The sequence below is a fragment of the Cyanistes caeruleus genome, chromosome 12 (assembly GCF_971803275.1).
Source record: "Cyanistes caeruleus chromosome 12, bCyaCae1.hap1.1, whole genome shotgun sequence".
NCBI lineage: Eukaryota > Metazoa > Chordata > Aves > Passeriformes > Paridae > Cyanistes > Cyanistes caeruleus.
The window spans coordinates 4891852-4963940 of NC_141712.1; the positions used below are offsets into that span (position 1 = coordinate 4891852).

At 40.5% G+C, this 72089-nt stretch overlaps 1 long non-coding RNA gene across 4 annotated transcripts; it reads left to right on the forward strand.

Annotated features, from left to right (window-relative positions):
* Window positions 1-1189: 1189 nt before the first annotated feature.
* LOC111934682 (uncharacterized) lies at window positions 1190-23428 on the forward strand. 4 transcript variants are annotated; one of them, XR_015275312.1, is made up of 5 exons: window positions 1246-1426; window positions 5229-5381; window positions 10028-10091; window positions 11178-11396; window positions 22296-23428. It is a non-coding gene; the product is annotated as an uncharacterized LOC111934682 (long non-coding RNA). The 4 variants fall into 4 exon arrangements; XR_015275311.1 differs by lacking the exon at window positions 22296-23428 and adding an exon at window positions 16602-17487; XR_015275310.1 differs by lacking the exon at window positions 5229-5381 and having other exon boundaries at window positions 1190-1426.
* The last annotated feature ends 48661 nt before the right edge of the window (window positions 23429-72089 follow it).

Consider the following 72089-nt stretch of genomic DNA (forward strand, 5'->3'; position numbering starts at 1 on the left):
ATCAGAGGTTTTATGTGCTGTAATATTATATAGCCAGTCCAAAATCTAGCACAAAATTTCCTTAGGCCTCACCTTGACAGACCAAATTAGAAAACTAAAACAGAATTCAAACTTAATTTATAAATGTAATATTCCAAATTATGTAGGCAATTCCACCACTAGGCAATATGCCTTAGTGCAGTTGTATGGGTTTTCATTCTCAGCAGACCTCTTAATATGTATTTATAAAGAACTAAGATTTCTGTGAATGCATTTTTGTGCTTGTACTCTTTCCTGGGCACTTTGTCACTCTCTCAACTTTTATTTTTTTTTATTTTATTTTTTTTCAGATTAATGTTTAAATTAACCCTCTGATTTGCTAACAATTACCATGATGTTAAAAACTTTTATTTGAAAAACCCTCCCAAAATGGAGCATATATCAAATTGTGTGTTGGTAATTAAAAACATGCATTTCCATCATTCAGGAAGCAGACAAACCTAGTGTGCTTATTTCCTTGCACTTGCCAGGCAGGAGAGCTTATATTATCTCATTAAAACACCCAACTTCAGTGGCAGCAACAAACTAAACTCAGAAGAACACCAAGTGCTGCTTTTTTGCAATGAATAGCAGCTAAAGAACTCAGTAATATACATATTTGTGTTTTCAAGTAAATAACCCAAGATGCAGAGTGTAATAGAATGATTCTGCAACGACTCTTGGCTCTGAAACAAATGGACAAGACAAATAGAAGGTAGATTTTAAATGTTATTTGTCTCCCTGTAAATTATGCATTTTTATTTTAAATGACTTTGCTCTTTAAATAATTAAATAAACACTAGGTTAAAACCACTCATTTATGTGTCATAAAACTGCTCAGTGTTAAATGAGATTAAACGAGTCTTTCATTTTTGGTTAATAGTTGAATTATTAATTGTGCTTGTATGCCTCTATAGGGATTATTTGGAGAAGAGAATTTAGGCTATGTTATCCAAAGGAATTCAGAGTGTCTGTTTTTAATTCACTGCTGAATTAACTGTGCTGGGGTCTGAGGAAAAGGCTGCTGGCCACCAGCCAACAGCAATTGCCACAAGTCAAAAGAGCTGCAGGCAGCAGGTCAAATTTAAAAAGTACAGAATGCTAAAGCTCAATTATTTAAATCAAAAAAACTAGTGTGGATGATCAAATAAGCAGTTGAGAGTATTTGATTGGGAGCACATGGAAACCATCTGTTCCTCTTAAAGCAAACCCCCAGTAATAAATACAGGCAATCAGTGCTGTTAGCTGGCTACATTTACTTAGGACACTGGGATGCCATTCTCTGACAATTTATAAAACACATTTCAGATTATTTGTGGGGGAAAACGTGTACATATGCACATGTGACATGCTCCACAAAAGTGTGAAGAGTCTTACCTGGTTATTCTTCACTACAAATTAGTGTTGTGTAAGTATAGATTTTTTTTCTGCTTTTTTTATTTTTTTAAAATTTCTTTTTCTTAGTGATCTGTCCATTCCAGATAGATTTCCAACAGAGTTCTGAACAATGTTATTTTACATGTAGTCTTTTTGAATGGTCAAAAAATGTCTTACACTTATTTTATCTTTTTATAAAAATGGTCTGGTCTTTAGTGCTGGAAATGATTGAAAGTGAAGCAGAAATATCTCTCTGGTTTGATAGCAAAACATTTTTGATAGCTGTTGTGATAATTAATCCATTGTTGCTTGTTATAGGAGAGGTTTATAATAGTTGAATTCATTACCACTAACTGGGATAATTAAATAAAAGCAAGTGCACAGGGGGCTTGTCCTGCAGTCATTTTTCTAAGCTGAAGTGCATATTTCCTGCATTTCAGCCCCATGGCAACCTCTCTCCAAAAACAGGAGTATATTTGGTGCTAATATACAGCAGCATTTTGAAATTTTATGGGAAGTTTCTCCCAGATAGATGGGACTTGTCTTCTGTTTGTGAATGGTTGCAGCGAACAAATGCAGTGATCAGGCACATGAAACTGCACAGAGGTGCTGGAGAGGGGCTGATTTTTCATGGCTGTACATCTCTAGTATCACCCAAATATCAAATCTTGCTGGCAGTAGAATAACAGACTATTCTGGGTGGGAAGGGACCAGGGGAATGACTGAATCCAAGCTTTACATCTGTGGCTCCTGTGGGGATCAACCCACAGCTCCGGTGTGGTTGGCACCATGCTCTAGTACTGGACAAAAGAAACGGGTTCCTTACCTCCAGAATTCTTCAGTCTGCCTGATGACTTTCAAAACATTAATTTGCACAGGCAGAAGGTGTTAGTGGGAGCTCTGTGAATATCCAGGCTGGATTGCCACAGGGGTACACACAGATCACCACCTCTTAATCCATTTCAAGTACGAATTTACTTGTTAAATTCTTCCTGTCTTTTCCTTCTTTACATTCAGTATCTGGTCTTTTGGTGGGTAATTCTATGTGCCAGGCAGGAGTTTTGGAGCTCTGCTCAGCTTCCTGATGCCCAGGAGCCTGGGATAAATAGCTGTTACATACACAGCAAGTGCAATAATTCTGGAGAGATCCCTGAAGTCAGTTTTGATAGCTCTGTGCTGCCCGGTGCCTGTGCCTAAATTAATACCCAATGGTTCTGTTGTGGATGGAGTTTAATTGCTGCCAGTCACTTCAAAACCTGAAGAGTATTTTAGATGCTTCACAGAAGCAGAGAATTGAAACAGCAGGAAGTCTTCAGGTCAAGAAAAAGCACAAGAATGTCAGTGCCTTTTAAAATGGTCTGTTTCTTTTGAGGATTTCTGTGCTTGTGAAAGCAAAGTACAAGAGACGTGGAATCCTCAGTGCCTATCAGGAGGCTGATATGAAAGCTCAAGTCTCACCTAAGCAGCCTCATGAAGTGCTGTCCAAAGTAAAGCTCAGGAGGACATTTTTAGCATCAGGAGCTGGTGGAGGAGAGGGCTGGAGGGTTGAATGAAGATGTCATGTCTCATCACTTGTGTCCTGCTCTGAGAGGGAAATTGAGTTTTAAAAGTTACAGTGAGTGTGCCCAGGAAGTCACAAGATCCTTCCACTTGCCCTTGCAAGAGGAACAACTGGAAGTCTTCAAACCAGCTGAGTTTCATAGTTTGATACCTGTGCAAGTGAGAGATTTAAGGAACCAGGCAAAGATATTCTGAACATAGTGCTATAATAAACTAATTACCTTTGAAAACTAGGACATCTAAATTTGTAAAATAAACCTAGGAAATTGTTAAATAATTTGCATAAATACAGAAATCTATCTTTGTACATTAAAAATCATGAGAAGAATGCCCTCTCACTTTATTTTTTCCTCTTAATTTTTCTTGGTACACATGATTTTGGCTGAGATTGGTAGGATAATATACAATGTCCTTTATGTCTTCTAGTTTTGGCTGGTAAAGATTAAAGTTTTGGGCAGTCCAGCTACATGGAATTTAGTAAACTACTTGGTGATGGTATGTGAATTTCTGAAACAGCAAAATGGGGCATAATTCTCACTTTTTGTGAGTGTAAGGTGTCCTTTGCATCTTTTGAGTTTCATGGGTTGGAGAAAGGCTAGACTGAAGTTCAGGTCAAGCAGTATTATAAAAATGTAAGTCAGAAGCCAGAAAGCACATTCATAACCTTTTTTTCTGGGAGTTTTGTATGAAAACATGTTTTGTTTTCCTTCACTGTGGTGCTCACTCATTTTTCTCCATCTGTGCAGCTGTGAAGTTGCACCAAGGGGGAGACCTCATGTAAACCTCTGTTCTTTGAAGTAAAAAATCTTCACTAAATAAGAGTGGCTCTAAAGCAGCTTAAAGGCAAGCAACATCATGTACTTGATGGGAACAAAAAATCACTTTTAAAGCATTCTTTGGGTAGTCCTTCAGAATGTTTTTACCTGAGTCAAACTGCAAATCTGAAATTTGGAATGCAGGTGCTGTTGTGATCATTTGGAATAATGATCTTTCAATAACACAGTGTTTTGCTTCAATATATTTCAAATATCTTTGTTCAGTTGCATAAAGTTATGAATCAGTTAATTACAAGTACAGATGGGAAAACCAAACCACTCCATGTTGATGACTCTAGAAATAATGCACAACATAAGCACTTTGAAATTTATGTAGAGGTGGCAGCACACTGCACAATTTTTTTTGTACCAATGGTTAGGCAACTAATTACAGTGTTCTGTATTTGTGCTGTCACTAAATGGTTTCACAGTGTGTAGCCACATCAGTTCTGTTCTTGAATTTGGCAACTTCAATTATTGCTGATAAAAGCTGACTTGTTCAGAAAGTCTAAACTATGGGAAGTATGCTATTAAATTCTCCAGGGATCCTGTTTTCATTTAAACTGCTTTCTTTAGTATCAAAAACTTGAATTTTCAATGAACAATTGAATAAAAAATGTCAATTATTAAGCAGAGCTCAAATCTTAGAATGTGGAGTTCCCTTCTGGCTTGTGTAGGAACTGTTTTATTTCAGAATAAAAATTCTGCAAGACAGTTAAACATTTTAAGATAAATTTTCTCCTTTACATGAGTGAGCAAACTATACATTTTGCTTTTTGTGGGGTGCATGAGTGTAATGTGTTCTTGCAACGTCCATTAAAATAAGGTAGAGAAGACAGCACGCTTGTATGCTCCTGACAAGCTTTTAAAACTAAACTCTACATTGGTGGTAGGTGGAGAAAACAATTACATCTTGTGGAGTGAATCACAAGTAATTCTGGAGTTGTGGGTCAGACTGAAATCCCATGGAACTTGTAGCCTGCAAGTAACAAATTGTATTAATGCCAAGGAAGCAGCTATTTGTGCAGAAGTGCAAGAGATCAACAGGTAATCCTCTTATCAAAGAGTTTGTAATGAAAACTGATAACCCAGCAGAAGAAATAATGCATCCAGGAGTGAGTAATATGATGGTAAGATGCTGAGGCTTTTCCTAGAATGACTTTATCAGGGCAGAGGAGTAAGACTTGCTGTGTTAAGGGAAACTAGTCAGAAATAGGAGTAGAATGAAGTGGGTAAGCAAGGACAGGAGGCAGAGTAAGCTAAAGGCCAGGGGGCTGTGAAGGCAACAAAAGGGAAATTTGGGGCTAATGACAGAATTCCACGGGGGAGGGAGGTAGAGAGCTGGCTGATAGCCTTGGAGAGGCAGCTGCTTTAGGAAGCAGCACAGATTCAAAATAGTTTCAAGAATATGTCAGAAATGAAGACAACAAAAGAAAATTTCCCCTTTCTCCATTGCAGTGCTTGGGTGGTGCTGATGCACCTTGCTAAATATCTTACAAGGTGTGGGGATGTCCTGTGTTCCAGGCCATTTCACCAGCTCCATCTCCTGATAAGCTTGCTAACATCTGTTCTCAAGCTGGCATTTATTTTATTTCCTATGCTATCCTTGAGGTAAGTTCTTTTCTCTGGTCCCCACTGCGGCTCTCTTGTCTGAACTGCAGATCTTTTCAGGGGTTTGTATCCATTGCAGGAAGTTTTGCACAACAATTCTTCACTTTCTCACTTCAAATGTTACAGGAAAGGGAATTAAGGAGGTTCTTGCAGATTGTTTTCTGTTATTGTTGCTGCTATTCTTGATTTTTTTCCCTTCACAACTTTTTCAACGACTTATAGTTGGGTTTTGGAGAAATGAATGACCAGCTATTGACAAGTAATATTCATTACAAGTGTCATTGGTGGCTGTGTGCACTTTATCAAATCCATAATCTGGCAAGCATTTGATTAGAAAGGAAAATGCTGTACGTAATTCTGAGTTTAAATTTTTCTGCTGCACCTGGAGAGTTGTCACATCTCCTTGTACAGCAAACCTCTTTTAGAGGGCTGTGGACTTTTGTTGTCAGTCAGCACAAAAGTTCTTTCATAATTTTTGTGGTCACTGAAGTATACCACGTTTTTTATTTTTTTTTGTCAGCACATTTTAGTCTCCTAGGTGTTTACAGGAGCTGCATTTTCTTCACAGTGTTTTTCACCACATTCCTAAAAAATTTAAAGGCGCCTCCTTTGAACATCACAATGATCTGAAAGATGTGGGGGGTGTGGGGTTGATTTGTTTGTTTTGATGGAGTTTGTTTGTTTGGGGGTTTGATGGGTGCTTTTTAGGTGAAAAGAAGATTCCTCAATTACATCTACTGATAGGAAGGAAGTATTCTCTAGGATAAACAGGCATTCCTTAGGGATTCCCAGGGAAAGTGGTTTATGAGAGAGCAGAACAAAGAAACTGTCAAGATTGACAAATAATGAGATATCTGCAGGATGAAAACACTTTGCTTTTAAAGTAAGTGTATGTTAAAATACCAGTGCAGGGCTCTGTTAAAAGACTTGATAGAAATGTATAGATAGAAAATAGAGTTCTAATCTTTAAAGGATCAGTTTTATACATAGTCAGGAAATACTCAGGACATGTTGCATTAATAGTATTTAATAAAATTTTAACTCAAACTATCCATTTATGATTTTTTTGCTGAAGCCATTATGAACATTAGCATGGCAAGTAGGAAAAAAATGGCATCCATCTCCAGAGGAACACATTTCTAGTTTCAAATTAATACATAATATAGGTTGTATAAAGTGTAAGAACAGGTGCAAAATACAGAATACTAGTGATATCAATTAGAAATTGAATCAAGAATCAATACAAACAATTTTCCAAAGCATTTTTAGCAACAGGAAAATATTCCTTGTCAGTGGTGCATTCTAGTTTGAGCAGGATTTTGAGAACTTTAGTTTAGTGAATTTGAAACTTTGGTGCTGGTGTGAGAAATGACTTAATGTCTGCATCTTATCAATTAGTCATATTTGTCTGCCCTTGTTAGAAACTGATATTGTTATGCATGATGCAGCCTAAAGTCACTTGTGCAAGGAAGACCCTTTAGTACAGTGCACTCTGATTGTGATTTCCTTTGGGATTCCTGAGGAGATAACAGGAATTTGAGAATTGGCATACGCTGTATCTTCTTCCTACCACCTGAAGCTGCAGAATTTTCACTAAGTGTTTCTAGAAAAAAGGGTTAGAGACCCTTCCTCTCTTCATTACTTGAGCTTTTGGCAAATGATGGCACAGATTTATTGAGTTGGAAATGCCTTGAAAAGCATTCATTGCATTTGATTGTGCCTTGTGAAGAACCTTCCAGAAATTGTAGCTCAGACTTTTAAAAAAACTCTTGTGTTCCACCACATCTTGTGGCAATGAATTTCATGATGCAACTATGTAGTTTAAAGATTACTTTTAGCATTACTTTCCTTTTTGGACTTTTCATATGCTACCTAATAATTAAATTGATAGTTTCCCAGTTCTTGTACTGTGAGAAAATGCATTACCCCACATTTATCTTCCTCACTATTTCTCATGATTTTATAAATCTCTGTAGAATTCTAATGCCTCTTTCTCCACTCTTCTAGTCAGTTCTTCTATGGAGTTGTCTTCCCTAACCTTCTTATTCCCCCTCTCTGTGCTCTGTGGCCAGACTGGCTGCAGGATGAGATGCCATTCTTCCATGAATTTAAATCAATAAGAATTACCAAATATAATGTAATAATTCTATGGGTTATATTTCTTTATTTTTCAGAGAACTGGTCACAGTGAGATGATAATGATCTCTTTTCTGAACTCTGTTGGTTTGCTTCAGTACCCATCTCTGAAAGACTCTTTTTTCTTTAGCATGAAGTGCTTTGGACTTAACTGATATTTATCCCCAAGTTGGTCAGGATATGAAAAGTCCTTCCTGCAAGTCTCAGTCTAGTTATTTTGAAAAAAAAATAAAAATAAAAGTGTTGAGTATGTAATTCCAGAATAATCTCTGTGGCAACACTTATTGGTGCTGGATTATTTTATTCTCTCCAACTGAAATGTATGAAGCAAGCAGAGTAAGAGAAAATAGAAGTTCTAAGATGCCTGCCAGTGCAGTGAATGATCTACCTGTCAGCACATAGTCTGCTCATGAAGATGAACATGTGCTTTCCTGCAATGATTTACATGGCTTGGTATGTTGGGAACATTATTTGCCTCAGTGAAGATGTCATTTTTCCTGCTTTTCCTAGATTTGTGTAGACAGATGACTTCATGGCTAGGATTCTTTGTCTCTGTGCTGAATTGCTGCAATACTTTACTGTCTCTGGGGCTTATTATGGAGTGCTTGCTGTGCCAACACTCATCAGCAGTACTGTACATGCAGCTCTTCACATGCACAACTACTGCAAAAAGCTCTACAAGAAGAATTGTTTGATGGATTCAGGGGGAGATGCTTTTGCTGTTGTGCTTTTTTTAAATGGGTAAGTGCTGAATGAGCCCAGAGGAGGCTCCAGGATGAGCAGAGGGATGGAGCAGCTCTGCTGGCAGGAAAGGCTGCCACAGCTGCCATTGTTCACCTGCACAGGAGAAGCTTTGGGCTGAGCTCAGGGTGATCCATCTCCAGAAATGTCCAAGGCCAGGTTGGACATTGGGGCTGGGAACACCTGGGACAGTGGGATGTGTCCCTGCCCATGGCTGGGATTGAATCAGATGATCTTTAATGTCTCTTCCAACCCAAACCAGTCCAGGATTCTCAGAACACAGCCAGTATAGGTCCTTGTTCAGAAGGGTGCCTAAGAATACACTTACTCTAAGCAAATGCCTGAAACTCTCCTTGAGATATGAGAAGACCAAAATCCACAAATTTTGTTAGTGGGTGATCTAACAGAGTTCCATTTTGTCCCACTTGCTTCTCTTGAGATTATCTCAACACTTTTGGGATTTCTTACTTCAAAAGAAGTCCTCTGAAGCAGCATAAAATACCTGGAGTTATGTCATTTAGCATTTTCTCTTTCCTGGAGAGAAGTTGTAGTTTTTGTAACCAACCAGGTATGTTAGTACTTGTAGCTGAATGCAATAGTGAATACTAAACTTGAGCTAAATAGCTTTTACTGTAAAATCCAATTCTGCCTTTATTTCTTTGATACTAGTTTGTTTTGTTTTTTTTTTTCCCCTGATAGCTAAGATGGATGTTTTCAACAGAAATCTGCACTTTGTGCTCCCCAAACCCTTCTTGTGGACTTTTTCAACAGCTTGGAGAACAGGTGTGCTAAGGTTTAACACAGAGTTTATGATCATTTTGATAGGACTTGCCAGTAGCTCCTTTATTTTTAAATAAAAAATAATACTGATATTACTGCTACAAGCTACCATGATAAAATAAGAGGATCTTGAATAACAATGTTGTAATTATTGGAGTTTCTAAAATATAAAAAACCATTAAAAATTTTCCATATAATCCAAAAGCTGCATTTTGCTTGCACACATCTCTATCCAGAGCATTTTTAAGGAGGTGAATTATGTCACTGTGGTCAGCTAAAACATACTCTTTGTCCATTTTTACATATTTTTACATCACCAGGGTTGTACAGGCTCTTAGAAGATAACTGATGCTTCCATGCAGTGTTTGAGGCCACAGTAAACCTCCAGAACACTCCTGGTTCCTTCACAAAGACAGATGTTTATTTACCATGATACAGCTTTGCAATTTTCAAACAAAATGGGTAATATTTATTTATTATAGAACTTATGCATCGTGTCTGTCTTTTTGTTAGCAACATTAAGATTTATTTTTCTTTTATATCTCATCTCTCTTGTCTAGTGCTGCTTGCAAGTGCAACCCATTCAAAAGATTCCTCCACTGTAACTAAATTCCTTGGGAAGAATATGCATCAAAAGAATGAAGACATTTGCATCTTACCTTCAGCAGTGGGCACTGTGTGTGTCCCAGAGGGAAATGGGCACAAAAGATGCAATAATTGGCAGTTGTCAGCTGTGTGTCTCTGTTCCAAAGCCGAGGAGTGTTTGTCATTTGCTGTTTGTGATGGCACCTGGTGAATGTGGCAGGGGGCAAATGCCTCACCAGGCTACAGCTCCACACTCAGCTGTCAGCAAAAACAGGGGCAAAACAAACAAACTTAAACAGGCTCCTGATGGATTGCCCCAGATTTCCCACGGGGAAAAATAGAAATAAAAAAAATACAAATCCTCACAACAAACAACTCAGAGAATTTTTTGTTCTCTTTACAAGTAAAATTCTGCTTCTCCTGAATTTTTGAAGGAGTTTGGCCACCACAAGGCCTGGAGAAAGGGAGGTAAATGCATTCTTGCAGTGACTAATTTATAAAGGTTTTTTCACTACTTGTGCTGGGGATTAGTCTTCTGGTACCATTCTTGACCTTTGAGTCTGATCCAATTTGCAATGAAGAAGCTGGAATTATCTAGGGGCGTTTTTGAATGAGGGAGCCATAATCATAGAATTACAACTTTATAGAATCTTTCAGGTAGGAAAAGACCCTTAAGATAGAGTCCAGCCATTAAGCCAGCACTGCTAGACCCACCACCAAACCCTGTCCCTGAATGCCACATCTATATGGTTTTTAAATATCTCCAGGGGTGGGAAATTAGTATTTGAAAAAATATTAGTGAAATAGGCTTTTTTCTATACAGTATTAGGCTTGTAATCTACCAGTGGCATATTGTTATAAATACAATAGTAATCATTGAACAGGATATTTGACAAAGGAAAGAAAACATGTTTAATAAAGTGCATTCTTATTTAAATTTTGTACCAAGAAATGTGTTTTTATTAACAGATAAAACAGTTTGTTTATATCCTCTCCCAAATGCAGGACATCTGTATTTTGTGTTTATCATGGTATATATGCAGCATAAGAAACACTAAACAATACTCATTCATACACATGTGATTATATTACAGACAATCCAAATAATCAATCCTGGGTTTTGTAGATTTTGTCTTTTTCCAAAATATCTTTGGTTTGATTAAAATTATTTCTTTTAGAAGGCCTCTCTCTATCACCTGCTCTTGTCCTCACATGCAGTGGTGCTTTTCCAGGCAGATTGTGCAGGGTCTGTGCATTGTGTGGCTCCTGGAGTGTTTGGAGGGGTAGGGAATGATCTCCCAATGCACAGAAAAGCTCTCTGGGCACCCTTAAGTCCCACACCTTTGATATGTTCACAGTATTTGCTAAAGCAGTTTGTGGTTTAACCTTCCTTGATAGAAATGCTTCCCCCTGCCAGGCCCTGCTTCTTTCCTGCACCTCTTTGCATTTTGGGGCAGTCTCGTATTGTAGAAGGTCCCTGAACAGGCTAAAATTTCCTTTCCTGAAGTTCAGAGCTCTAATTCAGCTGGGTTTTCTTCTGCTCACTTCTCCCAGGATCTTCAGCTCCATCGTGTGAACTTTGCAGCCAAACCCACCGTGGACCTCACCATCCTCAAACAGGTTTTCCTGTTTATGAGGTAGGAGGTCCAAGAGTGATTGTTCAGCCTGCAGAACCAAGTCACCTCCTGGCTAACCTGCTGATCACAGCTTTGAGTCTTCCAGCAGAAGGTTTTCCATCACTTTTCAACTTCAGAGTATATGAAAACCAATGGGGTGGGGGAGAGACAAAACCCAAAACATTGCTTGTTTTTTCATGCTATTTGTTAAAGCTTCTGGTCCTGGATTCTCTTTGACATCTTCCACATTTCTCTTTGTTTTGTCACCTGGCTGTAAATAACACAATAATACACTTTCCTGGCCCTTAGGAAGGCAGTGCACTCCCACTTGTCTTGTACAATGGACTTGAGAGGAGCTTTCCTGGCAGCCCCTTGAAGGGCTTTAAATTGAAACATCCTTTAGTGTGGAGTGGTAATCAAAATGCTTGTGTGCCGTATGGGAGAGGAGAAGGAAGCGTTTTTCAGCTTTATGGCACAGAGTTTTTCCCATTGTTGTAAGAGTTCCTTCATTAAAGAAGCTACCTTAAATTGCCACAGAGGTCCCAAAGAAATTCTAACAAACCTTTGCTTTTGGAGAGCAGCATTTGGATCAGCTGTAACTGTAATTGTACCCTGTTGTCACAGGTTCTCTGTGACTTTGCTTTGAGAGTTCTCCTTCATCCAGAAAGTGCCTTTGATTTGAAGCATTTACTCTTAGGTCCTAGTGTGAAATATTATCGTGTGATTTTCTCTATCATCTCCAGCAACTGTGCATTGTTGAGGGTCAGGTTTTCTCCTCCATAAATATCCCCTTTTGGTATGGTTTTAAAGACTGTAGCACTGATGCTACATGCATTACAGCAGTGTGCTCTGTGTGCAGTTTGGCAGCAAACTATAAATTGTAGTAAGTGCTGCCATTACAATATTGAGTGTTTTCCCACAGGAGGAAACTGCTCTTTGTATTCCTTTGGTAAGAGTTTTCAGGAATTTCTGAGGATCTGGCCTAGTGATGGAGGACAACATGAAAATTAAATTTATTGTTTTTTAAATTTATTTACCAGGTTGTTGTAGTAGCGATAGGTCTTGTACTTTGTCATTTTTTCACTCATTCAATTTTTAATATTATCTGATTGGAATAATTTCATGTAATTGGTTTCCATTCTTATGAGCTCATATGAAACTTCATTTTTTCTTCAATTGCTCATCTGGCTCTAGATGAATACAGATGGGTTGCCAAGCACCCAACACTTCTTGAGGTCATGTATTTGGAACCACTTTCCATGTGATTTCATAATCCATGGCTTCTAGACTAGATCCCTAGGCAGGCCAACTTGCTTGGCATCTGCTCTCCAGATTTCCTGACTGTGGGGGATCCCTAATGAGCTGTGATGGGAGCTGTGGCAGGTGCAGACTGAAATTAAGTTCTACAGTCAGAATAAAAATCTCCTGTGTTAATCAATGGTGAGTAGCCATGGAAATGACAGATATTTTATCCATATCCATCTAGAACTGCCAAAGTTGCTTGAGTGTCCTGCTCTAAATTTTAACAAGTAGTTTGGTACCTTGAAGTGGATATTTCATTCTAGAAATGTCATATTTGGCAACAAGTACACGCTCCTGAGTTTTGGCTCGTTGTTCTGATTTAGTGTTATTTTTCTTGAAAAAAATAATTCTGAGAAACTGAAATGTCATTTCTGAACTTCCTTTCATCACATACATGTTCCACCAAATATATACAAAATAAAACTAAAACTAATAAAACCACTAAACTGTACATACCTCTAAAAGCTGAGAAATAGCTGGCACTTTTGCCCCTTCTCACAGGTACATTATGGTTACATTTTGTTCCCCACCAAGAATGGTCTGACTATGAAAGCTGAGCTTTCTTACTCAGCTCCTTGTTGTTTCTGCCTCCCAGCTCTTTATCCTCCAGAAATACTAACTAACCCCGGTTTGTTTGGGGTTTTTATTTTGCTTATCATCAGCCTCCTCTTCTTTATCAAGTCAGCTTTTTGGCACATTCTTTGCACCTTCAGACTGCTCCTTTTCTTTCTTTAGCTTATGATTCAGTGGTGTCAGAATGCCAGCAGAGTGCAAGGAGACAAAAGATCTCAGCTTTTCATGCCAATACCTGATTTTGTCTTGTAACAGCAATTATTATTAAACCCTTCTCCACTACCAAAGACCAGGACATGCTTAGTAAGCCCAGGGCACTGGAAAATGAATTTAATATCCCCTTTCCTCCAGAGACACAACGCTTGTAAAGTTTGGTCAGCAAAATCCAACAGTTTGAGCTGTGAGAGGTTTCAGTTCAGTCACTGAGAACAGATTCTTTCCCTTGTTATTCTTTGAGTGCCTGCTTACATGTGTGGGAAGTGTGGAAATGCTAGCAGGCTTCAAAAACAAAAAAGTCTGGGAACTATTTTACATGTGCAAAATTCCTCTCTCCCACTGCCAGTCTCAGAAATGGCTGAGCAGGAGGAAAGCATCAAAAATGAGAAAGAAAAGCTCAACCAGAGAGAGAGACCCAGGGTAGGAAATGCCAAGAGCTGGCTAAAGTTTGAGCCAGAAAAGTGGGATGGTGAAGAAAGAGCAGCAATGGAGTTTTAGTGTTCAGTGCTGCCTGGAGTTCCCCAATATCAGCACTAAATAAACCTTGTTTTTATTTTGTATGTTCAAGTAGTAGTGAGAATAAAGCTCTCTGCTATAAATTCACATCCCTTAATTTGCTCCAGGCTTTGGAACCCAGCAATGGGACCAGTGAGGTGGAATTGCTCATCTTTTTTCCTTTCATCATGAGTTGTTTTGTATTGCCAGGGTTCAGAGGAGGTGTAAGAGCAATATCACCTGAAAATCAATTTATTTTACTGCTTGGTTTATTTTGCTCCTTTACCTTTATGGTAATTTTGTCTATTGCATAATTTCCTATTTTTAAACCAGCATGTGAATCTGCTATAATGGTACTTAGATTCGTTTTGGAATAGATCCAAACTTACTTATTTGTCAGATATTATTATAATCTGTCTTAACAAGTCTAATAAACTGTGCAGAAGTGGTGTCACTATAAAAGTATTCCCAGAGATGTCTTCATTGATGTGAAGCAGTTCCCTGCCTATTCTGATTTGATCAGAGCTATGCAGCCAGCTTCACATCGGGCTCTTCCAGGCTTGATCACGCAGATTTCCATTAATTTTTCAAGCCTTTCTCTAAAATCTGCTTTATTAATTATTTAGCTGTTTCTTTGCTACAAAGAAATCCAGTGGAAAAGGAATGTCTAAGCTGCTTAACCATTTGGCTGGGTCAGGTTTTTCACTGCACCTCCCTGTCTTCTGTAGAACTGAGGGCTGAGGTTCTGCTCTGGTTTTCAGCTGCTGTGCCTCATGCCGACCCACAGAGGTGAATCCATGCACAAAGCTGGGCCTGTGGATGACAAATACCTCCACAATCATTCATATGGACAACTTTGAAGCTTCTTCTTCTTTTCTCAGGCCTGAAAAGTTGAGAGGAAAAGCCATTCATTAATAACTGCTGCTTGGAGGTGTGTTTATCAGCTGCCAGGCTTTCAAATTAGCTCTTCAGGAAGATAGTGCAGTTATTTCTTTTTATGTCACAGAGCTGTTCATCAAAACACTACATCAGAAGTTGTAAGGTATCCCAGCACAGGACACTGATCCTGGGGAGAGCTCAGCTTTGGAGTTACTGCCCCCCTGATTGCTGCAGAAAGTACTGAGGATGGCGTTAGCAGGGCTGATCTGCACAGTGTTGGGAGGGTTTTCAGCCTTTCCTGCCAAAGTCTGCATCCAAACCTTGCCCTCCTCATTCCTGGGCTGTTCTTGCTGTGATGTGAAAGGAGAGGAGAGAGCCTGGAGTGGGACAGACAGGAAATTCCTTGGCTGGAGATGACAGCACATCACAGACCCCTGTGGATGTGTGGACCCAGGGCTGGTCAGGAAGGTCTGAACATAAATGAGATGTCTCCAGAATGCCCCATGAGGCACAAGAAATGCAAGACCACAAATGGAAAGAGAATGTGAGTGTTGGCAGACTGGGTTTTTAGGCTCTGATGATACTTTAGTTTAGTTCTCCTATTGCACAATAAGTTCACCTGAGGAAGAGAGAAGCAATCTCTCCTGAGTGACACATTGGCAGAAAACTCTGATATTTTCAAATGCAGTCAACTATTTCTTCTTCAGCAGATTTCTCCTGACCTGAGGTCTGTGTTTTTGTTGTGCACTTGTGTTTTACAGTTGTGAACCACAATATTTCCATTTTACTTCAATCCAGTAGAGGAATTAGAAACTAACTCTCTAAAAGGCAGTCTCTATTTATGGCACTGCATTTTTCTGTGTCCCTCAATGCAAAAATTATCATAGATTTAACTTGTTTTCCTATATTTGGACTTCTGTTATGGGGTATATACACACTGCATCTTGAGGCATGCAATGTTTTTAGTGCATTTCACATAATGTTACAGATTTTAGCAAATTTCTGTCATCCTCACGGTCTTTGAAGGAATTATAATTTCAGATTTACTCGTCTGCTGCAGCTAGGAACCTCAGACCATTGCCAGATGGGCGATGTATTCATAAATCTTAGAGCTCTGATGCTTTGCATTGTAATATTTGAGTATTTGAATCAAAAGAGAAAAGTGATAAGAAGGATGCATGGATATTATTTGTAATACTTTTTATACACAAATTGCAAAGTGGAGAACCTGGCTGGGGAGAAGTAGGAATATCTCAAAGTGGGTTCTGAAATAATAAGATGGTACCATTGTGAAGAAGAAATGCTGGAATCTTTGGGCTTCTTGGTCACCCTCTGTTGCTCCCCAGCTGGATGTGGGGAGAAACTGGGATAAGAAAGTTTTGGGGTGGGATAAAGAGAGGGAAAATCTTTACCAGCTCCTGTCACAGAGATACTCAGCTTGGGCAAAAATAGTTTTAATTCCCAGTTAAAGGAATGGAAAGGGGAAGCGGAGGGGCAGGAATTGATCTCTGCTCCCTGGGCAGGGAAGGGTGGGAGCTGGGCCAGGGCAGGCTCAGGCTGGAGATCAGGGAAGGTTCTGCTTCCCCCAGAGGTGCTGGCACTGCCCAGGCTCCCCAGGGATGGGCAGGAGGCTGCCAGAGCTCCAGGAGCCTTTGGGCAGCGCTCCAGGGATGCCCAGGGGGATTGCTGGGGGGTCTGCAGGGACAGGGCTGGGCTGGATGATCCTGCTGGGTCCCTTCCAACTCCGCATATTTGTGATTCCAAAATGGTTTGTGAGAAGCAAGAAAGTAAATTGATAAGCACATGGGGAGAGCTCCTTGTATGGAGCTGGCCTGGGAGCTCTCTGGAGAGATTGTGTAGACAAATTGTGTGATAGTTTGATGCTGTTATCATCCAGAGATGCTGCACCAGACCACCTGGAGAAGAAGGCTGCAATGCTGGATTTATAGAAGACAATCAGATCTGAACAAGTGAGATATTTTACTTTCCTGTATCTTGTATTTCTGCCATGTGCCTGATGCAAGTTTATCTTCTGCTTACCCTGTACAGAAAGTTTTATGTGCAGTTAATTCTCTGGACTATCAGCCAGGATATTTTTGCAGTGTGCATGTATTTCCCAGAAGTGCTGGTATATGAGGATCTGGGAATAAGCCATTAAGATTTTGTGAGAGCTTTGTTCTTTCCTACAGGGTGTTGTAAATAACTTGCAATAATTTGGACTTAAGCAAAAAGGAATTAAGAAGTTGACTGCTGTTAATGAATACTAATGATTGCTGGAAACATGATCAATGTGAGGCACATATTATTAGTGAAGGTGCCCTTCTTAAACTTCATTAATCACCAAGATACCTAGGAAGCAACAAATAATTCCTTGCTATTTGGCAACAGCTAAAGGGAGAGCCAGTTTGTAATTGGTGTTAAATTCTGCATTCCTGTCTCATGCTGATGTAAAGCAAGATTGCTGTAGGTTTGTGCTGGCATAAGCAAGACATGTTTAATGCCCAGCTGGTGCAAAGGTGTCTGAATAAATGACTAATTCTGGTGGAGTCAACCAGGTAAGGGGTGAGTTTATGGTCAATCCAGGACTTCAAAACAGGTCTGCAAGGGCTCCCACCTGGGCAGAGTGAGGTTATGGCTAGGAATAGTCAATGGGATTGTAATGTCTTCTGGAATCCCATACCCTACAAAACCCAGCCTCCTTCTTTTCCCTAATTAAACACTCTCATCATAACAAAGAAATTCTAACCACATTTTTAATAAAATAATAAACGTGTTTAGCTTACCATATGGGGGCTTGGCTTTTCTCTTTGTCCATGTTATTTTTCAGATTGCAAATTTTTAAGGTTTCCTTACTGTACATAAGGTATTCCTCCCTCAGCTCTACTAATGTTTGACTAAGCAGAGATTGTGCCAGGAAAATCGCTTTTGCTATTGAAGTTATTTCCAACACAAATTTTCAACCTGTTACTTGATTTCTTTGTTTTGTCAGTGTTATTAATGATATTAATGATAAGGTATGAATTTGTAGTGGAGACATCAGCTGTCTCAAACTTATTGATGTCCAGTAATATTTACACATAATTAATCTAATATTTTTATTTTTTCTATGAATCTCTGCAGAAAAGTTTTGTAGTGCTTAATTATTTCAGTTCAGAATTTCATTCACATGGAATTTTTTGATATGAAGGAGCTCTTCTAGCCCAGTCAAATTGATTTTTGACTTGCAGTTAGCCCAGGCTTGATTTTAATTTCTTGATTTACGTTGTTACCTTCTTCTTCATCTTAAGAAAATTCTTCTTCACCTCTTTATTCTCCTTACTGACTTGAAGTTTCCTATCCAGCTCTTTTATTTAAGTAACAAGCAGGCCAACTGTGTCAAGAACTTGAGACCTCTTCAGCGCTGTGTGCTGTAATTTCACTCTTCAGTAATTAGTTCCTTCAGCAATTCACTCAGCAACTGCTCTTCCTAGGAAGTTCCATTAGATTCCATTGATAACCTGCTGTGGAGAGTTCTTTGAAGAAGTTTACCTTTCCCAAGTGTGATTTTTCTTCTTTCTGGCCATTCTTGTGTTTACACTCTTGGTAAAATATCTTGTAGGAATGCAAGGATTGTCCATTTGGAAAATAAAATGCTGTAAAAGAATTGGCTTTTTTGATATTTGGTAGGGGTGAAATCAAAACAGTTTTGATCATTTTCCACAATTTCCCAAGTAAATTAGATTTGGTTCTAAGAAAATGAAAGGGAGAATAGGCAAAGCAAAGGTTTGCATGGCCTTTCTGGAGAGCTTCACAGCAGAAATTCTCTGGGAATATTCAACTTTGTCACTAGATTTGGAGAACAAAGCAGATTAGTGACATCTCTGTGCCATCACTAGAGCTTGCAGAAAAAGGAAAAGGATCATTTTCAGGCACAGAATGAGCTGTTCATTGTACAGCAGTGGCAGAAATACTTTTAACTTTATTCTTAGGATCGTGTATTAGACCTATGGTAAATTTAGCATCTTTTTTTCTGGAGCATTTTTATTTTCCATAAAGCCATACAGAGAGTGAAGTTAGTGCTCAGGGTTAACCTTCAGATCCCAGCCCTAAGGATCATGGCTTTCTTTTAAACCCTCACTCAGTGAAATTTCAAGGGAAGCTGTTTTTAGCAGTGAATAACACACTTGCTCTCTTCTCGTGTTTGCTTCTGCCTTTGTCTCTACAAGAAGCAGCTCCTGGGAGGAAACTTCCCTGTGAAAAGCTGAATGTTCTTTCCCAAGGTGAGGCACAGAGAATTCCAGCCCTGCTGCTGTCTGAGCCCAGAGTTTTGGGTCACAGAGGGAAGTACTCTGTGCATGGAAATGTTTGTGCCTGGGGTTGGTGTCTGTGGCTGAGCTTTAGTCTGTCAGGGCAGCTGGGAGCTGCTTTTCACTTGAATTTAGAATATCAGAAGTGGGTTAGGCTGAACCCAGGGGTTCACCATAACCTCCTGACTATGGAGGAGTTCATCTCATTCCCTTCATTAAACCTCAGAAGTTTTCAGGCCTTTTGTTTTCCTGTATTTTTACAGATGTGCATGAGGAAAACATTTGTACTCCATAATATTCTTAATGAACAGTTATAAAAAGTAACTCAGTTACTCCTTTTGAGTGAACAACACAATTCTGTATTAATAATTCCGTGTTTACTGACTGAGGATAATATAGCTGAGTAAAAACCCATGGTTACTCTCACACAAAGATGATAAAGTCTGTTTTATTAATCTGAGTGTAAAAGATAAGGAAAGAGACTGACTGTGGTTCACAGCAGTTTGCTGTGGACAAAATTCTCAGCACATTATGGTCACAAATTGTCACTCAGATGTTTCAATGATAAATATTTAATTACCCTGTAATCATTCTGTAATTTGTTTTTACCCTTTATATTGCACACTGATTATTTTATAATTAAATATTAATTTAATAACGTGATTAAGTTTGTGTTGTAGCACAGAATTAACATTGAGTTAATTATGAAATTTTTCAGATGAAGCAGTTTGAAGTAGTAACCTCTCCCTTTTCCCAGAAGAAATGAAACAAGAATTGTATTCAGAACATATTTCAGAGTAGTAAAATGAGATAATCTCATGCATGAATTATGGCAGACCTGTGGGGACTAGAGTAGTTTATTGGCATTTAAAAATGTGTAAAGGAGCAATGCTGGCTTTAACACAGTTAATACTTCAGCAAAACCTGATGATTCTTGTACTAGCAGTTGTTTTCAGGAGAAATTAGCATTCAGATTCTATTAGCTGTGTAAGATGCTGATCTTCATATGCAAAGACATCACAACTACACTGGAAACATTTTGTAATGGAATTATGGAGCTAAAAAATGTCTGTCCCCAGGCTGGGAATGTTCATAGGATACTGAAGAGATCAGGTGTTTTGGTTTCTAAATGAGGCATGTTAGTGTCTAATGAATTCTGAAAAAGGAAAACATTGGTGACTAGGTCAATATTTAGAAAGGCCCAACTTGTTTAATACTGAGGAATTAATTCTTGGGGCAATATTAAGAATACTAAAATCCTCTGGAAGGATTTTACCTAGATAACAGTAGGGTTTATCTATTTATACCACGCTTTTTGCATAATTGTAAAACCAAAAAGAGAGAAAATAATTACCTTGAAGAAATAAACCCACTTTCTATACTGGTCTTGATGTGGAATTATGAATTATGTGGGTTTTTTCCAACCAGAAGAAATATCTTCATCCTGAAGTCGAGTTTATTATGGGAAAGATTGCTTCACAGCAATATGGAACAGTGTGTTTGGAGAGAATACAACTCTAAAAGCATCATTCTACCCTATATTTTTTATTATTATTATTATTTTTTTATTGTATCTCTCTTTGTCAAAAGGCCTTGTCTGCTTGGGCTGAGCTTTGTGTTTCTGAAGGTGCTGCCTAAAGTCACTTAGCACAGCTCCCAGGCTATTTAGGGAATTATTAAAAGAAACAGGCTATTTCAAAACAAATGCAACTTGCTCTTGCAGAAGCAAGAATTGTTTCTGCTCTTTGTTTATCCCGGCACATCTCTGCTTTCCTCTGCAGTCGTTCGTCACAGGGCTGAATTCAGCCACATAACCTTGGCATTCTCAGTGCATTAACAGGAGTGGTTTATATTGTACTGTCTGAAACAGGGGACAGCGTTTCATAACCTGCTTTCCTCCCTCTGCATTGCTGTTGTTCCTTATCAATCTGCTGCAGTTGCAGAGTGCAAGTCACAGTATTGGAAGCTATTTTTAGTGAGCTTTGGGAAAGGTCAAGTAGCTTAGGCTGTTTAGATGTTTTCATTAGCAATATTATTTCCTGGTTTATACTGTTTGAAGATATGCCAAATCAATATCTTTTTTAAGAAGACTATTTAATATTTTTTTAAGAGGACTGTTTTTTGATCTTAACTTGATAAATTCTTTCTTTGCAAAAGAAACAGGTGATAAAACTAATTATTGTTTCTTTTTATATCTTTTATCTGATTTTGGATGCATTATAAATATAGCCAGCATTATTCATAATTCATCATTGGGTTTGGAACTAAACACGTTAGGTAACAAATAAAGGTGTTCAGATAATGACAAGTCCTGGAGAGCTGATATAAAAACCTTAAAGAATGAGAAGAACCTAATGTAACCCATTAGATATCAAAAGAAATATCTAAATATTCCTCTTCAGATAAAGCCAGAGCTGTTTATTTGGAAGTCTGGTGCTTTGCTGATCACTCATTGAGCTGAGTCAACCCCAGGCAAAACAACCCCAGTGCCCATTTCCTCCTCCAGAAAAATCATCATTCTGGGTTAGCAGACTGAGCTGCCTCAGCATGGGATCAGCCAAGCTGCAACCCAACCACATGGAAATTGTGGCCAGGATAGAGGTTGAACATGAAAGAGTTTTGTTGGATAGAAGAGGGAGCAGGAGCTCCACAGCAGGATGTAAACTGCTGTAGGTGCTCTGTACTTGGACCTGGAGAATATCAGGCAAATGTGCTGGGCCCAAGAGAGAATCCCCTTCTCTGGTTTAGTGAAAAATGTTAATGTAGAAGACAAATGTTGCTGAGGCAAAAGCCAAACAAAAGCACCCTTGCTCTAACTTATGTCTGGTCCCAACAGAAAATCATGTCTGTAACTCCTGAGATATTACCAGTGCAAATGTAATTGAAAGGAGTAGATGGGAATACTGAGTGTTGCTCTTGCAGATTAAAGTGCATAAATTTCCTTTAAATCTTAATTCTGGTGCACACATCCAACTTGGAATCTGCTTGGTCTCTTGTCTACCAGGATGAGATTTAGAAAGGCACATTTGGTGTTTCCAATTAAGGTTTCTCACATTTGAAAATGCAGTGTGTTCCCAGTAGGATTTAAGGAAGTGGTGGTATGGATCTTAGATGGATGAGGCACTGAATTATACAAAATGACAGAAAACCCACTTAGAACTGGTTGAAATAGCAGGAAATACTGACTGCAGGTGTATGGTTGTCAGGGCTGTCACCGCACCCATGAGCATGAGGCTCCCAGTTCTCTGAGAAATTGTCTTTCCAGCAGTTCTTCTTTAGATTTAGTTTTGAATGTTCCCTTGCAGAGAAAGAAGAAATGGAGTAGACTCTGAATAGAAGGAATAGACTCTTCTATTACCTTTTGAGCACTTTTCCAAAGGCCTTAGTGAAGCAGCAGCTTTCACCTGAGAAGTGTGGATGCCAGCTCCTTTTTGCAGCTGGTGGGAAGCTCCTCCTCCTCAGAACCAGAGATGTGTCCTGTCTGTGCAAACTGACCAGGTGGTTTTGGTTCACTGCTCCAAAGAGTACAGAGAAGTCACACACAAAAAAACCCCAACCAATCTGAATTTTGTCTGGGCTTCCTGCAGGTTTTAGGCAGTTTTTCCAGTTGCAAGATTCCAGTCTGGAATCCTGAAGCAGTGGGTTGGAGCTGTCTTAAAAATGTTTCCAAAAGAAGGAAATGGAAAGCAAGTTGCTGTGGTTTAATGTGGAGCTGAAAACTTGCATACATATTTTATTGAGTCTCTGGGTATCCTGGCTGTGAACAAGCACAGGCTGAGTCACACAGATGTGCACTTCAGAAAAGACTCTGAGGTTCCTCCTGGCCAGCTTAACTCCCGAGGTCTGATTTAATACTGAAACCATCTCCTGCCCCTTTGATGTGGGTTAAGCTCTTTTCATCATGCCTGTTTAGGAGCTGTTTATTTTTCACTTAACCTTTCCCTTTGCATTTGTTTAATTAAAAGATTTCTCGAGAAGTCACATCACCACAGTGCCACATTCCACCGCCTTTGTCAAGATTATATAGAAGTGCTTCTCTAATAATTGTCCTGGGATTTAGGAGAATTCTGCAAACAGGTCACCTCCCTGCCTCCAAGTCTGTTTCCCATATTAAACAGATTGCCACTCTGCCTGTAATACCTTGGAAGTCTGGTTTATCACACCACAAACAGGTACAGAACTGAAGAAAATCTCTCTCAGCTGTTTACATCAATTGCTACTGTTAATTTATGATCACTGTATTAAATCCATTTAGTTTAGCAAAAGGACTGTAAATTAATTCTGTGATTTGGGAACTTGCTGAAGTTATTACTGCACAGCACCTTATTAAAGCATTTGAGCACTTCTAGCCTGTACAAATATACTGTGATGCTCTGATAGTCTCAGTGGCTTTTAACTGTGCTGCTGCAGCACTGTAATAAATTTCTTTAAGAGAAAATTTGGGTGATGATTAATTTTTTTTTTGTTTAATTATATGCTATATTTGATTGCACATTTATATTGGGCCTCTTTTAGGTGTAATTCATACCCCTTAAGAGAATCCTTTTTTGAAATTTAGATGCAGAAACCAATATATTTTGCCATTGCTATTCAAACACAGTGTCTATAGACACTTTGTTAATGCAAAAAGTATCTTTATTTTCACCATGCCATATTGCAGGGGCCAACAGGGAAAGCACCAAATTCAGCACTGCTTTTCTTCCAAAATTCCTTCTTTGAATCCATTCTGTGAGACAAAAACCAGCATGTGAAATCATTAAAGATAAATTTATTAAAAATCCTCTCAGTATTATATTCAAAAAAGCATCAGTTTTTATGTTGGAGTGTCATCACTGGTGTAAAACACAGGATGTTAATGAAGTGGGAGCAGATATCTTGCACAACAGAGATGTGAAAAGGTAAATTTAACACCTAACAGGTGTTAAGAGCCATAAATCACGAAAGGCTTAGCAGTAATTTAATCCTTTGTCAATCAAAGTATTCACTATTGAGAAAACATCTCGCTGAGAATGCTATGTTTAATGGAAATGCTTGTTAGGTGGAGAGGCAAAGTGTAATTTTACCTGCATAACACAGAGCGTGGTGCATTTTGAAACAGTTTGTGAACCTTTAGATATCAAAAAAAGAGGTGTTTTATTGCTGGTGGTCATGTTTTGTTGTTATTTAAGAATTCTGTTTAAATAACACAATAGCAAATAGACAAAGCACTTCCCCATTCAGTACCTGCATAATATTTTAGTGGTGTTCTACGTTGGCCTTACTGCACAATGGATGAATAATTCAAAGGATTCTCAGGAAAGTACTTTAAAATTACAAGGACAGACAGTAAAACTGTTAAAATCCAGGTGAAAGACCTGCACAATATTTCCCAATGCTTTGCCTTGTGTTTATGGCAGCCTGTTTTTCCCACAGAGAGGAATTAGGGGAGGTTTGGGGTTAGTGTGGCACACGGAGGGATGGGGATGGCAGCGCTCATCCAGCTGGGCTCTGCTGGCTCTGGGCTCATCAGCAGGCACTGACACACTGAGACACAGGGGCACAGACACACAGACGGGTACAGACAGACAGACACAGACACACAGACAGACACACACACACAGACACACAGACGGGTACAGACATGGGTACAGACACACAGACACAGGAGCACAGACATACAGACACCTGCACACAGACTCACAGACAGACACAGACATACAGACAGACACTGACAGACATGGACTCACAGACAGACATGGCCACAGACACACAGGCACAGACACACAGACATGGACACAGGCACAGACATACAAACACGGACACCGAAACACAGACATGGGCACAGGCAGACAGACAGACACACAGACGGGCACAGACACACAGACATGGGCACAGACACACAGGCACAGACACACAGACATGGGCACAGACACACAGACGGGCACAGACACACAGACATGGGCACAGACACACAGATGGGTACAGACACACAGACATGGGCACAGACACACAGGCACAGACACACAGACGGGTACAGACACACAGACATGGGCACAGACACACAGGCACAGACACACAGACAGGCACAGACACACAGACGGGTACAGACACACAGACATGGGCACAGACACACAGACGGGCACAGACACACTGACGGGCACAGACACACTGACGGGCACAGACACACAGACATGGGCACAGACACACGGGCACAGACACACAGACATGGGCACAGACACACAGACATGGGCACAGACACACAGACGGGTACAGACACACAGACATGGGCACAGACACACAGGCACAGACACACAGACATGGGCACAGACACACAGACGGGTACAGACACACAGACATGGGCACAGACACACAGACAGGTACAGACACACAGACATGGGCACAGACACACAGACGGGCACAGACACACTGACGGGCACAGACACACAGACATGGGCACAGACACACGGGCACAGACACACAGACGGGTACAGACACACAGACATGGGCACAGACACACAGGCACAGACACACAGACAGGCACAGACACACAGACGGGTACAGACACACAGACATGGGCACAGACACATGGGCACAGACAAGAACAGACACACAGACACTTGGGCACAGGCACACGGACAGGCAGACACACAGACATGGACAGACACACAGACACGGGCACAGGCAGACAGACAGACACAGCCAGCTGTCCGGCCTGCAGCTGTCTCTGGAAGCAGGGAGCCCCTGGAGCACAGGGCTGCCCTGGGGAGCTCCCTGGCCCGTTCCACGCTGGGCTGCAGAGCCTCGCTCAGAGCCTGCCTGCCCTGGGAGTGTGGGGAGGATGGTGCTGAGAGCTGGGAGAGCAGCAACAGGCACAGGGAACTTGGCAGAGGCTGTGTCTGGCACATCTGGGCTGGAAGGGAGCCGTGTCCTCCGCTGTTCCCCAGCACAGGCTCTGTTGTGGCTGCCAGCCCTCGCTGTCTCCTGCAGCATCTCTGCCTGGCTCCTGGGCTGAACCCAGCCCCTGGAACTACCCAGACCTTCGTGCTGGACTGCTGTTTGCATGGAATATGGATCCGATCTCGAGGACAGGCTCTGAACTGTCTTTTTCCTCCCTAGATGTAATTAAGTATGGTTCAGCAGGTTAATTCCCACGCTTAAGCACATTTATATTGAGGATTAGGGTAAAGCAGATGCAGACACGTAGTTTTGCCATAATTGACTGCAGTGAGGTAAAGTATATTTATGACTTCAGTGATCATGAGCGTATAGAAAGTACAAATTAAGCTTCAGAAACCTCCAAGCAAGGTTAAGTCTTCTGTTTTGATAAGGACAATCACTTGTTTGTAGTGGCTCAAATGCTCAGCATCCCAAAAGGAAATAACAAAAAAAGAGTAGAATATAGGTAATTTTTGATTAAAGCTGAGGCACAAAGTGTTTAAATTTACCAGGATGAGTGTCCAGAACACACCATGCAGGTACAAATATAAATTTTTGGCAGGCACTAGTTAGTATTGTAGAAAACAGGACAAATAAGAATTGCATACTGTTTATATATGTTTTCTAAACTTTCAAAAAGTGAGTTACATTTTTGGGTCATAATTTTGCCAGGGAAGATCTATTTATTATCCAAGTGTGATGTCACTCAGCAGATACCCTGCTGGCTTCATTTGCGGTAAGCAGTTCTGCAAAAGCAGAGACAACTCTTTTCCTTTCCATCTGCTGCTCAGTTAAATCCCTATTACGTTGGGTTGGTATTTATATAAATTGCTGGTAAATTCTTTGTCATTGCTTCAGATGGTAACTGTTCAGGTTTCAAGATCCCTTTCCCCAAATTAACAGTGAGAGCTCACGCTGTTTTCAATTATTACAATTCATTCTATTTGCTTTGTGAAGAATGCTTCTCTGCGTTCCAGTGAGGCACCAAAAATAAGTTTTCCATCGAATCACTGGAATACCACTAGATTAATGTTCTTCTGGTGCTGCCTGAAGTGTGGGTACCTTTGGGCTCAGTGGTTCCCTCTTTGAAAGCCAACCCCTACTGAGCTCAGAGGGAGGAGGGTCAGAGCCCCAGTGAAACACAGAACAGCCTCCCCAGAAAAGCCTCAGAATTATCCCTGTGATTCCAGCACGGGTTAAACGAGCGGATTTTAGTTCATCTGGCATCACACAGTGAAGATACACACGAGAGAGACTGGTGAGAGTCCTAGTGGCTCTTTTTGATTGCAGGATTTCATTGCCTGAGCTGCTCACTTTGCATCCATTGGCTCGGGGAATAGGTGCCCTGTAGTGGCAGAATCTCAGAGGAAGGCTGTTGGAGAGCTTGCTTGTGGTATTTAATATCCTAATTTATGCAACAGATTTCGAGTTGCTGACATAGGAGTGCAGGGTTGGGGTTTCATTCCATTGATTGTGTTTGGGATTTTTTTGACTGTAGAGGCTGCTTCGGCCCACTTCTGCTGCTTGCACGGAATTGCAAGAGTATTCAGAGTGGTGGGCAGAGGTACAACAGCCACAGTCAGGAAATAGAGATGGGTCTAGAGCTGTCCTCGCTATTTATGTGTGCGTGGGAAGTGTGTGCAGCCCCAGGACAGGCTGCACTGTGGTCAGCTCCCCGCCCTTATCGTGGTTCAAGCGATCCACATGCAGGCTGTCAAGGGTGACACATTTATCTAACGCCTGGTGACAGATTCAGCACAGTCCTGAGCTGGCAGACGCACTGTTTGGACCAAATGTTCCAACTCCAACGCGTTAGGCAAGGAGCCAGCAACTGTTTGTCATGCAAATATAAATAACTGATATCACAGCAGTGGTGCCTTGCTGCAGAAATCCTGCTTTCTGCTACAAGCAGAGTTCGCTGGGACTATTTGAACCATGGAGCTTTGAAGGAATATATTGTATATATTGTGTATATTGTTTTAAGGTGCAAGTTAAAGTGTCAGAGAACAATGTGCTTAAAAGCTCTGTAGAGTTTTAAAAGTTATGCTGTGTATCCTTGGAGTCAGCTGGGACAGTTCTGTGTTTGAACAGTGTGGGGCAGGGCTTGGAGCCCTCTCAGTGCCAGCCTGAAGGTTCCAGGGCAGTCTGAGTCTTCCTGTCTGTCCAGACTTGTGGTCACACAGGCAGGGAGAAGGCTGAGCCTTGGAAATGAACCCTGGAATCCTGGCTGAGGTAATTCCCACTTTATTCCATCGGTGCCTGCCTGATGGTCGAGCTGATGGTGCAGGGGAGCAGCGCTGCTCCTCTGTGCCCAGTGAGGGACAGGGCAGCACCTCCCCTGCCCTGGGCTGAACAGCAGCTCTGACACCCCCAGGACACTGAGATAGAGTCAGGAATGCATTTTTCTAGGGAACCCAGAATTTCCAAAGTCTCCTTTTAGAGAGGCTGGATGTTCAGAGCCAGTCTACCAGGGTTGTAAACTGAGTTAACAACAGGTTTACTTGCAGTATGGCAGATTACTTCCAATGTATTACAGGATATTAAGGATCAACATCTTTTTGGTACAATAATTAAAAAGGCATTTTAAATCCCCTCTGATTAAGACAGCTCTTCTGTATTTGTTTTCCTCCTTTTAAATAGTGGAAGACCTGATGATCTGAAGGCCTAGGCTGTATCATTATTTGGTTTGGAACACTGCTAGCAACTTATTGAACCAAGTAAAAACATTTTAGTGTAATATCTCTGCTTGTGATAAAAGTTAATAAAGTTCCAGCCTCCCACTTTAAATCAGCTCTTCTATTCCTAATTCATTTGTGCTCTTGTCCTAATCAATAGAGGCTCTGCTGCAGTGAAACTCAGCAGCTGAGAAGAAACAAACCTGCTACAGAAAAGGCTCACGACAAAACTGGAAATGCAAATCAAGGTCTTTCTGGGAAGACAAATTGTCGTGACTGCCTGAAATTGAATTTGGATTGGTGATCTGTAAGAGCACTTTTATTTATCAGAAAGAGTTCATTTCTCGACTTTCACAGAAGCATCAAGAAGCAGATGAACTCTCTCAGAATCTCCTCAGAATGCAAAGGGTGAAACCACTGATGCAAGCCCTGCCTCTTAAATAACCTGTGTGCCTTCAGAGTGTGTGTGGCATAACCAGAATTACTGTTACATGTGGTGCCTCTGGAGATGAGTAATTCTATTCTCTGTTTCCTAAAGTATTTTTCCCAGTCTTGTTTTTCGTTTGTTTCTAAAATACACATGCTTCAGTTTCTGGGTAAACTGTGTTTGATAATGAAAGCTCTGCCTCTGCTATCACAGAACAGTTCCTTATCCCTCTCTTTTGATGTAAACAAGGATAAATGGTTATGCTCCCTTAAAGCTGAAGTCTTGTGTCAGTCACACCATATAAACATGTTCTCTTTTTCTCTTGCATTAGTGTCAGGGAAGAAAATGACAGCACTGCTGATTTCCTTCATGCTTTTACTTGTTTCAAATCTTGGAGTCGTGATACATAAGCAAACCCAGGACTATTTTATCCAGCCCAAAGCTGATGTGCAAAATGTAATTATCTTGGACAGGGACTTTTCTCTGTAACCTGCCTACTCAACACATCAGCCCTTTGTTCTCTGGCAGTGTTAAAGCTGGTGTCTTATTTCACTTTAGCTCTGCTATTGCTCTACATCTTTCACTCCACCTCCAATGTTTGTTTCTGCAATGCCTTGCTCAAAAATGTAAAAGGTGTCCTGTCATAAGTAAAAGCACCAGAAATGTGTAGCAGTGAATAAACAAATTGTTGTTTGGCATCCTTCTTAAAAGTTGTTATCTCCCTGTCTTGGCTGCTCATTAAGACAGATGCATAAAACATCTGTCCTGGCCACCATTCAGTGCCAGGATCCTGGCCACTCCAAGGCAGCTGAAGAGCCCATTTCACTAATCCAGGAGAGAGTGAGCAGCAATCATTCTGACAATAATGGTCTCATGGCCATCCCTCACTGGAGCAGGGAGGGAGCTGTGAATGTGCTGTGCTCATGTGCTAATAACATCACCCAGGATTTCACAGCACACAGGCTGGAGGACATTTTAAAACATTAGTCCTTTTTTAAAGCTAATTATTGCATGGGAATCTAGCTCAATATTCAGTGCCATTATTGATGTAAAGACTAAAAGTTTAATTGCAGGACAGCTCTGGAGATTAGAGTCCTGCTAGGCTCCTCTCCAGGTACATATTTTATTGTTGTGTGCTGGATATTTGCTGTGTTTACAAAATATGTAGCTATTTATCAAAAAGATCTCATGGTGCTTTGTGCAGCAGGGAATGCAGACATACAAGCAATATTTAGCCCAATGAGTAAAATAATTTCCCCCCCCTTTTATGGTCTGTCACATTTTTAAAAAATGTGAATCTTTTTTGAATCCTACCACTAAATTTGCAAAATGAGAACTTTAACAGTAATTTCTATTAAGCTGTGAAACTTGGTGCTATGTTGGAATTCAGATATGTGTTTTATGATGGAGATATTTAAATAAATCTACTTAAAAATGTGGTTGCTGGTCATGAAATCAAAACCTGAATATTTTCTTATTCACAGACAAATTTTATGTGAAGGGGAGGTGCAGAAGGACTGCTGCCAGTGTTCTTTGGAAATAGAACTGTTTTTCCACAAATACACTTAATTAAAATTATTTTTTTAAAATTTTTTGTCAATTTTTTAACTGATTATTTTTTTAAAGTCTCATACTGAAGGAAGACTTTGTGTTTTTAGAAAGTCACAAGAAAAATATCTGAAACTCACAGAAAGAAATACTTCAGTCTTGAATAATGTCCCTAAAAATACATTGAAATCTTCTCACAAAAAGCTTTGTCATGAACAAACGACTCACCAGTTTTAGTGTCTTGTGTTTGAACATCCTAAAATGAATAAGTGCATTATGTATTACTGGACATGTTAAAAGCTGTAAATAAAAGTGTTGCCCTCCTACATATACAATATCTTTCTTCTTCCATCGTTGATGGATTCAAACTGCCAGAGGGCAGGGCTGGATGGGATCTTGGGCAGGAATTGTTCCCTGGCAGGGTGGGCAGGCCCTGGCACAGGGTGCCCAGAGCAGCTGGGGCTGCCCCTGGATCCCTGGCAGTGCCCAAGGCCAGCTTGGACATTGGGGCTGGGAGCACCTGGGACACTGGGAGCTGGCCCTGCCATGGCTGGGGTGGGATGGATGAGATGTTGCCTCTTCAGCCCTGCCTGGTATCCATCTTCTGCCTTGCAGGTGCATTGAACACCACAGTTCACAGCTACTATGAATTTTATTCTTTAGAACAGGAGTGGGTAAAAGCAAATTTTCTTGTTTTGAATTGTTGTTTCCTATAGGATGTGTTTGTGCAAAAACAAAGTAAGAAAAACAATAATCAGCATAACTGCACAGACATGGTGCTGATGGCAGGAGGGTATGGAAGGAAGGAGCACAGATGTTTACAGAACCCCACACTTGCTGATGGTGGCAGGATCAACAGATGTTTTTTGAACAACTAAGTGAAATGTGCAAATATTTATGATAGTTGTTAATTTATAAGATTTTTTCCACAGTCCTGAGGTGTACCAAGAGAATTCTGTCTCTTGGGTAAAACATTTTCAGTGTGCCCACATTGATTTCTAAAGTACTTACTGATTAGAGCACAAACATTTACAGTAAATAAGTTATCTGTGAATTCAAGTAGGGGTTTTGTCTTTAAACAGCTTGTGCTTGTAACACATTTCTTCTCAAGCCATAATTATCCAGTAAGTCATTTCATGATTCTTATTCCCAAGACAAACAGAATACTGTAACATTTCATGTTCAAGGAGTCAAGAGCAAGCTGGTGATTAGTGCTGGAGCTCTGATTGCTGTCAGGTCACCAGGAGGGAACCCTGCTCTGGAGTGATTGATGTGACTGTGATGGGCAGCTGAAGCTCTGGGAATGCCTTCATCCTCCTGAAACAGAGTACAAACTCCAGAGCTGATGCTCTGTGGGCTACTCCTCATTTCATGTGTTAGTCTGGGAAGGGGTCAGAAACTGGGGAGATTTTCTGACAAATTTAACTGTAGTACTTTGTGCCTTTGGGGAAAGGGAACTACATTTATATACATTTTATACTTTTATATTCCTGTGCAATGAAACAAGCTAGAAGATTGGAAGTACCTTCAGAGGAATCCATCCTTATCCTTGCTGTTCTACACTGAGGAAACATTGGGTGGGGAATAAATCCTGGCTGGATTGCAAAGCCTGGTGCAGTCCCATAAGATGTGGAGAAATCAGGAAATGCTTACCTAAAGAAAGTGATTTCCCCTGTGTAAACAGTATGTAAAAAGTAGCAGATAGGGGGGATGTTTCAGCCAGCACAGGTTTTACTTTAGCAACTTGAATAGTGCACAATCTAAGAGTATTAAGCTTATTTTCACATAATTATATGTACAGATATATATGTATGTGTGTGCACATATACATAATGCATAAGAAACACAAAATGTGTTGATTGGTCTAACTAGGTTACAGTGATCTGTTTCTTTAGAAGGTGGAGGTTCCATGAAATAAATGTCATTTCTCCTCTAACTGGCTGCAATTTTCATAACTCTTTCTTAATTTATCTTACTGATCATAACAGCTAAAAATCAGTACCACAGAACTTCAGAGACTGAACACCAGATGTTTGAAGTGACCTCCCTTCTTGTACCTGCCTCTACATTTATTTATTTTTTATGCAGTGCATGTGCTCAGAATTAAGTTCAATACAAGTTTTTGCCTGGGCAAATGTCTTCTCTTTAAAGAATGAAGGGCAGAAGTGTTTCTTTTTTGGGGTTGCCACAGATCAATTGCACTTAGTTTAATTTGGACCCCAAAGCTTCTCTTTACTAAACATGACAATATAAAGAATCCAAGTGTACTTTTGATGAGTGGGATCAAATATATTTAATATTATTCATACCTCGATGAAAGTTTAAAAGCAAACAATGAAAACTGCATGGTCCTTTTGCTTGACACAAGTGATAAACATGAACCTGATATCAGAAGGAAAAAACTGCAGAGGAATAGTGCACTTTCAAATAAAGTAATTTCTGGGCAAAGGATCCCATTTCCATTCCTTTAATTCAGGAAGAATTTCTCTTCATAACAAGGCAGAAGGGTTGCATGCACTTTTCCAAATAAACTCTGTATTGGGATTTGTTATTAGTAGTAAAAAGAGAGAGAAATATTGTGTGGAATCCTAGAAACAAGTAAAAAAGCTTTATTTTATTACAAATTCCTTTAGCTTGGTTTTTTTTTTATTTGGTTTTTTTTTACTCCTAGGCTAAGTTTTTTTGGATTGACTCCCTGACTGAACTCAGATTTAATTTGATGCATTTTTGTCATTAAGATGAGCACAGGTTATAGACATGAGATACTTTCTAGAGCTGATACCCTGAACACTTCTGCAGTAATTCAGAAATGTGACTGTTCTTCTTTCTACCTCAATCTTGTTGCAGTCCAGTGTGTCCAAAATAAAGAACATATTGCTGGCATGGTAATTGCTAGAGGTAGACATAAGTGCTTCCTATTATTAAAAGAGGTTTTTCTGTATACTTTGTAGAGAGAGCTGAAGTTAAATACATTGGGGGTTTGCTATATATTGTGTTAGAGTCCTGTGATCTCAGTGGAGAAATTCCCATTTTGTTTAGTGGATTTTGGATGTAGCCTCTCATAAGAAAGTCTCCTGCAATTTTTTCTTCTCTAAATTATTGTGTGTGAGCCTTGTTCCTTTGGGAAAACACATGAAGGGATGTCTCTTCCTTTTGTCATACAAGTGTAACACAGACTTTCTTTACCTCTTCATCTGCTTAGCAAATATTTTACCTGATATTGTTCAGAGTGGAAAAAAAATTACTTTTTACAGCAATTAATATTGCTCAGCTCAGATATATTAAAGGTATGTAGTGGGGCTTGTTCAGACATATACAAAATGTCTCTATTTCAATTTCAAGTGATAAAAAAATCTATTTTCTGTTAGAACTTGCTGTGTATGTGTACAAATTACAATTCTATATTCAGCAAATGGAATATAATAGTTATTTACTTGGTAGGATTAAAGCGTAAAAATATATATAGAAAAATGCTATTTTATAACTTCCCACTTTTTTTCCCTTCATGTTCCTTCTCTGTCTGAGAAGTATCTCAGCCCCCTCATATTTTATCATAATTGTTGCTGTAGATGAAATGGTTGAGGGACTGTGATGTTGGAGAGGCTTGAGGAATGTGCCCAGTGGATAACAATGGTGCTTGTACATAAACAGACAATAAAACAGGTGATAAAGCACAATCTGTTTACTCAGGGTTGTTGAGAGCTTGATCGGGATGTGGAGGGAAATATTCCATATTGGTTTAGTTTCCTGCTCAATAGAATTTAGAACAAATCATTCCTCAAAAAGGAGAGGCTTATCTTTCTCATTCAATCATGTTTGATGTGTGTTCTAAGGCAATTAAACAAGGGAGATCCACACAGCCTGAAAGTACCTAAAGCTGCAAATGTTTGTGTTTGAACACCAGAGTGAGTGATGCAGTTTTGATGTTCAGAGCACCTGAACAGCAACATGTAACAAAAAGTTGTATTTCCCTTAAAATTCTGCTCAGTTCTTCAGAATCTGGTGGAAATCTGGTTTTGGTAATAAGGCAGTTGCAACTTTTTAAGACACAGGAATTGTAAATAGTCTCAGTGCACTTTAAAGGCCGATAGAATAATTCAGTTATCTGTGTAAATTGTGTACTGGAGACTGCTTCCTCCTGCTGCCACCGAGCACCAGGGGGATCTGCTGAATCCTAAACCTTTAACAGGCACCAGGGATTTCAGGTGATGCTGGCTCTGGTTGCACCCCACCTGTGTCAAAACAGGCTGGCTGAACTCCATGGACTGTCCAAGCAGAGAACTTCTTTATCCCAGCTCTGTTTGCCACCAAATCTAAATCCTAAGAGCAAATACTAAAATGTTCATCAAGAAGCAGCCTGGAATATTGTTTGGAATTTTCACAATGTGAGCTAAGGCAGTGTAGAAGTTCAGAGATGTGCTGTGGCTGGAGAGGAACAAGTATTATACTATTATAAATTATATTTCCTTCCTCTAGAGAGATACAGAAGCCAGCTGAGCAGGATAGCAACAGTTCTGTACCATTAATGACAGTTTCAATATGATTAGAAAAAACTCAAGTGTGCAACTGCTGTTATTAGACTGATCCCAGATCTGAGCAAGAGAACAGTGAGATGGAAGGAGGGAGGACTCATGTTCCCTGTTGCTGTGATTCTCCTTTTCTTTGTCATGGCAAAGGACTATTTGTGGCTTTATGCAGAGAAAAGGAGGAAGCAGTCTGGAAAGATCATGAAAATCACATTTCCAGGCTTCCAGAAAAATAAGCCTTGTGTCAATTGAACTGTGTCAATGAAGGCAAGCTTGGGGACCTGTAGAAATAAGGAAAGAACTGGGGGTGTTGGTGCTGAGGGTCTCCACAGACCCAAGCAGGAGAAATGTGCTGAACATGGATATCTCCAGGCTGCTGCTGCTGCAGTTTCCATGGTGGGAAGGCAGTCTCTGCTGACCGTGTTTGCCAACAAATTTCCAGAGGACCTGGCTGGATTTGTTTTGTTTTAGCTGGACCCCTACATTGATCTGCTTCATCTCTTTAAGAGTCAGCCTGTTCTGCTTCAGAATCCTCAAGATTTTCTGGATTTATCTGGGTACAAGGTGACAGTGAAATGCTGGTGTCTGTTCCATTCAGCTGATGAAATGCTCTTTTGATCTAGAACCTGTTAAACCATTGGAGTTAGAGCAGAAGAATGAATCACAGAAGAAAGTGGAAAAGTCTAAAGAAAAAGAATTATCAAACCACTAATGAGAAACTTGATTTGTTATTCTGTTCAAGAGCATTATTACAAAATTGGATGAGCATATTTCATATTTGTATGTGTAATACCAGACCCACTATCACAGTTTTTCTATTCATCTCTAGAACTGTCTTTTTATTTTTCACTCGTTCCCTCTTATACCATGGAGCTGCTATCTCTCAGTGTTAATGAGAATAAAACCAGCAAAAATTCTATTTGAAAGTCCTTATACCCCAAACAAGTGATTGGATATTTAGCTTGAGAGCTGTGTGTGCTCAGCCTTTATAACTAGGGCATCTTTTTAGATACTTATTATTGTTTAAGGTTTCATACATGTTTGAAAAGCCCTTGTGACTAAGTGTATCATTAAAGGAATAAACACAATCTTCAGTCATAGAAAATATTTTCCCCAAGTTTTATAGCTACTCCAGCACTCAGCTTCTATCAGATCTTTGTTTTCTCAGAGATGAAGGGCTGAGAAGAGCCCTGTGAACAAAAAGAAACAAGTTTCTGGTCCCTGCCCCAAGTGATCCTTCCTGATACTTTTGCAAATGTGCAAACTGTGGTAGGAGAAAAAGACAAACCTAAGAGAGAAAAGTAAATAACCTTGTCTGAAAGTAATTTCTCCTCTCTTCTTCCAGCCTGTCAGGATGATTAGGTGTGTGGGGGCTTGTGGGGAAGCCCAGGAGTCCCCTGGAAGTGCCTGTGTGAGGAGCAGGGGCTGTGGACTGTGTGTGCAGCCCCAGCTCCCAGCAAGAGCCACTGCTGCAGCTGTAAGCATCACAAGGAGAGCAGCAGGAGCTGAGCCTGGCACTGCTTGATTTCCTGGCTTTTTTGGGGCTGTTATGTCTGTCTTTTCAGTTAAAAGCTTCAGGTTGGGAACAGCTTCCTCCTGGGGTGCTGCAGGCAGGGTAAATGGTGTTCTCCCAGCTTTGGGCACCTGTTCCAAACCCCTCTCCAGCACGGTCCCACTGGGCTGTGCCCTCCCAGGCAGCCTTGGATGGCTCCATGCAGGGTTTCCCCCAGCTTGCCTTCCCACCCTCACAGCCCTGAGTGCAGCTCCATCACACCATCCCAGGCTCCTGGCACTGAATCAGCCCCCAGAGTGCTGCTCTTTCAGGGCCCCACACAGGCTGGAAGTGGGCCAGAGGGGCTCTTGTGTGGGGTCTCTGAAATATTTCCTATTCCAGGCACTGATTTGTGTCACAACCCTGGTGTGAACCATGACTGACACGCTGAAGATGAAAGCTCCACTGCAAAACATACCCTGGAAAGTGAAGAGCTGATCTTCCAAGAAGGGCAAACAAGGATTTCATTCCAATTTTCTTGTGCTGGTACAAGCCACTGACCAAATTTTCAAATGCCAGTGGATGCCAAGCACTGACATTCAGGCAGTCCTGCAGTAAAAACTAAACTGCAGTAGGAACTTAGAAGCCAAGCTGTGAAATGTTGTGGAAATGTTTCAAGAGAGCCAGACACTGAAACACAGAAATTTGATTAACAACCCTGTTTTGGCTCTTCATTTTCAATTCTGCCTCTTTCTTAACAAACATTTAGCATTTTCTCATCTTTTTCAAGGCAGATCTAAATGTATACGAGTTATAAATTTGTGTATAATCTATACTTCTGCAGGGTTTTTAAACTTAATTGTAAATGGCTGCTTTGGGGGTTTCCATTGGCAGTCTGAGATCTTTAAAGCAATCAGTAATAAAACACAGTAAGCTACAATATGTTCTAGAAACAGGTCTGGCTACAGGGTCAATTTCATTTTAGTGGCAGAGAATTTTAGGGATAACTCACTGGCTGGACTGTTGCAGCCATCTTCAGCATTTATAATGCATGCTTGACTTGAAATCTTCATTATTGGGTAGTGGGTAACCCCCAAAATAACCCTTGATCTTAAATAAATCTAGGAGAATGTCAGCTTATATGATAATATTAGTATTATGTTAATACTTGGGGACATTTTAGGTTGGTTTTGTTTTCTGGTTTGGTTTTTTTTTTTGGCTTGGGGTGTAAAATTTTTAATATTTTTTAAATCTCACTCAGATTTCATCACTCTTATAAAAGCCAACAGCAAACAACCAAGGAAAAAAGCCCTGCCTGATTCTGGTATTTTTTGAAAGGGAAGGGAAAGAAAAGGGGATTTGCATATACCAGAGTGGGTGGGCGGAATAAATCTCCAAAAGACACCACAGCAATGAGAGCCCTTTCCTTTGCTACTTTGAGTGGGATTACAGGTTCACAGAGTTTATAGTTTGCAAGCACAGGATAATGCATGAGGGTTTTGCTTTATTTCAGAAGTGGAATATCATGAGGAATTTTCTCCTTTGATTATAACCTGTTTTTTTTCTGTTACTTGGCATCCAGTTATTATCTCCAAACCACCTTTGGCCCAGCTGAAAGCTGTGCTGCCACTCAGTCCATTTTATTCCAGTCAATATCCACAGGTTTGAGACAAAAAGCACCAGATCAATGTTTGTAGGCAGATGTTCTTGGCCAGGTTGGCTTTACTCTTCCCACTGTGTCTTGTTTGTGTGTTTGACGTGTACTTTATGAATTTTGGGACACAAGATGCTGCTCAGTCTGTTGCATCCTTCTTCTAGGAAATTCTGGAACTTCTTCCTTTACTGCTTCATTCTTCTCCAGACAGAATTTCATGTCATCCCCCAGTAAAATGATGGGAACTGTTCCTCAGGGTTCTCAGCAGCCAGAGCATCTGAAATAAGATTTATGATAAGATTTATAAGATTTAAGCAGTTCATTATGGGCAGTTTTTAAAAGCTTTCCAGTATTCCTTAGAAAAGTGCCCTCAACACTTGAGACTGTCAGCTCCAGCAGCACTTGGGCATGGCAAAGCATGTCTTTAGTCCTCCTGATTCCAGTCTTTCCAGGTGTTACACAGAAGGCATTTGGGTGGTTTTTAAGTTTCCACATTTCCTTTTCCTTAATGGTCTGTCCCTTCAGCACAGGCCAAACCAAATCTTATAATATTTACACCTTTTCTCTTTCAAATGCTGCACTATTGCTGTCAAACACCCCAGAAGAGGAGCTACCACCTGGGCTGAAGTTGTGAGTTGAGGTGCTGATAGCAATGACTCCAATAAAGATTATTCAAAACTCTTCCAGACTAATTTGGCTTTTATGAGCCCTAAGCAACAAAAGGGAGAAACAGTGAGCTAGAGTTGAACTGGCTATTCCCTCTCTGTGGAGGAGTGATGCTGTTCTGGGACATCTCAGTCAGCCTTGAGCTGCTTCTTCATTTTTCCTGTCCATTTGTCTGCCTGTGCAGAGCCTCTCACCCCCTTGTGCATCACTTTGGTTTTCTGGGAGCTTCCTTGGAGAGCCACTGGAACTGTCTTGGCTTTGGAGCCCAGCTCAGATCCTGACAATGTCAATTATTAATCTTATTAATCTTATTAATCTTCCATTTTACAAATAGGCCATGTAGATATGTGCACATTCAAACATATGGAGGAGAATGAGTGACCCAGGAAATAAATTGGGGTTTTAATTCTTAATTAAGGAAAACCAATTTGATTTAAGACAAACTGCCATGATCCTCCCAGGGAAGTCCACAGAAGAAGGAAAGAGGTCATTGTGCACTGATGAAATTGGGTCAGAACACACCCACATTTTTTCTGTTTACCATCCAGATTTGACTGGCAGATAATGGTAATGGACAGATGGAAGAATCCCATGCAAGAGGTCACCTAGTAATTTATTGATTTTTATTTTTTTTTGGCCAGGTTGACTGCAAATCCATCAAAATCTCTTGCTGTTAGAACTGCTAATGTGTTCCTAATTAGAAATTAGCCAGCCATATTAATAATATATAATGTTTCTTAAGTCTGTCAACCAAGAGGATTAAACTGTTAACAGCCTAACTGCCAGGCTGATTCGTGCTGATTTAAGAATATGATTTTATATACAATTTAGCCTGTTACCTCATCATGACCAAGTCATTTTCAGGTGAGCTGTAGCAATTTTTGTCAATTAATTCTACACCAACCTGTTTTAATGACCCAAACTGAATATTTAAGAATTTCACAGTATTGGTGGTACTTTTTGTTGAAGAACAGTGCTTGTGTGGATCTAGTTATTTTAGTAAGAAAAATAAAAGGTTGCTTATTTGACATTTTTGAAGTAGAGAAATAAGTTGCCTTCATCAGGAGAGGTGAAATTAGTAAACCTACTGATTTAGCTTGGTTGATTTTATTTGGTCAATAGAAAATAATGTTTTGCTGGGAAAAGTCTAAATTAATTCAAGGTGATTACAATTAAATAAAGTATTATTAAGATAAAAAAATAGAGTAATTTCTTGCTTTGATTTGCTTCTTGAAGACTCTGTAGATTAATTTTATTCTGTACTCCATTTGAGACAGCAGAAATAGGCACAGACAAAATTAAGAAATTGGTTGGAAAGTTATTTACTTATGTCTATTTCACTAGAGCAGTGTATTTTTATATAAGTGAGATTACAGTTAGTGTTACTGTTGGGTTGTTAATATAAATCAAACAAAAAGAGGTGTTAGCATCAGAAAAACTGGAGTCAAGCTTGGAGGAAGGAGGGCAGGGAAATTTTGATGCCTTGCCTGGCTCTGCAGAGGTTTAACAGCAAACATCTAAACTTGGGATACAATTTTGGACTCATCTTTTACGTCCCAAGTGATCTTGGGATCTGCAAGAACATGTAGATCACACAGAACTTCACATGGTGAGGATATTTTGGTATATGTTTCTGTTTTATCTCTATAAAGAAGTGTTATGAATCAAGAAAATGGTGGGACTCAGTGATCTGAAAGATTCCTTCCAACCTGAATGATTCTTGTGTTTTTAAGAAAAGGCAAAAGAGGGAAATACTCTTATTCAAGGGATTGATGCTCTCCTCTTCTTTGTACCCTGATATTTTCAAAAAGCCACTTGCTTCAAAGTATCAGACAACTGAGGAATTGATCTAGACTCATAGGTGAGTTCAGAAAAAGAAATGTGTGTGCTGTGGTCAATATTTTAGCTTTAATGGGAATTTGAGTATTCCAAAGCTCACTCAGACATTTAATGGGCATTTTAGACTTCACTGAGGCCCAAAGTAATGTTCTCTAATGCTTGCAAATAAATATTTTAAGGTTTCTCTTTTCTAATGTGAGTGCTCAGATAATTGAGGCAAAGTGTTGGTGTTTAATAATTGCAATTAATTTTAATTGTAAATGTACATTTCCAGAGGAAAAATTACCCAGAGCACCTTTGCAGTTTTTTTCAGATGTGAACAGTAAATCCTGAAAGTGCCTAAAGCATTAAAGGCAAACAACAACAAAGGTCCCATAATTGTTGATTTAGGCTACATTAAAATTGAATAAACACCTAATAAGTAAAAAATAAGCTAAAGTGAGTACTCATTAATCTCATTTTAAGTAACTGGGAGCAAAGTAACTGTGTGTTGAGTTTTGGCAGAGGTGCTGGTGAGTTTTTTGCTGGCAGAGGAATGCACAGACTGTGGTGGAATATTGCCTGAAAACTGCAGGAGTTCCTCATACAGTGGTGCTGATTCATACAGTACAGCAGACTGCTTATTAAGACTTATTAGGAGTGGTTGGAGTGTCCTAATTAGTGTTCTGTGTTCTGTGCTTGTTCCTGTGATGGCACTTGAAGGCCTGAGACAAAAAAAAAAAAGAAAAAAAAAGGAAAACAAATTAAATTAACTGAAAGATGCAGGGACATTTCTGCATATTCCTTTTCAGCTAGTAGATTCTTTTAAAACAGTCATTTGTGTGACTCAGGATGGGGACACAGTGCTTTTGCTCTTTAAATATGGGTTTATACAACTTTGCCATTTGGGAGTTGGCAAGATGCTGATAATTTAAGCTTTTTGTTTCTGTGATATTCACTGAAAAAAAATAAAAGTGCTGCTTTTTGGGTTGTGGGGGTGTGAACCAAAGATCTGCAGCCTTGCTGGAAATAACAGGACCTTGTGTGAAGAGGCCAAGTCGCTGTGGCTTAGAGGTAACCCCAAGTTAACATTAGGAGGTTGTGTTGGGGTAATAGGGAATGATATTTTTATTTGAAACTGCAGATCTCTGTCTGGGAGTGGTTGTGCTGAAGTGTTTCTTGGCAAATTTGAAAAAATAAAATACCTCATCATTAATTTTGCTTTTGAGGATATTTGAGGAGTTTATGGTGAAGCTTAATGAAAACCCCAGTATGTAATAACTGCTCTCTTCCTTTTTCTCTAGTATATATGCATTTATGAGTAGAGTGGTCATTCTTAAAAGTTCTAAGCATGGGTTCTGTTGGGGAGTGCTCAAATGTCTAACAGAGAGATACCCCTGAGTCTGAAATGGCTGAGGCTGAAATTCAGGGTGTTACAGAATAAGCCTTATCCTGTTTGCTGAGGAAACCAGTAGAATTTGTGTCACATTTTCTCTCCTCCTGCCTGCAGGCAGAGCTTTGGTCAGACCCCTTCTGCTTGGTTTACACCAGAGTTGATTCACACAGTGGAATCCCCAGAAACTCTTCCAATGGCCATTGTTTTGATATCAGAAACAACACAGACATAAAAACCCCCACCAAAACCAACAAAGCAAAAATTCCCAACCAACCAAACAACCCCTAGAGGAAAAAAATGTGAAAAAGAAGCTGGAATACACAATTATATTCTGGAATTAGCCAAGAAACTGGTTCTGTTTCCAGGATACAGCTCTCAGCATGTAAACATAAGCTCTGCTGCATTATTAGCCCAACCTTGCAGAAGCTCTACAGCCAAAGGATGCTATCAGCAAAGGTGTGAACGTGTCACCTCAAATGAGAGGAGCTGGTGCTTCTCATGATCTGTTTGTTCTCAAGATTTTACAGTGTTAAAGCAAACTGTGTTAATTCCTAGTTTACAAATTGAGGAGGCTTTATCTGTGCTGGATCCACGGTGAAATTCGCATTTTAGCTCCAAAGTGGAGCACAATCAGACAAGCACAGCTCAGTTAAATATGAATTCAACTAAAAGCAGAAACTACTGTGAGATACTTCTTATTTTATGATTTATCCCTTTTAAATGTCATTGTAATCTGAGAGAATTCTGAAAACTGCTAAAGGACCTGGGAGGAATAGAGGAACACATTTATGGATGGCACTTTCAGCTGGAATTACTGAGAATGAATTACTTCCAGCAAATAAATTTTAATTAAAAAAATATTTCTAGAGACCAGTATGATTGCTGCCATTGACACTGGAGAGTTCTGACTGGGAAGCTTTGCTGAAGTTCTTTGTTGGCCTGACAATTAAAACAATTCACTGGCAGAAGACAGAGCTTTGCTGCAGCAGAAAACAGGAACTACAGGAAGAGTGTGATGCAAATTAAAGGGATGATCTACCACTACTTTGTTCTTATAAAACCTGAGGGTTTTTTTTCTGAGAGCCAACAATGTTTCTGTCCCTCCCTACACACCTGAGACATTTTAAGTAGTCTGTACTCCCTCTAGTCTTAAATGTTCTGCCACTTGCCAAAAAACACAATTGGTCATGGAACAGGGGGCAAGAAGCTGGTCTGGAGGAAATGATGCCATTTCATTCAGGTGATTGCAACATTTCAGAAGCTTTGAAGGTTTGAGCCCAAGCTTTGAACTGCAGTTACAGTAACAGCTACTGCTGATGCTGTGCTGAACCACACTGTACAGAGAGGTTTATCTGCTCACAGATTTATCTGCTCTTCTTGGGTGGCAGAGCAGCATAATACCAAATAAAAATGTGGCCACAGTCCCTGTCCAGACTTCTGTGGTTGTCAACTTTTCCAGGAATGGGCAGCAGCCAAGATGCTGAATGATCAGTTCCAGCTCCTGGACCATAACATTTTAGATTAAGAATCACCCAGTCTGTAGATTTCAATTTGGAATACAGTAAAAAGCTAAATTTTAGTTTGATTTCTGTAATTTTCTTCATTAGCAGAATTCTGTCCTGGTCCTGGTCCATTCTTCAATTTCTGCAATCTTCCCAAAAACATCTTCTCAGTCTTCTGGTTTGCTTTTGCCCAGCAGCACTGTGGGATCCTGAGATGTCCTTGCTGGACTGGATTTCTGTTTTTCTTTCTCCTGTGACAGAAATTCCCCCATCCCCATCTCCCCCTTTACCTCCCCTTGCAGTGGCATTTGTTGCTCCCTGGTGTACTGGAAGAAATGCCATTAGGAGCTTGCAAAGTATATTCATTTTTTAATGAATCTTTCACCTTTCTCTTGACCTGGTAGCTTGTCAGCTTCCCCTCACCTTCTTTCTGTTTTATAGAATCTTTACCACCATTCATTTGGAAAGAATCAATAAATTCCTGGAGTTACAAACCAGTTTGAAGTGTAAGAAATCTGCCTGCCCTTCCACAAACCCATGTTAGCATATCAGCACAAGCACAGTCAGCTTGGTCACTGGCTAAATTCCCTCAAAGGGGGTGAAACAGGAGGCAATAGGGAAGAAATCTCCAAAGTTTTGCACAGACTTGATGTTATGATAGAAGGGAGAATTTTGTGTTTATTTGTATATTATTCTATGTGCAATGGACCCCAGGAAACTGATCTCCTGCAGTCAGACTTAATATAAATAGACTCAAAAATGCGAGGGAACGTTTCACAAGTGTTTTTGAAACAGAGGGAAAGAGAGAGGCGGGAGTTAAAGACCTCCAGGAATGTATCACTTATCTCCTGCAGAGCTGCTGAGATGCATGCTATTCCCAGGAAATGTCCTGTCCCATTGGAGCTGGGTGTGAGCTGGGCAGGAAAGCTGGCAGCTGCCCTGGCACAGGCTCGGGCTGGCTGCAGCCCCCAGCTCAGCTCTGCAGCCTGGAGGGGACCCTGAGAATCCCCCCAGAGCTGGGTGGCTGGGAAGGCTCAAAGAGCTGAAAGCAGTGTTGGAGGAAAGGGTGCTGGTAATGCTTGGTCATGAGCAGGAGAGCTCAAAAAAACATGGGCCAACTGCACACAAAATGGGGTTTCAATGATGTAGGAATAGTTTGGAAATGTGTTTAAACTAGGTAAGAAGAATATGAATCTGAACTGCAGTAGAAGTCTAAAGTCAAAAGGGTTAGGCTGGAGATCAGGGAAGGTTCAGCTTCCCCCAGAGGTGCTGGCACTGCCCAGGCTCCCCAGGGATGGGCAGGAGGCTGCCAGAGCTCCAGGAGCCTTTGGACAGCGCTCCAGGGATGCCCAGGGGGATTGCTGGGGGGTCAGCAGGGAGGTCAGCAGGGACAGGAGTCAGACTGGACATTCCTTGTGGGTCCCTTCTAGCTCAAAATTCTGTGAGTCTAAATATTGCAAATAAACATTTAATTTGCAGATTCTGAAATTGTGTACCCTGTAGTGTTCATATTTTTATTCACTGGTCAGTATTTGTGTGGTGAAATCTGCTGCCCAGACATACAACAACCTGAAATGTACTCAGATGAGCTTTCTTCTAAGTTAACTTCTTTAAAGAAGTCACAGGAAGGAACAGTGTTTTTCAGACTTTTATTTGAAAAGTTACAGGTGTGGAATAGTGGGTGTAAAGTTACCCGAAAGAAACATGTTGAATTCAGATTTGGACTTTTTACTAGAATGGCTGTTTTTAACAACAATAACAATAGAATTATTTCAGTGAGAGAAATCCTTGATCTTATGATGCAGATGTTAGGCTGGGACAGATGTCACTGGAAGGAAGTTAAATCCCAGAGGTGTCACCTGAGGTACTGATGTGCAGAACCTCGTGCAGGTTGGTTGTCACAATGTGTATTTGTGTGTTTAATCAATATCAGGAGGGCTGCACTGTGCCACTGGGGTTTGTGTGATCAATGCTCACAAATCAGGCCACGCAGGAGCTGGAAGGCACATTCTGTTGTCTGTCACACCGCAGATGCATCATCAGAAGATGCACAAGAATTTCAACCAAATGAGAATCAGAGTATTTGCTGCATGATTAGTGGCAGAGCTCTCTTGTGCTCTCCTGTGAGCTCCCAGCAGCTCTGACAGCTTCTTCCTTTTGAGTCTGTGGGCAAAATGAAATCCTGTGTGTGGAGCTGTTGTGAGCTGTCCATCAGCATCCATTGCCTGGGTTATAATAATGCATCCAAACCCACCAGGGGAAGCACCACGCTCTGCTCCTCACCTTCAGCCAAAGCCACATTCCACATTAAAGCTTCCTGAGAGGGGAGCTGATCCACTCAAGTGGACTTTATGTTTTGGAAAACCAGGATGTTGATGTATCCCACGTTCAGCATTATGAGTTAATTGCAGAGTCAGGAAGGAAGAAAAAGAGGATGGAGAAGGCTGTGATGAGGAAAAGGATTGATTTAAAAGGCCTCCTGCATAAATTATTGGAAAAGGATGTGAGCTCTCATTAGGATGCACTGTGAATAAGGAGGTTGTCCTGACTTTACTGGGACTCAAATCTTGGCCATTCAAGTATGAGGCACGTGACTAAACTAGAAAATATTCTCATTTCTCTGTCTGTGCTCCAACTGGAATGGGTGAACAGGAGCCTCTCATTGTTTCACAAACTTTTCTGTTTGTGAGCAGCCTCTCTGCTCTTCCATCACCCATTTCTCGGTCAGGACATCCTCCCTGTGACTGGGGCCACTCAGGTGACCACTGAAGGCTCAGAGAGAGTTCCCTGCCCTGTTCTAATAATCCCTGGGCTGGTGAAAGAGAATAGAGCAGAATTTGGTCTGCAGCAAACTGCCCTAGAGCAATACCTCCCCAAAAGTCTCTGGGAATCTCTACAGTAAGATGGGAACAAACTTTCAGCCTCCTCACAAAAACCCAGTTGCACCCAAAGTATGAAAACTCCTTTTGCCTTCTTGGTCCACGGAGCACCTTGGGATGCTCCAAGCATGCTCTCAGTTCTTAGAGTTTCCTTCATCATTCTCTCATCATTATATGCCCTGCTAGGTTGGTGACAGTCAATTAGGAATGACTAACAACATAAATTCTGCCTCTTTCTGGTGTTACAAACTCCATGTTTAAACACTCTGTCCTATATTTCGATTTTTAAGAGCTTTAAATAGAATGGGTCTATTGCCTAGGAGGAGCCAGAATTAATTTAATTTTTTTAAAGTTAGAATTCACATACTTTGTTTAAGAAAAGCATCTGGAGGTTGGCTGTCTGATTAAAGTTAAATTTCTTGCTTAATAAAGTGACAGGAGTGCAATCTGATGTTTATTCAGCTTATTTCAAGAAAATGGGATGGGAAAAGTAAAGGTAAGAGGCAGAGAAGTGTTATTGCTAACAATGGATTGATTTTTGCATGTAGCATTGTCTGCAGTCTCCTGTGCTATGAAAGAAGAAAAAAAACTTAAATTCTGCTCTTAGCTCTTGCTACTTCCTTTTGTAGAAGTTAAACTTAATTTCACTGTGGTGTTTCCTCTTCCTGCCAGCACAGAAGCTCCTGTCTCATATTTCCAGTGCTCCAGTTCCTCTCGTGTACAGTCTGGGAATACACAACCCCCTCCACCTGAAGTTAGGGAAACACTGCTTCCTTTTTTTTAAATGGAATCTGCATCAGGAACTTTGTATCTTCTGCATTTTGATTCCTCATTTTTACATTGTTTGTGCCAAAAAAATATCACTTGTGGAAAATTTCTTACTGCATTTTAAAAAAAAAAAAAAATTTGTTTTTCAGAACCAAATTGTAATGTAAGATTTATAAAACCTTAAATTCCACTGAACCTTTTGTTGAAATGCTGTGAAATCAGTCATTGCAACTATTTGTAGGATTTGAGATAGAAGAGTAGGCTGAAGTTGATTAGGTTAAGGGTTAATCTGTGTTAAATATGCTGTGGAATAAAGATAAATGTTGACACAAGTTGCCAGAGCTCGTGGTGTCCCCTAGCAGTTCCTGCTCCTTGGTGCTGTTCAGGGCAGATTCCAGATTTTAATATGACTTTATGCCATGGGGAAATGGATGGAACAACCAGCCTTGTCGAGCCAAATATATCTTATTTTAACAGCTTCACCTCCAGAACACAAAATGTGTGGCTGTTGCAGTAAGAAAAACCAAAATCCAGCACCTACAATTGCACTGTATGTAAAACACCTTCAGTATCTCTGGCATTCTCCAGGCTGCAGTTCTGCCCTAAGCAGCTGAAATTCTACAGGAATTCTCCAAGGCAAAACTTTGCACAGAACCTCTTAACTGTGACCCCATAATTTAGGTGAACTTTCTGTACTGCTGAGTGCCTGTTCCCAGTAGATGCCCTGTGTCTGAGCCAGGATCTGGATGCAGATATTGGGCACAACAAGCAGAGCACGAGGCTTTTCCTTGGGTTCCCTCTCTTTGTCCAGGATGGGCTCTTGGGCCAGCTGCAGTTCCTGTGCTGTGTTATTGCAGGGTAATGCCAGAGTCAGTCAGACATCTGTCAATAAAACTGCTTTTACTGCAGCCCTTGCTCATCCAGAGCAGGGCTGGAATGTGAATTTCTCCCCCATCTGAATCCCTGATTTTCCTCCTTGGAGGTGGAAAGAGCCTCTGGTCCTGTCAAGAAAAGCCATCTTTCTCCTACAGCCTAAAAATAAAAGCCAAAGCTGCTCTTGCCAGGCCTGGAGGAGTTACTGGAGAGAGATCAGCTGCTCCAGGAGGAAATTGGGACCCTACTTATTTTCTGGTCTTGTTGCTCTCCACTGGTTTGGTTGCAATGAAACTGAAACATGAATACATCCAGTGCTGTGCTGGATGGGGAGGTCACTGAAAATACAGCAGCCACTAAAGTTCTTGGTGTGAGTGTTCTACAGAGTTTCTGTAAAAAGCTGCCTCTTATATTTCAATATTTCAATTGACAGCATTTGGCATTTCAGCAGGATAAACTGAATTTCTACAAGATAAAGCCTATCCCTGATCTTGCTTTGAAATGCTAATAAAAACACCTGTTTTACTGTACACATGGTGAGTAGCCAAAAAGTAAATATTTCTTTAAGTGATCTAGTAATTATCTACAAAACATCTGCTAAATTTCATGTGGTTTGAAACATTTCATGAAACTTCTTGACCTACTAATTAACTACAAACATCTGCTAAAATTAATCTCATTTACAGTCTTTCCTGAAACAATGTTTTAATAAAAACTTTGTCTTTTTGTGCTGTTTTTTATTATATTCCTATATGTTGCCTTGAAATTCAGTCCAGCTATTGTCAAAGAAAAGTGTTTGGAAGGAAGTGGGTTGTAAAAGTGTTTTTAAATGATTTAATTTGCAATTGTTACAAAGACTTAGCTGAAATGTTTCATGCTGTGATAGATCCTTTAAATATTGTGATATCAGAGACAGCTGAGTGATGTACTGAGAGCACAAATTTATTAGCTTTTGCCTATTATTATGTTATAATCTCATCTGAGTGAGGGTGAACCTGAATGCTAAATGAAAGCAAAGAGAAGACTAAACAAAGTCTGAAATCCCAGTTTTTTGCTGGCCTTTCCTCTAACACCAAATCCATACTGCCAGACAGCTCCTTAAGCTTCTAGTATTTTATTTTTTTAAAATAACTTCACTGAGACAAAATCCCAGTGTTTAATACTGTACTTCACTTACTTTTTGCATCTTCAAAAGCAATGAATTTTGTTCCTGGACCAGGTAACTACTAAAAGTTAGAAATCTTCCTTTTTGATGTGTTTTCTGGAATGTTTTGATTGTTCCTAATAAGATTCAGTACAAGCACTGAAGGAAGTGAAGTGTATATTGTGTACATTCAGATCATTTTAGAGTAGATCAACCATTATTATGACAAGGGAAGAATTGAGGATTTAGGTGGTTGGTTTGTTGGGGGTTTATTTGTTTGTTTTTTTGAGAGAAAGGATTTGTAGCTGAGGTTAGATGAATTATTTTTACCACAAAGGTTTGTCATCATCATCTCCCAGTTAATTGTAGCTGTTGTTTCCTTTCTGGCTGATCCAGTTGTGCTGAATGTTTGTGTGCTCAGGTCCTCTCTCCCCACCCCACCAGTAATAACCTGATGACTTCAGTGATGCAGAACCCAAATTACCTGCTGAAATATCAGCACAAAAAATCACTCAGACAAATAAATGCAGTGTCAGGACTGTCTTATTGAAGTATCATCCCCTTGTTTGGTCTGTGGTTGGTTGGTTGGGGTTTTTTCTTGGTTTTCATTTCATTTTTTCAAATCTTGGTTCAGCAGATCAATAAAAATGCAGCCTATGAAAACAAAGAAAATAAATGTGGCCATTCCAAGCCTAAACTGACTCTGCTCCTCAGTGTTGGTGGTGACTGCTGGCTCAGATGAGCTTTGGACTCATGGTCCACAGGTGTTTTGTGTGTCCTGAGCAATCCTGCCTTGGTTTTCTGGTGGTTGTGACAGGCTGTGTCCTCACTGCTGATCATCCCAGAGATTGTTATAAAGTCAGCCATTATTTGCTTTCTCCCCATTCAGCCATGTGCACAGTGGATGAGAGGATGGAATCACTCACAAGGATGTTAACAGTGCTGGAGTCGAATTAGGGGGTTCTGAAGGTGTCCAGGAATTCAAGTGGGAAAGTGGGGAGTTTCAGGGGGTGTTCCTGCACTGTCCTTCCCATGACACAAATCATACACTGTGCACAGCTGAGGGTTCACTGGGCACTGGGGCTGACCAACACACCCAGAAACAGCAAAGGAAGCACTTTGGAAAAGTTTTGGTTTTGAAAAGAAAACAATGAAGAACAGCAATTAGCATTAATAATTAAGGGGGAAAGGTATTTGACAAGATCACCTTTTCACCAAGATCATCTTGTTAATTCCCTTTCATTAGGAAGTCCCTAGCTAGAAGTTTCTCTCAGAGCCCAGCTGGAGAAATCTTTAAAATTTGCTTTTATTGCATGTTTATTTATCTCCTGTGTGGATTTTCCAGTGATCAGACACAGAGAATGGCCAAATGTGGGGGAGGGATTGGAAGAATTCCCGTTAGCACTGTGCAGTTTTAGATCAGGATCAAAATTCCCAGACTACTGATGTCAGGATCCCATCAGCCTCCAAATGAAGTGGAACATCTGCTTGGGAGAGAAAGGTGGGACCAGGAAGGGAAGGAGCTGCTGTGTTAAAATAGACCTTGGCATTTTCATTTTGCTTTTTTTCCTGAGGAAAAAAAAAACCAAAAAACCCAGAAAATTCTGCACCCTTTTCCTCTTTTGAGGGAATAGTTTTATTGACACACAGGTTATAACTTGTTCAGATGAACAGCAAAGGATGAAGGAAAATGATATAGTGCAATTTGTAGGGAACAACCTGTGTACATTGTAATAACATAAAGAAAAGCAATTTAATATATTTCATGCTGAATTAGTAATGTAGAAAAAATTATAAATTGGAATAGAACGTTTCAAGAATTATAGGGGACAAAAATGTGCCAGAGGAAAAATTATTGCATCCTAAAAGCTGAAACAGAATTTAAATTTCTTGAATTTTACATAAAGTGACAATTATAATATTTGCAATAAAAAAACCCAACTCTATAAGCAGTAAGTTGGTAATTTGCACTCGCTGAAAACATGCACTCTGCATTTTTTAAATTCCCTAATTAAATCCTAATTAGCATGTGCACTAGAGTGTTAATTCTTGCTGTTATTCCTCCAGGGTATCCCTACACCTTCAGGAGCAGAAGCTTACTCAGACACGTAAAAGATAATTATCAATAAGCAGGACTAGGACATAGCATGTTCATGATGTTACTTGTTTGTTCTGTGCCTGCTGCTCCGTGAGCCAGGAGAGAAAGGGAATTTGTTTTGTGCCTGGTTTTGTGTGAGAGCATTCAGCTTGGTCAGGGGCATGCCACAGCAGCCCAAAAACTGGGCAGCATTTTAGCAGGTAAATTTTCATCTGTAATAACAACACTGGTGCAATTTCTGCCTGAAAAAAATCCAACTTTCATTGCTTGTGTGTTCCTAAAACCTAGAAATTCCTGTTGATAGGGTGCAAAATGGAGAGGGGGGAAAGGGCCAGTTTAAACTGAGCAATCAATTCTGTTATACAGAGCCTGAGGTTATTTCTGTCCCCATGCTAACTTTCCACCTTTCATACCTCTTGAAGTTCATATCAACTACTTGGTGCCTTATTCATATTTCCAAGAAGCACTAATTATCTTAATGAAAGGTATTAATTAAACACCTGTATTAAACCCCAACAGATAAAAACTCAGACACTGTAAATAGAGGAGCAGTGTGATTTCTTGGCAACCAGGAATAAATCAGCCAGTGGGGCTGTGGTAGGGACAGGGATGGGTTCAGAGTGGGAGAGATGCTCTGAGCATCCTCCCCACAGGGCTGAAAATCCTCCTGACACTGGGCCTGGCCCAGCTTGTTGGTGTTCAGGAAAGGACAGGATTTGGATCGGGTGGTAAATCATTTATTTGTGCTAAACAATCACTGGATATCTTTCTCTGCTGATCAAAACAGGTATAAATGATCAGCTGTACTCATCAGGTGAAGATTTCTGCTCCTGAAGCTGGCACTTAGATTGGATTCAGTGCCTGAATCCCAGCCATTCCATGAAGTCACTGGAAATAAGCCACCTTTCTGCATTTTTCTGTCCCTCTCTGCTCCCTCCTCTGGCAGGCATGCTGTCACCCTAAGTGATGATTTACTGTTCATTAAGTTCTTCTCCAGGGTATCAAAGGGGCTCATTTTTTTCCATCTGAAGAAGGTTTTAGAAGTTCTTTGTCAGAAGTACTAAGTTCTGACATTCTTCATTGCAGTTACAATCATATTCAATATATATATATATATATATATATATATATATATATGAATTTAAGGGGTGAACCCCAGTGAACAATGTAAATTCAGCTGTCCTTGCTGTTACATAACCTGATCTGTAACAAGTTATTATTGGGAAAAAAGTTCTCTCTAAATAAAACAAAACCAATAAAAATATTCAGTGTATTAGTGTTTGCCACCTCTAATGAGTTTCAGTCACATTTAGAATTATCTGTTTTACTCTATGTATTTTTGTGACTTTCACAAAAATTTCAAAGATTAATTTTTCCTTAAGTATTTAGAAATAATTTCTTCAGTTTGCTTAGACTTTTGTTGGTCTAGAGTTTCTCTGGCTGTAGCAAAATAATCCATTAACTATAGAAAATTAAGGCTAGGAGGTCTGTAAGGAATCATGCACTGAAATAGCTGTTTGTCTAATGTGTTTATAGAAACAACAAATCAAAAGGGTTTCTGCAGCCTTTCTAGAAATCTCTGAAGAGTTAGTACCTCTTTTAGTCAGAAAACTTTTCCTAATATCTAAAGTAAATCTTTGAACCAAATTATAATGCCTGTCATTTGTTTTTTCCTGCCCTGTTTAGGATGACTGTCATTTTGCAGATTTTTGCATTGTAAGTCTCTCATGAATCTCGCTTTAATGTTTTCTTTTGTAAATCAAATGCATCAAGTTCCTTCAGCTCCTCTTTATCTGTCATGTTCTAAAATCCATTGTCTTTATTGTTTCCCTCTTGCAGAGCCTGAAATTTGCCATCATCTATTTTGGGCTCTCAGAACCTGGCTCATGCTCACACCTGTCAGGAATCCTTGTCTGTGTTTTGCAGACCTGCTCGTGCCTCAAGCAGGAGCTTGGGGGGTTTTACTGCTGCTTAAATTCTACACCCTCCGTTCTTTGCTTCAATTCTGCCATCTGACCCTTTTCTTGTTGCTCTTGGTGCATTTCATGACTTACTCCCACACACAATGACTTGAATCTGCCTTTACTAAATTTCATCCTAGAGGTTTTTATTGACTTTGTTTCCAGCTTGTAAAGATCGTTTTGGATCACAAAGATCCGTGCTTGCATGTCCTCCTGCCTTTTTTCCCCTGCACTATTTCCCTGGCCCTCTTCACTGGAGGATAATTTAGATATTGCTTGAGTGGACTCCTGTGAATTTCCATCTTAATGCCTCTTTCAGTTCAAAATAAGAATATTGGTAATTGCTCCTTGAACATATCTTTTAAATTAATTAAGGATTTAGCTAAAGGGTTTTTTTTTTTCATCCAGGTAATATTTCCCTAGCTTGGCAATGGAGATTCCATGCCTAGTAGTATTTAAATTTTTATAGAAGTGGGGCTCTATTACATCTACTGCTTCTGCCTTAAGAGCTACACCAGTTACCTGTAAAGGAAGGAAAGTTACTTGGTTGCTCCTGACAAATCTATGTTGCCTATTTCTATCACTTTATTATCCTGTAGGTGAGTATTAATTGATTATTTAGTAATTATTTTTTTTCAGAATCTGTCAAGCAATTGAAGTTGGGTTGGCTGCTAATTATAACTCTCTCTTACTTGTTGGATGGGAGGCAAATCATTACAATATTTTAATTCCTTTTTGACTTCCCATATTCTTTGTTGTCTGTAAGGTAGCATTGCACTGGAATTTGCTTGTATTATTCCTTTGCATACGTTCTCACTCGTTTGCTTTTTTATTGCCTTTGCAAATTTCCATTTGGATTTGAATTCTCTAAAGAATATTTTCAGCAATCCTGCTTTGGGTAGCTCTATCTTTTCTTTATGAGTGCTGCTCCAGCTCTCCATTCCCCTGTCCTTTCCTCCCCTGCACTCAGGAGATGCAGTGTTTCCTGAGAAGGACCCAGTCAGTTCTCACAGAGCTGTTTGGGTTTTGGACCAAAGTGATGCTTCATCTTCCTGATCCTTCTTATCTGTGCTTTGCCTGGGGTTTCCTCCTGCCTGGGACACACGTACAGTCTGTTCTTGCCAAGCCACATCTTCCTGTGGACTCTTCATTCCCTGCCTGACTTTCTGCTCCAGCTTTTGGGAAGGCTGAACTGGAGCACTCCTGCCTGGGCAGGCACACCTCAAGCACAGCCATCTGTGAGAGCTACCAGCAGCTCTGGCTGCACGGTGTTTTCTGTGCTTAACAGCTGAAAAATCTCTGCTTCCTCCTCTCCTTGGCTGAGCTGGCTCCTGTGCTGCTCTCACATAAACAATGATTTCTTCATGGTTCGTTTTTTGCCAGTTCTGAAGTCTTCAGTCTAAAGATTAGTGAATGTTTAAGAGCTGGTCTAGTTAAAACTCTCATTTCAAACCATAGACAGATCCCAGCTCTTGGGCAGGTGTTTAATTCATTTACTGTTTATTAAATGTTGAATTTAGTTGAAGGTGTCCCTGCCCATGGCAGGGGGGTTGAAACTAGATGATCCTCAAGGTTCCCTTCCGAAACAATTCTATGATTCTATGATTAGAAACTCTACATAAATTATTTTTCCCCCAAAGGTTAAAAAATGAGTGTTCAAACTGTTTCTGCTAAGGGCCATGGTCAAGCTGGATTTGACATGGAAGCAGGATCCTGAGGTGGTGTTTCCTCTCTTTCCCTGGAATACCTTCAGTGACCACTCTGCATCTACACCCACTGATGGCTGTGGAAGTCACTTGCAGTAAGGCTGAGGCTGATTCATCATTCCACAGCACACACCTGCCAATTTGTGAAAATTCCATGATTTCTCATCCTTATGAGGGTATCCTGGCTGAGGGCAGGACACACTTTTGAAATGGTTCAGAGAGATTCCCACTCTGCCTCCACTAGGAATAAGAATTTTGAATAAGTGTTTCTGGGGGTTGAGCTGGAGGCTCTCTGGAATGAAATCCCACAGAACTGTATCATTGCTTTGTTTCATTTCATACTCTTTCTTGTCAGCTAATGTTTCACTTTTCATAGTAAAGGGAAACCAAAATAAGTTTTTCCACAAACTCTGGATTGACTAGACTTGACATTCCTATTTAGACAATTGTATTCATAGTTGCCTTCTGGGTTTAACATTGCCTTCTTAATATATAGTCATTATTGAGACAAACTTTGTGATTTAACTTGAGAGAAGGACTGAAATGTTTGTCCCCATTCAGAAAACTTTGGGATTTAACTTGAGAAAAGGACTGAAATGTTTGTCTTTATTCAGACAATCTTTGGGATTTAACTTGAGAGAAGGACTGAAATGTTTCCTTGTACAGAGAGCTTTCCAAAAGGATTTCTGTCTCACAGTTTCTGTATTGTCACCTTAGCATGCTCTGGGTGTTTTTTTCTCAAGCCTTATTGATAATTTATGAGTGTTAATCACATGGTCTCCAACCAGGTAATTTCCATGGAACTACTGAAAACTTAAGGGAAAACCACTGCAAAGTGAAGGGTGATTTCCTCATGGGTCCCATTCCCACCTGTGGTGAGACACAGCTATGCCACATCTAATGATCATCTCCCTGGATTGTCTGTGAAAAGCATCTTATAAATGTCTCTTGGTCAATTCAGGGCTATTTCACCTCTTTCAAGATAATACTCAAAACCAAATTTTAATAAAGAAACTGCTGCATTTTAACTGCTGAAAGGTTTTCAGTTTTTCCAATGTATAAATATTAACCTATAATTTAATATTTTTTATTAATGTTTCTTACCACTGCTGAAAAATGCAGCAACACAGAAATTGTTGAATGTTTAAAGCACTATAAATTGAAGGCCATTATGTCATTGTGGTCCTTTCACCTCAGAGTCCTTCAGGAAACAATTGGTCTAGAACAGCATGGAATAATGGATATTCTGTGCCTGAGTGCTGCATCTCAGTTATCTCAGAGATACAATTTTAGTGCTTACTTTGTGCCCAAGGGGCAGCAGGGGTTTGGAGGGAATACAGGGCTCACCTGCCAGTTGTGAAAATACTAGTATAGAAAAAATAATGATGTGATCATTCCCCAAGGTATCCCCATCAGAAGAAATTTCCTATATTTAACACATTGAGCAGTGAGCATTGGTGTAGCCTCATCAGAGATACTGTCCTAGCAGTTAAATTGCAGAATGGGAAGTTAACAAATGTTAAATCATGTAAACAGATTTTGAGCTGCATAAAAAGCTGCCTTTCATAAAAAGATGCAGTTTAGATGCATTTAATATTTGTGCCAGATCAAAGGAATTGCCTAATACTACTTCTCTCCTGTCCAGATGTTGGTATCTAAATATGTCTGAGCCTAAATTAGGAGTTATGAGCACATGGTGATAACACCCTGCATGCAAAGAGAGATGTGCAGGCCTGGTCTAAAACTGGGCATCGAATATCCAAAGAGAACTGGACTAGGGAATGCTGTTTTTAAACCAACAGTGAGCCTCATTCTCTGTAGCTTGATATTCTCTAATTCTGAGCAGTTTTAGTTATTAAATTATGGCTTGGAGGTTGATTTTCATCAGTATCTTCTGTAAGAGATTACATTCATCAGGTGTGTCTCCTCACTTCCAGGAATGTTTGCACATCACAGAACACTGTGGATATAAACTGGAAAAAATCCATTGTTGTTATGCATTGAACTTTGAAAAGGTTGCACAGCAGGGAACCATGTAATTCTTAGGCATTTAGTGACTAGAAGGGACACGTCAGGGATGCAGGGAGAATGCAGCACGAGGAGGGGAACCTCTGTGAATGTGTATGGACTGTGCTGAGAGCAGTGGCTCAGTTCAGGGCACTCTCAGAATTCCATCTGGACCAAAACCTTTGGCTTTTGGAAACGGCCATGAAAACATTGCAGGGTGCTGATCAAGAATTTTTGAAAGAATGGCTTCCAGAAGAAGAAGATTATTCCAGTATTTTATAGTATCCCATTTCTAAAAGAATTTAATTGAAGCACTGGTTTCCTCCCTGGCAGGGTGGGCAGGCCCTGGCACAGGGTGCCCAGAGAAACCCTGGATCCCTGGCAGTGCCCAAGCTTGGACACTGGGGCCTGGAACAGCCTGGGACAGTGGGAGGTGTCCCTGCCCATGGAGGGACTTTAAGGTCTCTTTCCATGCCAAACCTTTCTATGACTCTATGATTCTATGATGTTTCATTCAACATCACTTTTTGAATTGAATGCGCAGTATTACATGTTAAGTTTAAATTTAGAATGTAAATCACAGAATCATAGAACATCCTGAGTTGGAAGGGACCCACAAGGACCATCACATTCCAAAGTTCCAACTCCTGGCCTTGGCTTGGAATATCTAAAAATAGAAAAACTACAACAACAAAACCTAATTGGTGTCTCCAAGCCTTTTGGGGCAGGAGACTGAACACAGAGATGGAGATATTGAAATGCTAAAACTGCAGTGGCCACCTGGGTTTGTCCTGACCTCTTCTCTGCAGCCTTTTCCTGTCTCTAACCCCTAAGCAAGTGAGTGTTCTTAACTTAAAAAAATCCCAGCACGCTGCAAGCAATGCTGTAATAACTTACAATTTAGGCTGTTCATGCAGAAATGGAGTAGATGACATTGTAATCATTGCAGTAGGATGCATACTTTATTACAGTGTGGCTTTAAACTATCCTGAGGAAGGTTATTCATGCTACACTAGCCAGGGATGGTTTTTGTTAAAGAAGAAAAATAAAACTGCTAAGTGCTAGATCATTTAGGTGGCTGCAGAGCTGAAGCCTGTCTGAGTGTTCTGCAGGCTCTCCAAAGAACACAATATATTTATGGGGCTTCAAAACCCACACCCTGGCTTAGGGGCAGCAACACAAATAATGGCTCAGAGCAACACATGCTGGTGGGGAGGAGAGAGACCCTAAGGGTCAGCAGCTGGTATTCACACAGATCTTTACTTTGGAAATAATATTAGCAGCTTCTTGCTGCCTCCTTTCAACAGTGTGTGAGGATGAGGGTTGTGAAAAACAATGATCCACTGATGCAAGTGAAACTGTCTTCACACAAACCCATCATTCCGAGTTCCAGGCAGCTGGGCTTTAAAAAACAAACCTGAGAGGCAGATCCACAGCTGGGAAATTTTCCATTTAACTTTCTAAGTAAAAGGGATGGATCTACTACATGGAAAGAAAATCCTTTTCTTACTTACAGGAGAGGAATATATAATTGTTATTAAGATTACTTATTTGATATTTTAACCTGATATTATACTTACACATCTTAAATGTTTGGAAAATTTATTAATCCTTTCAGTGTAAAACTAACAAATAAATTACAGAAGTTACAATATTTTATCTTTTTTTTTTTTAATGAAGTCTCGCTCAATATAACTTCCAGATTTCCCTGTATGATGGAATATTATCTTCTTGCACTTTACACAAAATTGCTATCTTGTGGGTTTCTGACATTTTAGTAAGTGAAAGGAAACTGAATATTAATATTTATCAAACCAGCTTTAGTTATGAAATGTTCATATGGACAAAATGGGATGATGTGTTGATTTTTTTCATGCACTAAATGTTTTATATTAGATATATATATTGTCCAATCTGAGCATCTAACTTACGTTTTGCATAAAGCTAATGTGTTCTTTTAAATTTGCTTAGTCTCCTTTATACTTTGAAACATTCCTCTGATTTTATGAGGCTTTTGGGGCATTTTTTTAGTAGGAGGATATTCATAGTCTTGGTGTTCTGCAGAATGAGTTATATTTGTACAGTTTTATTAATACAAATTATGAAGTGAAAGTCCAAAGTGGAAAGATGTCATGTTTTATTGCAATGTTTTACTTGGAATATAATAAATTGTGGCAAACAAAATCACACATAATGAAAGGTAGGATAGTGTTAGTGGTAAAAGCACTTTCACAGAGCATGAACCAGCTGATAAAACTTGAGAAATTGTTTGAAATTCGGAGGATTCACGTGTAAAATTCATGTGTTGTTTGAAGCTGAAGACCCACATCGACTTCAGTGTGGGACAGCCTCACTGGGATGGCTCAGGACTCACAGTGAATTCCTGATTCCTGCCTTTTGAAGTGCTTGGAATTCTCCAGGGACCATTTAACTGTTTGCTTCCATCCAGCTCTGATTCTTCCAGTTGTGTGGCCACCCAGCAAGGAATCACCTCGGCCTCCTCACAAGCTGCATCCATTTTGCTAAGGTGCAGAAAACTCGAGTTTAACCAGTAAAATGTTTTTAAGTGAAAGGTTAGAGCCTGCTAGCAGCAGAGTGCTCTGTGCACGATGGAAAAACAGCCTCCAAAGAGCAGGAGGAGCAGGAATGTCCCCATGGCAGTGCCAGCAGGGATGGGCATGGCCTGAGGGTGCTGAGGGAGGTGGCACCGCCACCACAGGTTTCTGCAGAGCTGCTCCAGCTGGAGCCCATCTCTCACTCACACTGTTGCTGGTATTCCAGCTCCCAAAATGAGGGCAGGGTTTAATGCCCCTGTCTGTGGCCCTGCTGTGGCCCTAATTTCCAAGGAGGTGACCTGTGTGTGGGTGCTGTGCCCCATCTGCCCATTGACACATGCTGTGTGAACCACTTCTATGCTTCTGCTTTCATCTCCTATTGCCTTTCATCTCTATTTTCTGTTCTTCCTAGTGTTTAGAGTATTTCACTGTTCCAAGATCCTTGAGGGTCCCTTCCAATGCAGAACATTCTGTGATTCTGAGTGTTGTGTCCAGCTCTGGACCCTCGTGGCCAGAGAGCCCTGGAGGGGCTGCAGCGTGTCCAGGGCAGGGAACGGAGCTGGGAAGGGGCTGGAGCCCCAGCAGGGGCTGAGGGAGCTGGGAAGGGGCTCAGCCTGGAGAAAAGGAGGCTCAGGGGGCCCTTGTGGCTCTGCACAAGTCCCTGGCAGGAGGGGACAGCCGGGGGGGTCGGGCTGTGCTGCCAGGGAACAGGGACAGGAGCAGAGGGAACGGCCCCAGGCTGGGCCAGGGGAGGTTTAGATTGGATATTAGGGAAAATTTCTCCCTGGAAGGTTTTTCAAGCATTGGAATGGGCTGCCCAGGGAAGTTTAGAGTCCCCATCCCTGGAGGTGTTCACAAAGCAAGTGAATACCTGAGGATGTGGTTCAGTGTGGATGTGGCAGTGGGGCTGGGCTGGTTGTTGGACTCTGTGACGTTAGAGGCCTTGTCCAGCCTGAGTGATTCAATGGCTCTGCCCAGGTTTAGGCTTGCAGGGATAGAGGTGGTTTGAGTTCCAGTGTTCAGTTAAAGCCCAGCTGCACTGGAGAGGCAGCCAGGCTTCCTGCAAGCACAGGGAGTCCTCAGGTCACAAAGGCCAGGCTCAGCAGAAGACACTGAGCCACAGGCAGTCTCTAAGAACCCAGTCCTGCTCAGATTTTCCTGTCTGTGGTCAAGCAAACACTTTAAGGAAGGTTTGTGACCCTGAGAGGCTTCAGGAGGCTGAAGCACTTCCTTGAGCTCAGAGTCAGAGTGTGGCTTTTTTACAGGGTAACCCCTAAAAGTGTGTTTTGTCTCAGCACAGGAGCCCTGCGCCTCTGCTCCTGCCCAGCTGCTCAGGGCTGCCTTGTGCCGAGAGCCAGCGTGGATGTGGGGGTCCAGCCTGGATCAAGCGCCTCACCTACCACCCAAAGAACTGCACGGGCACCAAGCAGCACTGCTGGGCAGAGCCCAGGAGATCCAGGGCTTGGTGGTTCATTGCTGCTCTCAAGCTCTGTTTCTGATGGGGAAAACTCATTGAAGTTACTGTATCGCTTCTGGTACTCAGAGTCAGAGTAGTAATAATTTGTTCTGTTTATATTTAACTTGTCTTTGAGTAAGAGAAACTATTTTAGATCTTTATTTATTTATATTTACCTTTTGGGTCAGAAATCAATGACCACATTGCTGACTGTGGATATGCATTATGCAAAGCCACTCTATTTTTCAGTATTTTTTTCCTCCTTCCTGGCTGTTTCTGTTTGACTCATTGCACCTCCTGGTCTGCATCCAAAGAGTGTTTCCTAGCTGGAAGGATTGTGGCCATATCCATCATGGAACAAGGCTTGGGGGGAAAAAAGGGTATCAACTTGAAAATTTGAATCTATTTCTTGAATGTTTTTACTTTCATTTCTTCACTGCCTTGTTTTCTTTCTTTGCTACTTGTTATATGGGAGCTTCTTGATTTTGTTATGCTTTTCCTCTCAATGCTCTTCTCAAAGGCCTTCCTGTTGAATCATTCTGCTTTGCTTTTCTTCATAAATACTCACTTAGCAGCACTATTGCGACATTCTGGCATTTCATGAGTAAATTGCTCATAATTCCTTTAGATCACTTTTCAGGCACTTAAGAAGAACAGTGGAATCATCTGCTCCCTTTCAGATCCCTTTCCTGTTAAGTACTGATTTCCATGGATAAGCTGAACATATCCCTGTTACAGCGGTGTTTTTTAGGATGAGGCACATAAAAACATGTTCTTTACACAAACATACCCTTTATTATATGTTAATCAGCAGAGCAGTATCTGAGCCCCTGTTTGATTGCTTTTCTTTCAAGAGACTGTGCCCTGACTCATAAAAATAAAATAAGAATCAAAAAGAAAAACCCTAAAACAGTGCAAACACATATAACAAGAAAGTAAACATGATGGAAACAGTGGGGGATTGCTATTTCTATGCTTTGCAAACTCAGTAAGCAAAAAAATAAATACAACTAAAGCTGTGGCCCAGAATACTAATTTAGATCAATTTTTTCTTGGAATACATTGTGGCAAACATGTCCTCTCAATCCACAGAGCAGGTTAGAACAACCCCCTAAACAGCAAGGCTAAACAAGAGCAATGCAAATTGAGTTAATATCAGGCATGTTCAGCAAGCACAAATGTTAACTTAAAAAATGCCTCTTGCAGTCACCGTGGAGGGTTTTCCTGATGGCTTTTGGCAAAGGACGCCACAATAGCTCTGAGTTGGACAGTTGGGCTGGGTAAAGGAAGGACTGAAGTCCTCATGAAATATGAAAAAATTCTACTTGGACAAAAGGAAAAAAAAAAATAAAATTGCAATACACTTTTGGAGAAGATCTGGCAGGTTCTACCTGTGCTGCATTTCAAATGGTTGAGGCAGTGGCAGCAGTATTCCCCTGTCCTGCTGTGTCCTGGCCCTACTGGGGGCTGTATGTCCATGACAAATGCTCCTCTGCACAGCCACTGCTGCCAGGGGGACACAGGGAATACAGCTGCTGTCAGCAAACTTCTGCATGCTGAAAACTGCAATTGCAGAGGCACAGGAGGGGATGGGCTGCCAGCTTTCCTTCCCCCTACATGCTATGAGCAACATGCCAGCAGCTGAAGAAAAGCCAGTCTTGCCTTCTGAGTGAGCCCCGGGTGTAAATGCTCCCGAGTAAGGGCACGGCTGCGCTTCCCCTGGTGTTATTCCTGCTGCACTAAAGTCTGACACCACATCTTGAAACACCTTCTCCCTTCACACATCTGCACTGGACACTGGTGTCCCACTGAACACTCTAAACATTTCATCAGAATATCCAGAATCCCTCTTAACTTCTTCATTAATTATGCTAATGCCATTATCAGCCTCTCATCAGTGATGAAGTGAAAAGTCAGCAGAAACTTGGCCTTTCAGCATGATAAGGTACAAAGAGAAGGGGAGTGCTTACTGACTGTACTCAGTGTTGTCCCACTCACTTGTGACATCTCTGCCAATAACAAATCAAGCTCCCTGGCTTGCCAGCAGGGACCCTCTTTTCACTACACCTGGTTTTAAAAATGTTAGAATCATTCTAGGTCCCTTTCTCAAAATCCCCTTGCCTATGAGAGAGTTTGCCCTCAGCACTTCAGGAATGTACAGCAGAGGAGGTTAATATCATGTAGGTTCTCATATGATCAGAAAAAAACCTCAGAAGGCCATTCATTATTTCTGCCCCTTGTGAAAACCCAGATGAACTCTCTGTCATTTCTGGCAGTTGCATGTCCAGCTGCTAAAGATCTACTGACAGAAACGAAACTGCTTCAGTGAGCTCCTTCAGTACTTCAGTAACTTGAACATTATTCTTGATGTCTAACCCAGCTCTTCCTTGCTGCAGCTTAATCCTCTTGCTGCTAGATTGACCAGAGACATAAGTAATCACTGTTCTTGTCTGCAGCAGAATATTATACTTGAAAATTTTTGTTATGTCCTCCTTCCCATCTCCTTTTCCTCTGGAATTTTCTTCTCTGGCCAGCCTTTCCCCTTTCTCCTCCCCTTTGCTTGAGCAGTTGGCACTTTGTTCTCTTTGGATCTCTGCCTTATTAGTGTTTTCCCATCAGTATTTTTGAGGAAAGATGCTGAAACTGATCTTTATGGAAAGATCTTTATGGAAGATGCTGAAAGAAGCTGAAATAAAATCCTTATCTGAAAATCCTGATGGAGTGGAAGGATAACACTGAGTTTTGCAAAGTGCTTCGTTAACATGTCCTCCTAAATCATGTTTGGTTTTGCATAATTATTCCATTGGTGACTTAAATCCTGTTATAGGTGATCTTCATCCAGGTCCTTTCCTGCACCTTATTATTTCCTCCATCACATTCTTGAGGAACAAAGCTTGAGAGCATCTTGCCATGCTGGAGAGTTGACTTCAACTGCAAATCCAACTGCCATGGCAGCTAATGTCCAAACACTTACTAAATAAGTAGAAATCAATTGACTGCAAAATTGAATAGGTCACACAGCAGAAACACCTTAATCCCTGTATAATTTGCAATCTAATTGAAATTAAGTAAATGAAAACAATGCAGATGAGGTAAGCACAGTGTAACTACGTGTCTCGACTGTGCTATTAGTAAGTCCGTATGTATCACAGCTCCTGCTTTCTTCTGGGTTTTTTAACAAGGCAGGTAAATTGCAATTTTCAATTATCTGACTTCTCAGGAAAAAAATAAGCATGGGGAGCTGAATAGGCAGCTCACCATCAAGCTTTTATTTCTTTTTCTTTCAAGTCCTATGTGGATGAGGGGTCCATTTAAAAGACTGAAATCAATCATCCTTCCAAATAGATTCCCATGATTTGAATGCTCAGGTCAGCCCAGTAGTGCAGGGATGATTACAAACCAGCATGGGTGGCTTTTCACCAGACAAAAGCAGGTTTGGATGCTTAAATTCAAAATTTAAATTTCAGGTTAATTTTTACTTTAATATTTGTCTTGCTGACAGCCTTCAGCTTTAACATAAAGATTCTTAAGCTGCTCTGCTTTCTCCACATGTCCTGGCCTGAGCAGCTGTAATCCTGAGCCTAACTGGGACCCTAAAGCTGTGGAAAGCATTGTGCAAGTCCCCAGAAGGTTCTGTTGAGCAGGCAGCCTTTTGGACTGTGACTGTGGGATCATTATCAAACACCTCTCCAGTATGGTTTATGTGCTTCATTTTTAAAGCACCACTCTCACAGCTGTGGAGCTTAACAGTTCTGATATGTCATTTATTTCTGTGCTTAGCTGGGAGGATTTATCTCCTGCACAGTTTGATAGCAGTGGCTTGCCATTCTGGGTGGGCTGGAGAGCCTGCTTTGTGCTCTGGAAAACCAGGAGGGAGTCAGCCTGGGCCACTCTGAGCACAATTCCATTTGTTCTGTGCAGGTTCTTGAGACTTCACCGCTCTCCACACCCAAATCATTTGCCTTAAAACATCTCAGGTCTCATTTAAGGTACATTCAGTTGACACATAGAGTGTTATTCCAGGAGTTTTATGTGTGTTTGTCCAAAGAACTTAGGTTTTCCCAGGAAGTTTAACCAGGGATAATTAAATATGGAACATATTCTGGAAATGGGACATTAAATCAAACAGGATTTTTCAGCCTGGAAAAGGGGTGACTTTAGGAGTATAGCAGAGACCTGCTTAGCTGTGAGTGGCATGTAGAAAGTGAATTTGGGATGTTTATTTTCTATCCTTTCCAGGACACAGCTTAATGAAACCAGTTGGTAGTGGTGGGAGAAGCCACAAAAAAAGCCATACAAAAAAACCCCAAAAAAAACCCCCAAAAAACAACCACCCAATAAAAAGGGAACCTCAAACTCAACAAATAAATTCAAACCAAAAAAATAAGCCCCAATTTTCAAAGTCATATAATCAAGGTCTGCTTAACTCTTCCCAAAATAAAATTTTTTTGGTATGAACTGCTAAACTCTTCCCAAGTTCGTAAGACTTTTTATTTTTTCATCTTATTTTCTTGGTGTATTAGTTTATTATTTCCCATGTTCTGTTCCTGGTATCATTTTAATTTCACTTCTCTATTTGTCTCTAAAGTTCCCCAAGCAATTAATCTTAAACTTGACCTTTTCCTTGCCTAATAACACTTTTCATTTTAGATTTAAACTTGTGCTGATTTCCTGTATTTGTTCTGGACTTTGGGAGCAATGTCTTCCCCCATCCCCATCCTGACTCTCAGAAACCCCAACAGGCCCCTGTGCTTTCATTTCTAGCTATCATTTATTCTGTGATAGGCTCTAAACCAAAATGCTCAGTCAATAAACAAAACACCAGGGTGGCAGCTTGATGGATCAACTAGAGAAGCTTAATTTAAAAAAAAAAAGTGCTTTTGTTTCCTGTAGACATTGTGTGCAGAAGTCATTGAATGCACGTGGCTGCAGCCAGATGATGAGGAATGAGAATTCACACCAACATCTGGGCATGGCTTTGGCAACCTGTGGATTTATTAGCTGATTAGAAATAAAAGATGAAGACACAACTGTCCTCTGGCTCATTGAACACTGTTCAAATGCTAATATAATAGAACTATTATTTCTAAGAAATTTGATTAAATGTAATATTATGCTTCTACACCTCACTTTTCTGTCTGCAGTCTCACTGGAAAGAATAATCTGCTGTAATAATATCAATCTTGGTAGATAATACCAACAAACTTTTAACCAATGGAACATTTCATTTAATAAAACGAGGTGATTTTGTGCGTTTGAATTTATTTTTTTTCTGTTTTCATTGATTTGTACTTAAATTGAGATGTCTTGAAATAAAATCATTATCTTTCTGCTTTCCAGTACTCTGTAAGTGTGAAACTGAAGTAATCAGATTGTTATCTGTTACTTGCTTACTTGGTAGTCATAAAATTCTCCTTCTGCCAGGACAGCCTTCTTTTGCCAACATTAAATTCTTCAGGTCAGCATTCATTTCTCCCAAGGATTTTATGCTTGCACCATTTGTGAGTGCAGATTATACTTGTACAAACCTGATCTTATCAGGACTTTTTTGACTGCAAAATAATACTGCTCTGTGAGGAGATAGATATTGCAGGATTTCCTGTAATTACATTTATTGAGTTTATTGCAATTGATTTGCAGATAAATAGTCATGTGATGATCTAGCATGTCCTCTAAAATAATGTCAGTCCTTCCTAAGCCTCTGTTTATCTTGGGGGCTGGTGCAAGGGCATGGCTGGGAGTGACAGAATTAAATCTTGATGGGAAAACTTTCTAGATACATATAGAATATTATAAAATGAATAATCAAACGTGAAAGTGACCTTCACAATGCTTTTTTCCGTCCCATCTTATGCCCAACTCGTGTGTCTTAGAGACTGTCTCTTCTCATATTCTCTACGGTGACCCAAATTTAGTGTTTTATTTAAATTCCTGTTATTTATTAATTTAGTGATTATCTGAGTGAATGGAGAATATTAATTGCAAAAAAAAATAATGACCAGTAAAGTGCAGTAGCATTTCTGTCTGGTTTCAGTACTGATGTAAGACAAATTCAGCAAAATCCAAGTATTTGCTTTGTACAAGGGGAGAGACAGACATGCTGCAATAGAAAATGTTTGTAGCAGCACCATAGTGGGTATAATTGGAAAAGCTCTTATCAGAAGTGAGCTGTATGTCTGGTATTATTTTAAATCTTATCAGTCTGTTTGTTTCAATAGATTTTTGAGGCTTGAAAATTTAACTGTAGGTCATTTTTAAAACTGCCTTTAAATTTCTTGCCTTTTAGTCACATTGAAATTTCCATTGTCCTGGTCATTTAGGTCAAAGTAAATAAAAGTTCCCAACTAGCTTTAACCGTGCTATTAATTTTTATATCTATCAATAGTCCAGATGCACAGATCATTATCACTCAGCAACATCAGCAGGAGCAGGATCAAAAGGCAAGGCAGCATTTAACTAAGAAAATATCCCCACATTGCACATATGAAAGAGAGCTGAGGAGTTCTGCCAGCAATTAGAGACCCAGTGAGGGTCCTGCTGCTGCTGCTCTGCAGCCAAGGCTTTGCTGAGCCTGACCTGTGCACTGCATGGAGTTTTAAAATGCATAAATATGAATACAATGAAATAACTCTCCCAGGATTGCCTGTAGATAAGTTGGCTTTTCTTCTGAGATAAGATGTAATAACTGCACGGTGCTTTCGTGGGAAGTTATTTGTGCCTGAGGAGAGGAGGACAGAATGCAGAAAGTGTTTTCCACAGCTCAGGGCTCTGGTGGTGTGTGGGGAAGGATGTGTTTGTCTTGGGCAGATCCTTGGCACATTTTAGGTGTGCACTCAGAGTGAACAAAACTGTTTGCATGTTTAAGTGAATTGTTTATTCCCCTGAATAATTGGTAGGATGGGGTGGGTGATGGTTGTGCTCATTACCTGGATTCTCAAGAGGTTTTATAGCTATATTTTAATTATATAACAAGTATGGGGGGCCTTTCTGCATCACTTGTGTGTTCTCACCATCCCCAGGGAGTGTGGTTAACATACCTACTTTTCTATTCTTAAAAAAACCCCAAACTTTTTCCTCTTTATAGTAATTTGAAGGACTCTTTTTATTTTTTTGATTTGCTCTCCTGGTTTCATTTTTGCAGTGCACACTGGATTATTCATGTTGGCTCTTGTGCTGGTTTTGCACGACAGCTCAACACTTGGCTGTAAAGTATTTACTGTTGATCTGAGTTTTCTGTGTGGATTGTGTGGAGAAAAGAGTTTAATTTTTAAAGAGATTTGTCACTCGCAGTGCCATGTTCAGTGGAGAGGCTGCCTTTGTCTTGGAGATTTTGTGCATACCAATATTTTATAAACACACTGACTGCTTCTTACTGGGTTTAATGGCTGCCAAAGTAAAGACTCAAATCAAAACAGCAAGAGAATGGAACTCCTTTTGTGGGTTGTCTCAGGATGGGACAGATGACCCCAGAAAGTCTGGCTGACCTGTCCTGCCAGGGCCTAAGTCCTTGAGAAGAGAGAGGGCAGTGGCTGGAAGAGAAAGAGCTGTTGGAAGCAGGTTTTAACACCTCCTCCTCCACTTTAACACCTTCCTCACAGGCCCAGGTGATGCAGGTCTCTGGTGAAGTGACCATGGCATGGTTAAGTCATACCCTTAAGGTGTCACACAGGTTATAATTCAAAAAAACTGTTATAGGAGACACACACCAAGCACAAGATGGCATCCAGTGGCTGGAATTACTATAATTATTCAAAATTACAGGTACAACCAAAACCATGTCTTTTAGAGTAGAAAGTATCCTGAAAGAATGCATGTGTGATGTTCTACATTTCAGGTGGGGTGAGAGAGCCAAGAGTGGAGTAGAGAGGCTAATTCCTAGTAGATGGTGCAAGTGTTGATGGAGATAATGAGTAAAGAGATAAAAGATGTCATGTGGAGCTGATAAAAATACCTCAGTATGGTCCCTGCTGTCACCAGCATCACAGAGCCAGAGTGGTTTGAGCTGGGAGGGATCTCAAAGCCCATCCATTCCCACCCCAGCCATGGCAGGGCCAGCTCCCAGTGTCCCAGGTGCTCCAGCCCCAATGTCCAAGCTGGCCTTGGGCACTGCCAGGGATCCAGGGGCAGCCCCAGCTGCTCTGGGCGCCCTGTGCCAGGGCCTGCCCACCCTGCCAGGGAACAATTCCTGCCCAAGATCCCATCCAGCCCTGCCCTCTGCCACTGGCAGCCATTCCCTGCCTCCTGGCCCTGCAGGCCCTAAGAAGGCCCTCTCCATCTTTTTATAAGTAGGAATAATATAAAATCAATTATACTCCAGAGTGACATAACTTCAGCCAAATAATGTGATTTGTTAACTGCATTATGCAGCTTTAAGAATGGGTCTCATCCAAGCAGGAAAACATTCAAACATCAAGTTTTATAGAATCACAAGCAAAATGTTGGTATATCCTGTCAGGGCCAAAGCAGAGGAATGAGGAGGCCAGGTGGTCAATGCAGCATCTGGAGTCATAAACCAGAGTGGAAGATAAAAGAGCTTGCTTCAGGTGAATCATGTTACTGCTTTCAGGTTTTTTATCTCACCTTATTTCCTAAATCATCCATTTCAAATGGGTTAGAGAAATGTAAAATTTCGTCCAGGAAAATGACAATTTGAAGGAAATAATAAATAATGAAAATAAAGATCTGTATAATTTTAATAAACATTAGGGTTTTTATAAAATAAAATAAAATAGCAGGTTTTCCCTTCCTGCTGCTGCACTTGGGCTGTGTAATTCTTGTGCACTCGTAGCAGTTACAAGAGCTGTACAGTCAATGTTTCCTTGTCTCTAATGTAGGCATCACCTTCCTCTCAAGTAATTGAGGATGTAACAGCAGGTGTTACCTTTGCTTTATCTGCATTTAAATCTGCTTTTAGTTCTCTTCCTAGGAACACAAAGGGCTGGAGTTTTTGATTTCCAGCACTAAAAGCTAAAAATACTTCTCCAAAATGCTCCATGATGACATTTTACTATATCATTAACTATTTACATTTTCCTGTGTGGCTCTAGTGGAGATTTACTGTTTGTGTGTATGGTGCTCTCTCGGAGATTTACTGAGGAATGCTTTGAAAAGCAGGGATCTCAGATCTGCTGTAGGATTTAGACTGTTTTAGCTGGATCATTCAGCCTTCCCTGTGTGTGTGTTCACTGCAGTGACACCACCTCCCTTCCCCTGAGACAGTGACATCCAGTCAGGCCACGGCCACGATTTGCTCCTCTCTCCAGAGTCATTCCTCCACTGAAGCAATAGATCTGGAGCTGCTCTGAGCAGAGCCCTGCGTTTCCATCTCCCACAGCCAGTGGCCCCAGGAGAAGCACAGCCAGCGCAGGCATTTTATCAAGGCCTCCAAAAACAGCCTTTTACTGAATTTATTTTGTGAAGGCAGGATTTTTCCAGCTGGATGACAGCTGGCAAACATCAGTAGGAGATAAGGGCTGTCTTTTTTTCCTGGCAAAGACAGGATAGAGCTGTACCTGCCAGGGGTAGCAGGTTGGTGGTGATGAAAGGAAGAACAGCAGGACATCCTTAGAGCTTTGTGACCTCACTCCTGCACTTACTCCCGTTGTCCTTTGGTTTCCCATGAAGTTTCCTCAAAAGCCCTTCTCTGAGGCTTTGACAAACTGAGCAGAGCTGGGGAACACCCCCAGGCACTGACACTTCTCTCTGAAGCTGTGGAGCTGCTCCCATGGTCACGGTGTCCAGAGTGTGTGGGGTGCCACAGGAGCCATGGGACACTGAATTCCAGTGCTCAGAGCCCAGCTGCCTGAGGACTGAAGATTGAAATTCTCTGTAGGTGCTGGAGTGTTAAATATTCTGGTTCTGCACGTCCTTATTCACACAAATGCCCAGCACCTGGAATCTCTGCGTTCCTCACCTCAGCAACACACCGTGCCCTGGCACACCAGAATTAGCAAGACATCTGTCTATTTTATTTCTGTACAAAGGTTTTAAATGAAACTCAAATATCTGGAGTGACTTTTAGAAGCACTTGGGTTTTTTCTCTAACATGTTTGACAGGTAAATCCACCTTCTGTAGCTCTAAACGTGGTGTCAAATATTTAGATCTAACAAAAAAAGAAACAAGATTGTTACTCCTTAAATAGGATTTGTTTCAGGGAATTACTAAGCACTGATCCAAAACCCCAAACAGGAGGTCACCTGTCTCTTTTATGCTGTCCCACCAGGCAAATGTTAGAAGATAAAATAGAAATATGACAATAAATCTCTTTTATCTGCTGATAGAAGTATTTGTAGGTAGGTAAAAAGGCACACTGTAAATAGCATCTTGCATAGATTTGTGTCAGAGAGGATACCATGTATGTGCATATTAATTTCAATTTGAAAAATGTCTTGGATTTAAGTGAAATAAAAAAAAAAAATTGGCTTTTTATATAACAGGAATAATTTTGGCATGTCCTGGCTGTAGCTGGTGTCATATCAGGAGATAAAAAAAGCTTACATAATGCTCTGAAAGGACAGAAATATTAATATTGTGATATTCTATACTTAGCTCTTGAGCACTTTACTATTAGTCTGAGATGGTTAACTTAAATAGCTCTGAATAAGAGAGCTCAAAGAACAAATAAATATACAGGAGATCTGTGAAATGTGTGCTCTGTCAGAGCCTTTTTGGCAGGAGTGGAAGTCAGAAAGATATTACAGCCCTTTTTTATTTGATGCCTTTACAAGACAATGTGCTAAGTATGAAGGTTCCTGTTGACTTTTTGTGGTTCATCATTTCCAAGACACAGAGGATTAAATAAAAAGATGGACCCTGTATAAGAGAGAGAGAGAGTAGAAGAGTACATGACAACAAGCAGATGAAAAATAAGGGCAAAAATGCTGTAATAATTTCTCTTTCTACAGCTTAGAGTAATGAACTTCATAATTTGGTATTTGCCTTTGGTACAACAGGAAAAGGTTTTCACATTTCTGTGCCCAGTTTCGGTGTGCAGAGATGTAAAGGTCATTTCAAGGCACCCACGTTGCCTGTC